At 41.6% G+C, this 72,089-nt stretch overlaps 1 long non-coding RNA gene across 1 annotated transcript; it reads right to left on the minus strand.

The window, feature by feature from the left end:
• Nucleotides 1-32,059: 32,059 nt before the first annotated feature.
• LOC118385658 (uncharacterized) lies at nucleotides 32,060-37,205 on the minus strand. The gene is made up of 3 exons (XR_004826074.2): nucleotides 37,016-37,205; nucleotides 32,952-33,009; nucleotides 32,060-32,549 (listed from the first exon to the last, which is right to left on the minus strand). It is a non-coding gene; the product is annotated as an uncharacterized LOC118385658 (long non-coding RNA).
• Nucleotides 37,206-72,089: the final 34,884 nt, after the last annotated feature.

Below are 72,089 nucleotides of genomic sequence, written 5' to 3' on the forward strand. Positions count from 1 at the left end.
ACACAACACCTTTTGACTGTGGTGATATTAAAACAATTGTTTAGAAAATGTGAAAGATTGGAAAAAATGTGTCTGTACAAGATGGTTGGGTAGCCCCCATTCAATATTAGGTTGGATATTTAGATAAATAGTGAACAAGTTATAACTAAGTGACTGCAATTGAAAATGAACATATATAGCTACTAGCTAGCTAACCAGCTATGCTACTAGCTAATGAACGTTTACTCTAAATTACACTATGATGTCGTTGCCCCAATCTTGACAAGTTTGTAAAACATTACAAGCAATGCTCGCGTTAGCTTACTAAAATTCAGTGCAGCCCCCTCAATCTTAGCTAGCCTCTTAAGACTCTAGGGGCAGTATTTCATTTTTGGATAAAAAGACGTGCCCGTTTTAAGCGCGATATTTTGTCACGAAAAGATGCTCGACTATGCATGGAATTGATAGCTTTGGAAAGAAAAGATTTTCACTGTGAGTGCCCTAGAACACAAGCTTTAGGCAAAACCAAGATTTCTGAAGCTACGTTTTGCATTGTCTCCTTATATGGCTGTGAATGCCCCAGGAATGAGCCTACCCTTTCTATCGTTTCCCCAAGGGGTCTGCAGCATTGTGACGTATTTGCAGGCATATCATTGGAAGATTGACCATAAGAGACTACATTTGCCAAGTGTCCGCAAGGTGTCCTGCGTGGAAATTGGTGCGCAAAACTCAGCTGCTGGTATTTTTCCATGGGATTCTGAGAAAAACCATGCTTACACGAACGGCATATCAATGAAGAGATATTTGACAAAACACCTTGAGGATTGAGTCAAACAACGTTTGCCATTGTTTCGGTCGATATTATGGAGTTAATTCGGAAAAAAGTTTGACGTGTAGGTGACTGAATTTTTGGTTCGTTTCGGTAGCCAAATGTGATGTACAAAACGGAGCGATTTGTCCTACACAAAGAATCTTTCAGGAAAAACTGGACATCTGCTATGTAACTGAGAGTCTCCTCATTGAAACATCTGAAGTTCTTCAAAGGTAAATTATTTTATTTTATTGCTTTGCTGGTTTTTGTGAATATGTTGCATGCTAAATGCTACGCTAAATGCTAAGCTAGCTATCAACACTCTTACACAAATTATTGATTTTCTATGGTTCAAAAGCATATTTTGAAAATCTGAGATGACAGTGTTGTTAAGAAAAGGCTAAGCTTGAGAACAGGCATATTTATTTCATTTCATTTGCGATTTTCAGAAATCGTTAACGTTGCGTTATGGTAATGAGCTTGAGCAGTAGTCACGATCCCGGATCCGGGATGAGGAGTTCTATGAGGCTAGCTAGCTAAAGTTATACCACATTTTAAATCTTCATCAATGTCAATCGAGAGTAGAACATTCAGTCGGGCAGCAGTCTTCAAAATGACGTTCAAAACTAAATGTGCAAAACTGAATAGCATGACCTTGACTTTTAATAATAGAAGAATAACTATCTAGGCACTTCAGTCTTGAATGGTTACGGCTGCTGCCAGCTACAATATGGATGGGATGGAGGATTAAGCTGCTGGCTAATGCACGTTTGTATATAGCCTACAATGCAGTCCAAAGCGAAGAGAACTTCTCTGGCCAAACCAGACTAAGTGATTGTTCAGATGGAAGACAGTGCAAAGAAACATTTGATACCTTGCAAGCAGCGACTGCACAATTTATTGTGCTTTTGCTCACTGCTTTAAAGAAGGATGTACTGTATGTCAATCTTGCAAACCAAGCAGCTAAAAGCAACTTTCAAACAACATTTTTTATTCATTTCTAGCTTGTTAGAAGGTGTAAATGGTACAGTGAAATGGTTGCTTGCATAGTGGAGTCTTTTGTTTAGACATGTAGCTAGCTAGCTAAACAATTAACCATAATCCCAAATCGTAACGTTCCTATAATGCATGAATCTACAGGTAGCTAAAGCTAAGCAACTAGCTCGGTTCAAACTAACTAGCTTGGTTCAAACTAGCTAGCTAGTTAACATTAGGCTATAACTGGCAATGCAATTTGCTCGAATAACGAATACCATTACGAATACGAATAACATCAGCTAGTGAGCCAGTCAGCTAATGCTAGCTAGCTAACAGTATGCTTTAACTTGGAATGAAAATGACTTTCTGACAAAATAAGAAATGTATAACATCTGAAAATGTAGCTAACTAGACTCTCTTACCCGTATACATGGATGAACGCTTGCCGTGTACCAGATGCCATGATTGCCCTTAGTTTGAAGTTTTAATCCAGACAGGTGTTTTAAACAACAGCCTTGCTCTGTGTGTTCTCGTTTCGACTCCCTCCATATTTGCAATGAAACACCGTAATTTTCTCCATCTCCTTAGCGATCAAACTCTGCTTCAACTGTTCCACTGATTTCAGAACTCGGTCTTCCAGAAAGTAGAGAGCCTTAGCGACACTTGTGCAGTTCTTCATGATATATTTTTAAAAAGCCGCTTTAGAAAGGATTACCTACACATACTAAGCAGCTCATGTTATAGACAGAAGTGTGCTACAAGGCAGACCAATCCCAACTCATCTCTTGGCATGTCCAGCCCATCCATTATCTCAGCCAATCATGGCTAGCGGGAAGGTTCCTGTCTCTTCCCGTGGCTAAACCAAGTAGGCTTGTAACGCTGTCAAGAGGAATGGAATGTCAATATGACCGGGCCGGACCAGCAGCAGTGTAGGATGATACAGTATATGCCATTTACAGATGAACAGTCAAGGGTCTTTTATAATCAGATCGCCTTGTGACGTTATGCTTTGGGCAAGAACTCCAGCCCACCTGAACAGGCGGAAATTCCAGCAATTTTTTTTCACAATGTGAAATATAATTAACTGCAATGGCCCTTTAAGCTAATCTTTGAGCTACATTTCATGCACTAGTACACAAACCTCAACATTTGTGGGTTTCTTGTCTCAACACAGTGCAACTGTTATTATATATTGCATAGGGAGATAAATGAAATAACAAGCCTGGGACTATAACTTAACAAGAGTTCTCCCAATGCTCTATGTTAAGAGGGCTTATGTTCCCTCAGCACCAGTACTGCGACGTCATGTCCTCTGTGTTGTCAGTAAGGGTGATGGATGGACACGAGTTCTTAACCTGAGGCCTCAATGCTTGGCAAATCCTTCCTGATTTATATAGTGCGATGGAAAACCAGTCCCAGTTTTACTGAAACTCATGCAGAGACTGAGTCATAAATCCACACAACTTTACTATTCAAATTCTGTATTAAACTTTAATTACATATTTTCTTGCACAGGGGATACTATTCAATAAAAAAATGGAAACTGGGTTCTTTACAAAGTTATTGGCGTTTGTACAAAATGGTCTTCTAGTTAACGTTGAAAAGGACATGTTTGAGGGTGTGAACTTATGTTAATTTTATGGGGGAAATATTTAATTGCCTCATATAGTCACTCCTTTTTTTCTCCCCAGGAGAAGGTTACTATTGCAAGACTACAGACCTTCAGCAAGTTTTAATTGGATTTTTTCCTCATTCATTTTTTGCTTTTTGCATTAAACCACGGGTCAAACCAAGCTAAAGCTAATATCACCCTCTAGCTGTTCCCATGGTGATCAGAATGGAATTCCTCCCCAAGGCTTTACACCAGAGTATACAGTATGTTATATCTGAGATTTGTTTTGTCTTTGATGGCTCTATTTTTCCTAAAGTATGGTACATATCTATGCTAAGTCATTAGTCATAGTAAATAATAATGTTTGCAATTCTAATTGAAAATCCCAAACACAACACATAAACAGAACAGCTGTGTTCGTTATTCTATTCATTCCAGAGATTGCTTGTGCAAACAGTGTGAAGGAACATGTTGAAAAAGCTATTACAGCAGTGTTTTTCCAAACTTATCAAAATGACAGGAAATGATTGAATATTAGCCCATTGAAGTAAGTCCCCTTGTTCAGACGTGTGCACTGGTGTACTGCTTTCTATTCAATGTATTTGCTTCTTAATACTGTACATAAATCCGCTTATGGGCCATTCCAGGTCCTACAGTTCCATGAGGGCCCAGATGATTGAGGTAGACACATGGTAACGGGTAGCAAATGATACCCTTGAGGCCAAATGGTTCTCTGTAATCTGCAGGCATTCCAATGGCACATTATGCCAATGCTTGGGCCTCATGCCTATGAGAACCATTATGAAAACCATTAAGGTACGTTTACACTATGTCTATCCCAATTCTAATATTTTTTCCAATAATTGGTCTTTTGACCATGCACATCAGATATTTTTCAGAGCTGATCCAATTGGTCAGGGCGGCAGGGTAGCCTAGTGTTTAGAGAGTTGGACTAGTAACCGGAAGGTTGCAAGTTCAAACCCCTGAGCTGGCAAGGTACAAATATGTTGTTCTGCCCCTGAACAGGCAGTTAACCCACTGTTCCTAGGCTGTCATTGAAAATAAGAATTTGTTCTTAACTGACTTGCCTAGTTAAATAAAGGTAAAATAAAAATTAGTGGGAAACAAAATCAGACTTGGGTTGCCTTTCTAAACGCAGCCTTAGATAAGTGATGTACTATATGTCTGTCTGGTTATGTACAGGCCTCAAAACATGACAACATGCAGTGGAAAGTAGCAAAAGATGATAAGGAAAGGGAATAGTTTTACGAATAGCCTATAGACTTGTAGAAAAAAGGGTTCTTTAGGCCTCCGCCGGATAGGGTTCCACATAGAACCTTTAACATCCTAATAAAACGTTTTTTTTAACCAAAAATTATTATTTAGAAGGCAAGAAAGAGACTTTGAAAGGCACTACATAGAACCCTTCTGAATCTGAATGAACTTTTTTAATTCAATTTTTCTTCTTTTAAATAGTGCTTGAGCATTGAGTCTTCAACTTTAACATCAGGAGTTTGAGTAATCTGATCAATTTAAAATTCTCTGCAGACTAAGCCCCGTCTAAGCCTACTAACCTATATGGAATTGTTTCAATAAGGTTTTTGATTTTGAATTTTAAGACTTGATTTGACAAGACGGATTGGAAAAATTCGGAAAATTATGTTGTGTCTTTAGAAGCTTCTGATAGGCTAATTGACATAATTTGAGTCAATTGGATATATTTCTGGATATATTTCAAGGCCTACCTTCAAACTCATTGACTCTTTGCTTGATATCATGGGAAAATCAAAATAAATCAGCCAAGACCTCAGAAAAAGAAAACAAATCACAAGTCTGGTTCCTCCTTAGGAGCAATTTACAAACCACTGAAGGTACCACGTTGATCTGTACAAACAATTGTACGCAAATATAAACACCATGGGACCACGCAGCCGTCATACCGCTCAGGAAGGAGACGCGTTCTGTTTCCTAGAGATGAACATACTTTGGTGCGATAAGTGCATATCAATCCCAGAACAACAGCAACGGACCTTGTGAAGATGCTGAAGGAAACACGTACAAAGTATCTACAGTGGGGAGAACAAGTATTTGATAACCTACAAAATCGGCAGTGTTTCCTACTTACAAAGCATGTATAGGTCTGTAATTTTTATCATAGGTACACTTCAACTGTGAGAGACGGAATCTAAAACAAAAATCCAGAAAATCACATTGTATGATTTTTAAATAAGACTACGGTTTGCAACTGCACATGGGGACAAAGATCATACTTTTTGGAGAAATGTCCTCTGGTCTGATGAAACAAAAATGTTATGTTTGGAGGAAAAAGGGGGAGGCTTGTAAGCCATAGAACACCATCCCAACTGTGAAGCACGGGGGTGGCAGCATCCTTTTGTGGGAGTGCTTTGCTGCAGGAGGGACTGGTGCACTTCACAAAATAGATGGCATCATGAGGCTGTAAAATGATGTGGCTATATTATGACCTCCATCTTATGGAAAATGTGTGTGCAGAACTGAAAATGTGTGCGCGAGCAAGGAGGCCTTCAAACCTGATTCAGTTGCACCAGATCTGTCAGGAGGAATGGGCTGCAACTTTGTGAGAAGAATGTGGAACGCTACCTGAAACGTTTGACCAAATTAAAATATTTAAAGTCAATGCTCCCAAATACTCATTGAGTGTATGTGAACTTCTGACCCACTGGGAATGTGAGGAAATAAATAAAAGATGAAATTAATCATTCTCTTCCATTCTGACATTTCACATTCTTAAAATAAATTGGTGATCCTATCTGACAAGACTTTTTACTAGGATTTAAACATCGGGAATTATGAAAAACTATACTTTAAATGTTTTTGGCTAAGGTGTATAATAAATAAAGGCCTTATGATATATGAACTGTATCACTACTAAGTCTGGTAGAACCGTTCATGGAGGGTTCTAGGAAGAACCCTTCAAAGATAAAAGGATTCTTGGTAGAACCTTCAGATGATAAAAGGATTCTTGATCGAACCATTTCTAGACGGTTCACGTAAAAAACATTTATAGGTGGTTCTATGAAAAAAACAAAATGAGTTCCCTTGTAGGGACAAACCGAAGAACCCTATATGACTCTACTTAGCACCTTTGTAGAAGGATTTTTTTCCAATGTAATCACACAGAAAATGTTCCATTCTACAGGAAATGGAATCAATAATAATTTAAATTGCATGAAGAACAACAGTTTAGTCAAGCTTCTAAAATGTATTACCGAGCCCTAATATTCAGAATAGCGACCCACCTCGACAACATCCGGTGAAATTGCAGAGCGCCAAATTCTAAATACAGAAATAGTCATAATAAACAGTCATAAAAATACAAATGTTATATATCGGCTTAAAGATTCATTTCTTGTTAATCCAGCCGCTGTGTCATATTTCAAAAAGGCTTTACGGCGAAAGCATACCATGCGATTATCTGAGGACAGCGCCCCGCTTACAAAAGCATACAAACATCATCAAGCCAAGAAGAGGAGTCAGAAATAGCGATAAAATTATTCACTTACCTTTGATCTTCATCTGGTTGCAGTCACAAGAGTGACTGTTACACATTAAATGTTTGTTTTGTTCGATAAAGTCCCTCTTTATATCCCAAAAACTCAGTTTTGTTGGCGCGTTTTGTTCAGTAATCCACTGGCTCAAATACGGTCACAACATGCAGACTGTTGACATCTAGTGGAAGCCATAGGAACTGCAATCTGGGTCCTAACCCATAACATACTGTATTGGCATTCAATTGAAAAGTACCCACATTAAACATTTCCCACTTCCTCGGTGGATTTTCTTCAGGTTTTCGCCTGTCATATCTGTTATACACAGACATTATTTGAACAGTTTTGGAAACTATTTTTTTTTCTATCCAAATCTACCAATTATTATGCATATCCTAGCTTCTGGGCCTGAGGAATAGGCAGTTTAATTGGGCACCTCAGTCATCCAAACTTCCGAATACTGCCCCCTATCCCTAAAAAGATAAACTGTTCCAAACGGGTTCCAAAAGGGTTCTTCGGCTGTCCCCATAGTAGAACACTTTGGTTCCAGGGAGAACACTTTTTGCGTCCACGTAGAACCGATTTTGGGTTTCATGTAGAACCTTCTGTGGAAAGGGTCCTACATGAAACCGAAAACCGTTTTAACCTGGAACCAAAAGGGTTTTCCCTGGAAGCAAAAAGGGTTCTATAAAGGGTTTGTCATCATAATTATTCTAATCAAAGGAGGGACTAAGATTTCTTCAAAACAATTTAACTTTATTATTGAATTACTGCAGTAATGTAGCAGGTCAGCAACCACCCTAGAGGTAATCACTGAGAACTCAGAAAAACATAACTGTTAGCTCTTTATAGCAAAGACACATCCTTCTGAATACATGACACAGAACAGATGTGTGGATTGGGTCAAAAGGTTGGGATTTGTTTGAAAGAAATTAATAATTCACACCAGACAGTATCTAAGGAAAACCAGGGTTTCGCCCCCAAGACGAGGTTCCTCATCATTTATCCATACCTGAGCCATCTCCTCCCTGGTACCTCAGTACACAAACACCAATTCAGTCTATGAAATGCAGGCTCAGTCAGACCGGAGCCATCTCCCTCACATGAATGGAATGTGGCTTGTTTTATGGTTTGTTTTATCACCAAGGCATCGTAAATCAACTGTCAGCTCAAGGATCCGTGGCCCAACTCAGAAGAACACACATTGTGAAAGTACTAATATAATCGTAATGTGATTAACTGTCAAGGCTCAGGAGGAGACCCAGATGCAGGCAGTTTCAAAGTAAACAAAGTTTATTACAAAAACAGGGGTGCAGGCAAACGACAGGTCAATGCACGCAGAAGTCAGTAATCCAGAGCAGAACCTGATTGGTACTGAACGACAGGCAGGCTCAGGGTCAGGGTAGGCAGAGGTCAGTAATCCAGAGCAGAACCTGATTGGTACTGAACGACAGGCAGGCTCAGGGTCAGGGTAGGCAGAGGTCAGTAATCCAGGGTGGTGTGACAAGGTACAGAACAGCAGGCAGGCTGAATGGCCAACACCAGGAAAACAGCAACTAGAGAAAGGCAGGAGCTTGGGAAAAACGCTGGTAGGCTTGATGAAACAAAATATACTGGCAAAAGACAAAACAGAGAACACAGGTATAAATATACTGGGGATAATGGGAAAGATGGGTGACACCTGGAGGGGGTGGAGACAAGCACAAAGACAGGTGAAACAGATCAGGGTGTGACAATTAACGGAATGTTGTAATTCTACAACAGGTTCTTCTATAGGGACAGAAAGCACCTTTTTGTGTCTAATTTGTGTTGGCACCTTGAGGTGGTGGCTGTATGATTAGGCTGGTAATTGGGCCTGTGCATGTCAGCAGTGAAGTGCTGCTGTAAGCAGAAGGGTGAGATGGTGTGGGGAGAGGAGCTCTACAGGAATATAAAAGATGGGTCGCGCTCCAAATGAATAGACTTCAGAGGAGGGCAGAGGAATATGACAGTCAGCACAGCGGACAGTGTGCTTGTTAAAAGTAGCATTAGGCTGTCTTCCAGATATGGAGATCAGGGGCATGTGTTTTTCAGACTCATGCACCGTGGCAGTGTGGGGGTGGTTAGTATATCAGTTATGTCCTATTTTCAGATTTTCTCTGATCTTATTGCAATGTTGAGAATTCAGTTATCGCAATAATTAAAACTAAGCCTGACTTAACTCAAATTCAATATTGCTTCTCTATTCAGTATTCTAATCCATATCAGCGTGATTCCTTATTATAGTGAGATGGTTTTACATGTTATTTCATCTCCATATCAATTGTCATAACAAGGTCCCACTTAGGGAATCCACTAGAAGCTAAATGGCTCCTTGAAATGTCTAGACTGGCATTTTCCAGGAGTACCTTCTGCTCAGTAACTGACTCCCTGACAACTTTAATTTGGAAAATGAATGGGAAATAGGTTCTGATGGGGACTGCATTTACATGGTTTAATTCCACACAAGCTGTTCCGCAGCTCAAAACCAGAATCTCACAACCCCCTCTCCCCTCTTTATATATTTACGAGGTTGACACATTCACAGGAGTTCTGAGATACATGTGTGACTCGTTTAAGGAAACTATGCATGTGTCACTACTTCACAGGAGAGGCATTTGAACATAATCAAAATTCACTTTGACAGAAATGCCTCTGGAACATGTGAACTTTCATGTGCCTTAAAAACAAACTTGTATGCCTTCTTTCAATATGGTTTAAAACATCTAAATATGAGCCTAGTTGATTTAGCCAAAGAAAAAGACAGGAAGAGGCATTGATTGGCTGAGATAATGGATGGCCTGGACAGGCAGAGAGATGAGTTCGGATTGATCTGCCATGTATTACGCTTCGATCTATAACATGAGCTGCTCAGTACGTATAGGTAATCTTTTCTAAAGCGGCTTTTTAAAAATATATCACAAAGAACTGCATAAGTGCTGCTAATGCTCTCCATTTTTTAGAGGACCGAGTTTTGAAATCAGTGGAATGCCTAGTGGAAGCAGAGTATAAGGAGATTAAGAAAATTCTGCTGTTTGATTGCAAAATAAATGTGGAGGGAGTAGAAAAGAGAACACTGTTGTATAAAACACCTGTCTCCGGATTACATCTTCAAAACTAAGGGCCACCATGGCATCTGCGACAAAGAGGGAGAAGCGTTCATCCATGTATATGGGTTGTAAAATAGTCTAGCTAGCTACATTTTCATATATTATACGTTTCAAATTATGTCAGATTAAGTTCAAGTGTACTCTTCGCTAGTTAAGGTTAACTGTCTGGCTCGCTAGATAATGCTACTTGGATGATCTGTGTAGAAATATTATTTGTATCTCAGAGTCATTTACATTGATAGTTATAGCCTAATGTTAGCTATCTAGCTAACTTTGAACCTAGCTAGTTAGTTAGTTAGCTACCAGAAAATTCATGCACAGTAGTAACGTTATGAGTTGGGATTATGATTCATTATTTAGCTAGCTCGCTAGCTACATGTCAAAAAAGACTCTGCAAGTAACCATTTCACTGTACCATTTTCATCTTCTGTATCCTGTGCATGTGACAAATAAAAACTTTGATTTTATTTGATATGGTGTTTGTTTACCAGACATGGTAATGTGAAGTACAACATGACCTGACCCACAGTCAAATTTGGATATAATGTTAGGCCAACCAGACACTGTCCAAGTTTTATTCACTGGTAGAATGCCCTGCTTTTATTTCTTCACACCCACAACCATAAGCTATTTTCTGTAAATAGCTTGCCATTAACTTGTAAATATTGATCTTGTTGTGAATACAAATTAGCTATAGCTAAGACATTGTCTGCTATATGATATGGTCATTATTTGAACTGTCTAGCTAGCTAACAAGCTAGAAACAAACAAAAAAAGTAGCTATTAGTTGCCTGGTTTGCTCGATTGACATAAAATAATTGGTGTTATTGGTGTTAAAATACACTGCTCAAAACAATTAAGGGAACACTTAAACAACACAATGTAACTACAAGTCAATCACACTTCTGTGAAATCAAACTGTCCACTTGGGAAGCAACACTGATTGACAATAAATTTCGCATGCTGTTGTGCAAATGGAATAGACAACAGGTGGAAATTATAGGCAATTAGCCAGACACCCCCGATAAAGGAGTGGTTCTGCAGGTGGTGACCACAGACCACTTCTCAGTTCCTATGCTTCCTGGCTGATGTTTTGGTCACTTTTGAATGCTGGCGGTGATTTCACTCTAGTGGTAGCATGAGACGGAGTCTACAACCCACACAAGTGGCTCAGGTAGTGCAGCTCATCCAGGATGGGACATCAATGCGAGCTGTGGCAAGAAGGTTTGCTGTGTCTGTCAGCGTAATGTCCAGAGCATGGAGGCGCTACCAGGAGACAGGCCAGTACATCAGGAGACGTGGAAGAGGCCATAGGAGGGCAACAACCCAGCAGCAGGACCGCTACCTCCGCCTTTGTGCAAGGAGGAGCAGGAGAAGCACTGCCAGAGCCCTGCAAAATGACCTTCAGCAGGCCACAAATGTGCATGTGTCTGCTCAAACGGTCAGAAACAGACTCCATGAGGGTGGTATGAGGGCCCAACGTCCACAGGTGGGGGTTGTGCTTACAGCCCAACACCGTACAGTACGTTTGGCATTTGCCAGAGAACACCAAGACTGGCAAATACGCCACTGGCGCCCTGTGCTCTTCACAGATGAAAGCAGGTTTACACTGAGCACGTGACAGTCTGGAGACGCCGTGGAGAACGTTCTGCTGCCTGCAACATCCTCCAGCATGACCGGTTTGGCGGTGGGTCAGTCATGGTGTGGGGTGGCATTTCTTTGGGGGGCTGCACAGCCCTCCATGTGCTCGCCAGAGGTAACCTGACTGCCATTAGGTACCGAGATGAGATCCTCAGACACCTTGTGAGACCAAATGCTGGTGCGGTTGGCCCTGGGTTCCTCCTAATGCAAGACAATGCTACAATGCTGCAAGAGGAAGGCATTAATGCTATGGACTGGCCCGCCTGTTCCCCAGACCTGAATCCAATTGAGCACATCTGGGACATCATGTCTCGCTCCATCCACCACGTTGCACCACAGACTGTCCAGGAGTTGGCGGATGCTTTAGTCCAGGTCTGGAAGGAGATCCCTCAGGAGACCATCCGCCACCTCATCAGGAGCATGCCCATGTCATACAGCCACTGGAGGCCACACACACTGTACTGAGCCTCATTTTGACTTGTTTTAAGGACATTACATCAAAGTTGTATCAGCCTGTAGTGTGGTTTTCCACTTTAATTTTGAGTGTGACTCCAAATCCAGACCTCCATGGCTAGATAAATTTGATTTCCATTGATAATTTGTGTGATTTTGTTGTCAGCACATTCAACTATGTAAAGAAAAGAGTATTTAATAAGAATATTTAATTCATTCAGATCTAGGATGTGTTATTTTAGTGTTCCCTTTATTTTTTGAGCAGTGTACATCTGGTATGATATTTAGGAGCACCAGACTGCTGATGTCATGCAGCCTGTTATTTTTGTGTTTCTACTCTTTCATAAACACAATACGTTTGATGTCGGACGATAATAGAATGCTCATGTTACTGCGACAACCGTCTACAAACTTGTACTACGTCGATAGACGTAGTATAAACCAGCCTTTTAGTCTTGAAATCTTTGGTTGTTTAGTTCACTACTGTACTCACTCTTTTTCTTTTTGCTCAGTCTGATTGGGTGTAAGGGATTTCCTCCTCTTCTTCGGAAGAGGAGAGGCGAGAAGGATCGGAGGACCAATATGCAGAGTTGTAAGTGTTCATGGTTCTTTTAATAAGAAATACGACTGAAATACAAAAACAATAAATGTGGAACGAACAAAACCCCAAACAGTACCGTTTGGTGAAAAACACAGAAACAAACACCCACAAAAAACAGTGAAACCCAGGCTACCTAAGTATGATTCTCAATCAGAGACAACTAATGACACCTGCCTCTGATTGAGAACCATACTAGGCCGAAACATAGAAATCCCCAAATCATAGAAAAACAAACAGACTGCCCACCCCAACTCACACCCTGACCATACGAAATAATGACAAAACAAAGGAAATAAAGGTCAGAACGTGACATTGGGTGGGCCTGGCAGGGCCTGGATCCAGAGTGGGAGGCCAGTGTCCACCATTTAATGTTTGCTTTTCCATCCTCATTTTGAAGAGAAATCAGTTCAATATCCCGGTCTCACATGTTATTAACTGGCTCTGTTACTCCATACCCCTAGTCAATGGGCTCTTTTAATGATCTTAGTTGGTCCATATTTGAATTCATTATGGTCAATTAACCATTTAAGGTGACAAGGTCGGATTCACAAGTAAATTATATGTTTAATCCCTGTAAATAGCAGTTCTAATTGCAGCATATTTATCCTTTAATTGGGGAAGAAGCGAGGGTGAGCACACTACATAATTACTCTGAGTTGGTTAATGATTCAAAGTGCCTTCAAGGGGAACCACAGCTAAATTAATGCTTTAAACAAAGATTGCATGTTAGTTGACAGCACATTTAATTCATATCTATTTTTTATGATGTATTTTTGTTGGGGAAAACAAGTTAATGTACTCATCCAATTATAAACGATTATAATAACAGTAGGACTACTTTACTGAGACATTTCACTTTAAGTTAACAACAAACTGATATCTGAAAAAGCAATTTAACCTAAGTGATCATCCTTGAGATGTTTCTACAACTTGACTGGAGTCCACCTGTGGTAAATTCAGTTGATTGGACATGATTTGGAAAGGCATACTCCTGTCTGTATTTGTTGACAGTGCATGTCAGAGCAAAAACCAAGCCATGAGGTTGAACGAATTGTCCGTAGAGCTCATAGACAGGATTGTGTTGAGGCAAAGATCTGGGGAATGGTACCAAAGAAATTCTAGAGCATTGAAGGTCCCCAAGAACACAGTGGCCTCCATCATTCTTAAATTGAAGAAGTTTGGAACAAGCAAGACTCTTCCTAGAGCTGGCCGCCCAGCCAAACTGAGAAATCCGGGGAGAAGGACCAAGAACTCAATGGTCACTCTGACAGAGCACCAGAGTTCCTCTGTGGAGATGGGAGAACCTTCCAGAAGGACAACCATCTCTGCAGCACTCCACCAATCAGGCCTTTACTGTAGAGTGGCCAAACAGACGCCACTCATCAGTTAAAGGCACATGACAGCCTGCTTGGAGTTTGCCAAAAGGCACGTAAAGGACTCTCAGACCATGAGAAACAAGATTCTCTGGTCTGATAAAACCATGATTGAACCCTTTGGCCTGAATACCAAGCGTCAAGTCTGGAGGAAACCTGGCACAATCCCTACGGTGACGCATGGTTGTGGCATCATGCTGTCGGGATGTTTTTCAACAGCAAGGACTAGTCAGGATTGAGAGAAAGATGAATGTAAATGAAAGAAAGATGAGAAAAGTACAGAGAGATCCTTGGTGGACACCTCCTCCAGAGCGATGAGGACATGAGACTTGTGCGAAGGTTCACCTTCCAAACAGGACAACGACCCTAAGCACACAGCCAAGACAGCACAGGAGTGGTTTTGGGAGTCTGCTAGAGAGCATTTGGATGATCCAGAAGAAGATTGGGAGAATGTCATATGGTCAGATGAAACCAAAATATAACTTTTTGGTAAAAACTCAACTCGTCGTGTTTGGAGGACAAAGAATGCTGAGTTGCATCCAAATAACACCATACCTACTGTGAAGCATGGGGGTGGAAAAATCATGCTTTGGGGCTGTTTTTCTGCAAAGGGACCAGGACGACTGATCCGTGTAAAGGAAATAATGAATGAGGCCATGTATCGTGAGATTTTGAGTGAAAACCTCCTTCCATCAGCAAGGGCATTGAAGATGAAACGTGGCTGGGTCTTTCAGCATGACAATGATCCCAAACACACCACCCGGGCAACGAAGGAGTGGCTTCGTAAGAAGCATTTCAAGGTCCTGGAGTGGGCTAGCCAGTCTCCAGATCTCAACCCCATAGAAAATCTTTGGAGGGAGTTGAAGTCCGTGTTGCCCAGCAACAGCCCCAAAACATCACTGCTCTAGAGGAGATCTGCAGGGAGGAATGGGCCAAAATATCAGCAACAGTGTGTGAAAACCTTGTGAAGACTTACAGAAAATGTTTGACCACCGTCATTGCCAACAAAGGGTATTTAACAAAGTATTGAGATAAACTTTTGTTATTGACCAAATTGACCACCATAATTTGCAAATAAATTCATTAAAAATCCTACAATGTGATTTTCTAGATTATTTTCTCTCATTTTGTCTGTCATAGTTGAAGTGTACCTATGATGAAAATTACAGGCATCTCTCATCTTTTTAAGTGGGAGAACTTGCACAATTGGTGGCTGACTAAATACTTTTTTGCCCCACTGTATATGCAGGCTTTGATGTGAGTCTTTCTCTGACTGCTGATAGAATGCCTAATGGTAGGTCTTTTCAACCTGCCTATTTTACTGTTCAATTTCATTTCATGGAGACTCCATAAGTCACTGTTTCATGCAAAATGATTGAGAATAACAGTAAGAGATAATTTAGTTGTTTCTAAGGTCATGAAGTAAATACCAACTATTAGTCATTATTCAATGAATGCTCTCTCTGAAGGATGGAATGTTGGAGAACAGTGTCCTATAGCCTAGCTATAATTTTAGTGTTGTTTTGTAAGCAATTCGTTTTCTGTCCACAGCTCTATGTTGCGCCAATATATGTCACAACTGCCATTTTACATCTCCTATAATCACAAACTGAACTGTGCCATTTCACAGCGAGGCTTATGTGAGCATGTGTGACATTGTTACTTAGGGACTTAAATATTGGTGTCAAGTTCAAAGCAATGCATTCTCTGAGCCTTTATTATGCAGGAGATGGTACATATATCTTCTGCTACAATGACTCAAATCAAATCTGAACCATAAATAGCTGAAAGTGACAATGAAAGGTGTGGATTAAAATGATCCAAAATGAATTTGCCTATAAACCCTATATCTGATGTGTGATTGTGCTGCATTTTTACGTTTTACATTTGAGAAATTTAGCAGATTCTCTTATCCAAAGTTATTTACAGTTAGCGCATTCATCTTACGATAGCTAAGTGGGACAACCACATATTACAGGCATAGAAAGTAACATTTTCCTCAAAAAAGTAGAGTCAGAGCTATAAGGGACGTGGGGGTCAAGTTCAAGTGCTGGTTCACGTTAGGAGGGCGAGGAGGGGGTATATTTTCTTTGACATGATCACATGCTGGGTTTAATTCAGTCTAGGCTCAAAGACATTGGGTGCTTTCACTGATGTGTGTGCACGTGTGTATATAAGCAATCACGTGTGTGTGTTTTTGAGAATTGATTTTAGTGCGAGACAAGGTGCACAAACCCAACATGAGATAAAGCTCCTGAGTCCATTTCACCAGCCCTTTGTATCAGCCGTATCAACACTTCATTAGAACATTGACGATGTAATGATCTGCAAGCCCTTTTGCAACCCCATTTGCAGCCTTATCCTCTGACCCGACATTATCTGACATTTCTTGGCCATCGATAGCAAAACCCTTTCAATCAGGGCTGCAAGGTAACACCCATGTAATTTCCTCTGGACTAGAGAGACTAACATACTCAATTGAATGCCACAGGGTCGACTGCTTTTCACTGTGTTTCTGGGTGTGTTGGCTACTACTGGTAGCTGATCTTGCTCTAATAAAGATGGTATCCTCCTAATTCTTTCTTGTGCCACTGCCAATGGAATCACTGGTTGTATATAATAAATATAATTTCAATCAAAGCAAAGCACTCTTTTCAATTAGCACAAGAGTAAAATGTGTTGTAAGTGAGAGATTAAGACACAATTAATGTTCTCCTTCTCTGTGTCCTTTTCTTCCAGACAGGTTAATGAGGTAGTGAGGGAGACGTTACCATCAGAGTTCCCTCGTTAAATACTGTGCTGGCCTGATTTATCTTAACTGGGAGTGAGGCTGACGGAGCACAGAGATCCGGACAGGGATTAATCGCTTAGTCAACGCTGATTTGGACCAAGGGGCGAGCCGAAGCCAAACTCCCATGAGCTCAGTGCCAAACCTCAAGGTTCCTTTCCATCAGGGTGGGGATGAGATTATAGCCAGGAGGGACTGAGTACCTCTCATACTTTAGGAAGCATCTTTCATTTGGGACCATTTGTCTCCTCTTTTTGTCTCCTGACTCATTTCTCTTTCTCGTCATTACTCTCCAATGTAGCATGTATTCTGATGGGAAGGCAGTCTCATCCAAAACATCTCACGCTTTATAGCTATAGCTCATATTACAAGGCTCATGTTTACATTTGACAAATGAATCATGAATCTCTGTCAAATATGCACTGTAGCAGCACCCTTGAAGTGTGTGTGTGTGTGTGTGTGTGTGTGTGTGTGTGTGTGTGTGTGTGTGTGTGTGTGTGTGTGTGTGTGTGTGTGTGTGTGTGTGTGTGTGTGTGTGTGTGTGTGTGTGTGGATCTGATGCAAAACTTCAGGACCATGAACAGTGTCATTCCAGAAGACAGTACCTCCTGTACGCCTTAGGCTATACTGTGAAAGAATGACACCGACAATCAATGAAAAACTCCATAACCTTGAGAAAATAATGAGGAAAATGACAAGATTGCACCTCATGAGGAAGGGTCTGTTCAGGGCAGGCACTTTGAGTGTAGTGAAGCCTGAACTGAAAGGAGGGGAGAGGAGAGACACAGTCCCCTTTGATCTGGCTGTGAACGTAGACCCAGTGTGCCAACAGGAGACTTTGATTCTCCTGAGATCCAATCCATTCACAAGCAGCACTCACAGTGGCCAACACACTACGTCATGGGAGAATTATGTCAAACACAGCTCAGAACACATAACACAAAATGTAGCTGGTCCGTCATCCAACCAAATAGCCGAGACACTGACCACTGTTGTAATATGCCAAAAATGCAGTGTAAGAAATGCATTATCCTTTCATCAATCAACATGGTGCCCTTTTCCCCAAAAGATTATCAGGACTCAGGAAAAGAGGTTTACAATGTAATTGTCACACCCTGACCATAGTTTGCTTTGTATGTTTCTATGTTTTGGTTGGTCAGGGTGTGAGCTGAGTGGGCATTCTATGTTACATGTCTAGTTTGTCTAGTTCTAGGTTTGGCCTGATATGGTTCTCAATCAGAGGCAGGTGTTCGTCATTGTCTCTGATTGGGAACCATATTTAGGTAGCCTGTTTGGTGTTGGGTTTTGTGGGTGATTGTCCTTGTTACTGTCTCTGTGTCACTTTGCACCAGTATTAGGCTGTTTTGGTTTTTGTGGTACGTTTATTGTTTTTGTATTTGATTCGTGTTTACTTTGTTTCATTAAACATGGATCGCAATAGCCACGCCGCATTTGTCTGACTCTCCTTCACCGAAAGAGAACCGTTACAGTAATAGACTATCCCTCTCCCTTCTCTCCTTCATTAATGAAGCAGGTGCTCCAATGTTGCGCAGATGAGGAGAAATTACTCTACCCTGTCATTTGGAAGTATTCAGACCCCTTGACTTTTTCCTCACTTTATAATGTTATTCTAAAATGTATTTAGTTGTTTTTCCCCCTCATCTATCTCCACACAATACCCCTGTCATGACGTTGGCCTGGGAGTAGGTTTATGACAGTCATAAATACCTCTTCCCCCCTTTTTTCTCTCTCTACCCTACTGATGTTACATTTGCTGCAAACACCTTGGTTAACAGAGATTCTGGGAACATCAGAAGGTGGAGGGAAATTAACTATATTCTGGTAATACAACCAATTGAACATATGTGGTGGTACTTAATGAATATGATGTCAGTTCGGTTGTCATCTTAGACATTCTCAATGATAAGATGACAAACTCTACAGTGGAAAGTCTACACATGGAATTGTTGTCCATTTAAATGTTTGAATATGAAATTATTCGTGATGGGATGAAATGTGATTTTAGCTTCTAAAATGTGAGAATTGGGTTTTTATGAGTGAATTAGGCCTGACTCGGTGTGAAGAGACTTGTAAACTATGAAACACACTCCTTTTCTCCCTCCTATATAAAGCCTTGATGAAAATGTATCCTCCTGTTCCGAGGATGTGAGGACGACGGTCCGATGTCAGAATGTTTCAGATAATAACTACAGAACGAAGCCAACATCAGAGTGAGCTTTGGTTGCGAATGGTATGAACTTTGAACTCTTATTCACTACAGAAGTGATACCTCCTAGCCGTTGAGTTAGCAACAGCAGCTGCAAACGCAGGTTAGGAAGGAACATAGTGTCCCGTCTACCACACAACGACGTTACTACAACGTGTTCAATTTACCAGCAGAGACATTCTTCAAAGGACTCGGTTGCGCAACACGGCCTTCCATCTACTACCAACCTACTGAAGCGCAGCTCAGAGTAAATATTTATTGCATTTCCTTTTCCAAATTGGCGGTAATTTAGAATGCATAAGATACTGTATTTACGATAGCACAGCTTCACCCTTTGTTACTCAGTCTTCCAGCTCTTTCACTCAAACCCAGCCCCTTTTCTTTTGTGTAACATGCTGTCATATCTGTTCCGCCCGCAAGGGACGTTTTCCTTTATGATGTAATTTTTAATCAAGTTAAGATTAATTATGTGTACATGTAATTCTGTGTGAATAGTTAGGTATTTGGTAAATAAATAATTAAACCCAATTTTGTATTGCTGATTCAACTTGTTAGCCAGGGTTTGTGCAGATAACCAAGGAATTTACAACTTTCAGATGAGACTGAATTAAGGTGATGATTAATATTGACTGCTATTGATGTAAAATATTACTAGGTCTTTAAGAGTTTATTCGGAAGATAACAGCTCTATAAATATTATTTTGTGGTGCCCCGACTCTCTAGTTAATTACATTTACATGATTAGCTCAATCAGGTAATATTAATGACGGATAAATTATTTTATAGAATAGCATGTTATATCACTTAATCCGGCATAGCTAACACCCCATAATGACAAAGCAAAAAAGTGATACGAGTATAAAAAAATAAAGAACTGAAATATCACATTTACATAAGTATTCAGACCCTTTACTCAGTACTTTGTTGAAGCACCATTGGCAACAATTACACCCTTGAGTCTTCTTGGGTATGACGCTACAAGCTTGGCACATCTGTATTTGGTGAGTTTCTCCCATTCTTCTCTGCAGATCCACTCAAGCTTTGTCAGGTTGGAGTGCAAGTGTCGCTGCCAGCTATTATCAGGTCTCTCCAGAAATGTTCGATTGGGTTCAAGTCTGGGCTCTGGCTGGGCCACTCAAGGACATTCAGCCACTACTGCATTGTCTGGCTGTGTGTTTAGGGTCGTGGTACAGTTAGAAGATGAACCTTTGAGGATGAACCTTCAAGGATCGCTCTGTACTTTGCTCCGAATATCTTTCCCTTGAACCTGACTATTCTTCCAGTCCCTGCCGCTGAACAACCTCCCCACAGCATGATGCTGCCACCACCATACTTCACAGTAAGGATGGTGCCAGGTTTCCTTCAGTCATGACACTTGGCATTCAGGCCAAAGAGTTCAATCTTGGTTCAGACCAGAGAATCTTGTTTCTCATGGTCTTAGAGTACTTTATGTGCCTTTTGGCAAACTCCATGCGAGCTGTCATGTGCCTTTCACTGAGGAGTGGCTTGCATCTGGCCACTACCATAAAGGCCTGATTGGTGGAGTGCTGCAGAGATGGTTGTCCTTCTGGAAGGTTCGCCCGTCTCTACAGAGGAACTCTGGAGTTCTGTCAGGGTGACCAATTGATTTCTCAGTTTGGCCAGGCGGCCAGCTCTAGTCTTGGTGGTTCCAAACGTCTTCCATTTAAGAATGATGGAGGCCACTGTGTTCTTGGACCTTCAATCCTGCAAAACATTTTTTGGTACCCTTGCCAAGATCTATGCCTTGACACAATCCTGTCTCGGAGCTCTACAGACAATTCCGTCATTGTAAATAAGAATTTGTTCTTAACTGACTTGCCTGGTTAAATAAAGGTTAAATAAAGCATTTAAAAATTATTTTAAATAATGCCTTGGTTTTTCCTTTGACATGCACTGTCAACTGTGTGACCTTATATAGACAGATGTGTGCCTTTCCAAATCATGTCCAATCAATTGAATTTACCACAGACTCCAATTAAGTTGTAAAAACATCTCAAGGATGATCATTGGAAACAGGATGCACCTGAGCTCAATTTCGAGTCTAATAGCAAAGGGTCTGAATATTTATGTAAATAAGGTATGAATAAGGTTTCTGTTTTTTTGTTTTTTTATACATTTACAAATATGTTTGAAAAAATCATGTTTTCGCTTTGTCATTATGATGAGGTAAAAAAATCATCAATTTTAGAATAAGGCTGTAACGTTAAAAAAAATGTGGAAAAGGGATGGGGTCTGAATACTTTCCGAATGCACCGAATGCACTGTATACTGTGAAGACACAGGTCAGAGTAGAAGGAGGTCACGGGTCAATACTAGCTTTTTCAAGCAGAAATTTGCTTCCTGCAACACTAACTCAAAAAAGTTCTGGGACACTGTAAAGTCCATGGAGAATAAGAACACCTCCTCCCAGCTGCCCACTGCACTGAAGATAGGAAACACTGTCACCACTGATAAATCCACCATAGTTGAGAATTTCAAGAAGCATTTTTCTACGGCTGGCCATGCTTTCCACCTGGCTACTCCTACCCCGGTCAACAGCACTGCACTCCCAACAGCAACTCGCCCAAGCCTTCCCCATTTCTCCTTCTCCCAAATCCATTCAGCTGATGTTCTGACAGAGCTGAAAAATCTGGACCCCTACAAATCAGCCGGGCTAGACAATCTGGACCCTTTCTTTCTAAAATTATCTGCCGAAATTGTAGCTGCTGTGGTCATCCCCCTCTTCAAAGGGGGGGACACTCTTGACCCAGACTGCTACAGACCTATATCTATCCTACCATGCCTTTCTAAGGTCTTCGAAAGCCAAGTCAACAAACAGATTACCGACCATTTCGAATCTCACCATACCTTCTCTGCTATGCAATCTGGTTTCAGAGCTGGTCATGGGTGCACCTCAGCGACACTCAAGGTCCTAAACGATATCTTAACCGCCATCGATAAGAAACATTACTGTGCAGCCGTATTCATTGATCTGGCCAAGGCTTTCGACTCTGTCAACCACCACATCCTCATCGGCAGACTCGACAGCCTTGGTTTCTCAAATGATTGCCTCGCCTGGTTCACCAACTACTTCTCTGATAGAGTTCAGTGTGTCAAATCGGAGGGTCTGCTGTCCGGACCTCTGGCAGTCTCTATGGGGGTGCCACAGGGTTCAATTCTTGGACCGACTCTCTTCTCTGTATACATCAATGAGGTCGCTCTTGCTGCTGGTGAGTCCCTGATCCACCTCTACGCAGACGACACCATTCTGTATACTTCCGGCCCTTCTTTGGACACTGTGTTAACAACCCTCCAGGCAAGCTTCAATGCCATACAACTCTCCTTCCGTGGCCTCCAATTGCTCTTAAATACAAGTAAAACTAAATGCATGCTCTTCAACCGATCGCTACCTGCACCTACCCGCCTGTCCAACATCACTACTCTGGACGGCTCTGACTTAGAATACGTGGACAACTACAAATACTTAGGTGTCTGGTTAGACTGTAAACTCTCCTTCCAGACCCAAATAAAATTTGATTTGATTTGATTTTGACTTAGGTGTCTGGTTAGACTATCAAACATCTCCAATCCAAAGTTAAATCTAGAATTGGCTTCCTATTTCGCAACAAAGCATCCTTCACTCATGCTGCCAAACATACCCTTGTAAAACTGACCATCCTACCAATCCTCGACTTTGGCGATGTCATTTACAAAATAGCCTCCAATACTCTACTCAACAAATTGGATGCAGTCTATCACAGTGCAATCCGTTTTGTCACCAAAGCCCCATATACTACACACCATTGCGACCTGCACGCTCTCGTTGGCTGGCCCTCGCTTCATACTCGTCGCCAAACCCACTGGCTCCATGTCATCTACAAGACAATGATAGGTAAAGTCCCCCTTATCTCAGCTCGCTGGTCACCATAGCATCTCCCACCTGTAGCACACGCTCCAGCAGGTATATCTCTCTAGTCACCCCTAAAACCAATTCTTTCTTTGGCCGCCTCTCCTTCCAGTTCTCTGCTGCCAATGACTGGAACGAACTACAAAAATCTCTGAAACTGGAAACACTTATCTCCCTCACAAGCTTTAAGCACCAACTGTCAGAGCATCTTACAGATTACTGCACCTGTACATAGCCCACCTATAATTTAGCCCAAACAACTACCTCTTTCCCAACTGTATTTAATTTATTTATTTTGCTCCTTTGCACCCCATTATTGTTATTTGTACTTTGCACTTTCTTCCATTGCAAAACTACCATTCCACTGTTTTACTTGCTATATTGTATTTACTTTGCCACCATGGCCTTTTTTGCCTTTACTTCCCTTCTCACCTAATTTGCTCACATTGTATATAGACTTGTTTATACTGTATTATTGACTGTATGTTTGTTTTACTCCATGTGTATCTCTGTGTCGTTGTATCTGTCGAACTGCTTTGCTTTATCTTGGCCAGGTCGCAATTGTAAATGAGAACTTGTTCTCAACTTGCCTACCTGGTTAAATAAAGGTGAAATAAATAAAATAAATAAAAATACATCTCTCACTTAGAAACAGCACTGCATTCTGGGTATCTGCACAGGTGTGCTCTTAATCACAGTATAGCCCTGACTTAGAAAGACTGTACTCTTCCTTGATTTTGAAATAAAAATGGTTTTTATCTGGTGAACACACACAGAAACTCTAACAAAATCCTCTGCACTGTACTAGACTTTATCCTGGGAAGGCACTGTCCATGGTCCAGAAAGGTCTTGTAAGTCAACATTTAACAACTGCCTCCCTGTAAGTGATGAACAGCCACAGTATCTTTCTCATCATGATTTTAGGTACACACTGTAGCAGGACAAACATGCTGTATTGACAGAAACATTAAGTTGTTTTACAGGGGTTTCCTACTCTTCCTCGGGGCAGTAAACTGCAGAGACAGTAGAGAGTAGAGACAGACTGTGTTCATGGCTGCATGCTCTCCATGGTAAATCTGTTCTGTATGTTGATGAATCTGATTCAATTTGCAATAAACTTATTTACCAGAGTGAAGTTCTGAGTCAAGTTTAATTGTTTTAATACCAAAGACACAACAGCTGAATACTTACCCCTTGAGTGGCGCAGCACTCTCTTATATCCAAACAAAGCTCCCCCACACCTATACAGTGATAAACTGGCTTGACACAGACCCTTTCACCCTGATTTAAGTCATTGTCAGGCATATCAACAGCTCTTGGTGCCGCTTCCTCTTCTCGTCTTGCTGTTGCGCCAGATAACACATCTGTGGTCTCCTGTCACAGGGAGTATACAGACACTTCTCCAAACAGATCCACAAATATGCAATTACCATTTTCTCTACTCATACATGAAAACATTCTGAAGGCTTAAAGCTTACCTCCCCGCTTCCCTAGTCACACTAAAACAATTATTATAGTAACAATTATATAGTAGAAGCTCTTAGCAAGAGTGACTTACAGGAGCAATTCAGGTTATGTAAATTGCTCCAGGGCATATTGACAGATTTTTCACTTAGTCAGATCGGGGATTCGAACCAGCGACCTTTTGGTTACTGGCTAAACGCTTTTGAGGTTCAAACTAGTTTTGCCTATTTTTTTATTGAAATGTTGCCTTACAATTACATTACAATTGAAAGTCGCAAAATACTTAAAATAAGTGTTCAATGGAGGCATATCCCTATGCCCCTTTCCAGTCAAGCACAATGCAGCTGCTACCCTGATGATGATGTCCAAATCATAATTTCCAATATAATTATCATCATTATCATTACATTTGGTCTCAGACAACACTTGAAAGGAACTTGGCACTGTCATGACGTTGGCCTGGGGGGTAGGTTTATGACAGGCATAAATACATCTTCCCCCCTTTTTCCTCTCTCTACCCTACTGAGGTTACATTTGCAAAACCCTTGGTTAACATAGAGATTCTGGGAACATCAGAAGGTGGGGGGAAATGAACTATATTCTGGTAATCCGATCAATTGAACATATGCGGTTGTCATTCTTAGACATTCTCATGAATGATAAGATGACATCAACTCTACAGTGGAAAGTCTACACATCAGAGTTATCGGATTCACATGGAATTTTTTGTTCAATTTAAATGTTTGAATATGAAATTATTTGTGATGGGATGAAATGTGATTTTAGCTTCTAAAATGTGAGATTTGGGTTTTCATAAGGTAGGGCTCTGCTCAATCCGTGGCCTGCCCTTCAAACACGCCCTCCTCTCCTATTCCTATATAAAGCCTTGATGACAATATAATCTCCTGTCCCGAGGATGTGAGGACGACGGTCCAATGTCAGAATGGTTATGATAATAACTACAGAATGAAGCCAACATCAGCGTGAGCTTTGGTTGCGAATGGTATGAACTTTGAACTCAGCCCCTTTTCGTTTGTGTAACATGCTGTCATATCTGTTCCGCCCGCTAGGGACGTTTTCCTTTATGACGTAATTCGTAATCAAGTTAAGATTTAATTATGTGTATGTGTAATTCTGTGTGATTAGTTAGGCATTTAAATAAATAAACCAATTTTTGTATTGCAGATTCAACTTGTTAGCCAGGGTTCGTGCAGATAACTAAGAATTTACAACTTTCAGATGAGACTGAATTAAGATGACGATTAATATTGACTGCTATTGATGTAAAATATTACTAGGTCTTTAAGAGTTTATTCGGAAGATAACAGCTCTATAAATATTATTTTGTGGTGCCCGGCTCTCTAGTTAATTACATTTACATGATTAGTTCAATCAGGTAATATTAATTACGGAGAAATTGTTTTATAGAATAGCATGTCATATCACTTAATCCGGCATAGCCAAAGACATGACAGCACATAAAAAGAATGGTAACAATAACTAGTTTTCCATCCAATTTGCGATAGATTTTCATGCAAATTTTATAACATCTGCATTTTCCCACAAAATATGTTTCCATCAAATTGACTTGTTGTGGATAAAGGCTGTTTGGATGATGTAAAAATAACTTTTGCATTAAAATTCCCATGTACCGGTTAAATATAAAGACAAGTTAAATGGTTTTCCATCGCATTTTCAACTCTAATGATTTTGTTCAAGAAAAGATTGTGTTTTATAACAAATGTGCCCACTCTAGTCTTGGCATATGTGCTCTAGCCAACAGCTTGCACATAGCGTGCAGTTAGACTTGCCTACATAATGAGATTATTATGGGAAAAAAGAGCAGCCAAGCATCAAACATCATATCACCAGAATAAGACCCTTGATATTTATTAGAAAGGAGCATCAATCATTGTGCACTTTCACCACCTTGTGAAGTTCATCATAACTTATTTAATCAATAGCCTAATAAACTGCATGATTTCCGGAGTCGTAGTGGGAGGACCACACAACATATCATCGTGTGACTCCAAGTTTACTTACATATGTTGGTTATTATATCAATATTTGCACAAAAGGTATTTCCACTGCCACTTATCTCATAATTCATTTTACAGACACAAAAAGATCCCACTTATTTAGTTTTGTCGACATTTGGAAAGTTTAGACAAATTTGGTCAGTCAGGCCTGTCGTGACATTTTTTATCCAACATATACATACTTTACTCGCATAAAAAGGTTGGATGGAAACCTGGTTTGGGTCAGACTCAGCATAGAATCCTGACAGAACTCCAGAATTTATCCCCCAATGGTTCCACATTGATGGCAGGCTAGATTCTGATATGTAGGCTAGATTCTGATGTGTAGGCTAGATTCTGGCTAGGCTGGCTAGATTCTGATGTGTAGGCTAGATTCTGGCTAGGCAGGCTAGATTCTGATGTGTAGGCTAGATTCTGGCTATACTGTATGGAAGGGACAGGCTGGGGGCGGTTGTGTGACTGACTGACACTATTGATGAGGATGTATGAGAGTGTGACACTCTCTATGGTCATGGGAATTAGGGGAGTCTTTGTGAAAGTCTTCATGACTGACAGTCTGTATGAACAGGTAGGCGGAGCTCACACCTCTTCATCAGAACAAGACAACCAAGCACTGTGAAGGATTCTGCCAGAAGCCTCACAGGGAGTCTGCATGCTGCATCAGTCAGTTTTGAGGGAGATTTTGTAGGTAAATAATGATCCTGGAAAATGATTTTGAGGAGCTTGATATCAAACACACAGAAGGTGTGTTTGAAGATCGCCAGACTCAAGGCAACTGTCGAGCCTGCTGAAGACAAAACAGAACCTTTGAAACAGGAAACGGCGGTGTAAAATCTCCATCCACGTCCTGTCTACCTCCATCAGCTCCCAGAAAAACAATGTCCTAATCATTGAGAGCGTCAGAGTGGTTCTTACATAATTTCCTATTTTCATGCAGTTCCGCTGTCTCTGAAGTTCAGGGAGTTTACCTTCAGGATTTAGTCAGGCTTAGAGAGCCTTAGACAAACCACATTGCAATAAAATGGACGTTTGAAACGGACGTAAATAAAAAATATTAGTAGAGTAGAATCAATCACCCTGTCTAGCTCTGCCTTCAGCTCTTAGTGGGCAATCTGAGGGCTTGGAGATGCAGGGATGAGTTTTCAGCTCAGTGTCTACAACATTAGTTTATTCAGGAAGTTCACCTTCAGGATTTATTCAGATTTTCACTTTCTCAAAAACGGAATCAAACTGAATAGTTATACTTTACATGTAGATGTTGGTGTGTTAGGGCTTTATTAAAGGGTCGGTAAAGGACTGGAGGTGTGCACCAGTATGCTCAATGTCTAGTGGCAGTCAGCATGTTATGAGTGTCTCTAGAGTCTAGAGCCTCTTTGCCATTCATTCCTCCTGGCCACTGGGGAAATGACACAGTAGAGTACAGGGCCTGAGACATCCTGTATCCAAAGGTTGGCTGGTCCTCATTAAAGTCCCGTAGATCACTTCGTTATTCCCTTTTTGTTCACAAAGCTCTGATACACAAGCTTCTGACTTAACTTTGCTTAAAATATTTGAAAAAGAGATACAAATCCATTTGCTAGTTTGGTTAACTCTTAACATGCCTCGGGTCTCCACCGAACTAGGTAAAGCACCTCCTTTCTGGGCCAACTACAAAATACATTACAATTGGGTGTTCTGGTGCCGCTTGGGCAATTCTAAATATTGATTGGGGACATTCTAACTGAGGAATGTACTTGTTTTTCTTAAACATTGTGTGTTGTGCTGTATTTTACCTTGTTTTATATTTGATTAGGTATTTTGTTTGTGTTATGAAATTGTATATGCAGGGCTCCATTGTGAATGATACTCAGGCCTCAAAAGGTGACTCCCTGCTTAAATAAAGGTAAAATACAAATAAATAAAAGAACATAGCACTGTAAAGGGCAGCCTTCGGGGATCACAAAGCCTACCATTTACCGCAGCGCACACAGTGCATTTCAATGACTCTCAATGACACACACACTGTTACGCCCTAATCTGTTTCACCTGTTCTTGTGATTGTCTCCACCCCCTCCAGGTGTCGCTTATTTTCCACAGTGTATTTATCCCTGTGTTTCCTGTCTCTCTGTGCCAGTTCGTCTTGTATGTTTAGTCAAGTCAACCAGTGGGTTTTTTCCCCCATACTCCTTTTTCTATTCTCTTTTTACAGTCCTCCCGGTTCTGACCCTTGCCTGACTCTGGACAACTTTCCTGCCTGCCTGATCATCCTGTCTGCCCTGACCTTGATTCTGCCTGCCCTTCGGTATCTAATAAAGGGGCGGCAGCGTAGCCTAGTGGTTAGAGCGTTGGACTAGGAACTGGAAGGTTGCGAGTTCAAACCCCCGAGCTGACAAGGTACAAATCTGTCGTTCTGCCCCTGAACAGGCAGTTAACCCACTGTTCCCAGGCCGTCATTGAAAATTAGAATGTGTTCTTAACTGACTTGCCTGGTTAAATAAAGGTTAAAATTTGCCTGTCCACGACCATTCTCTTGCCAACCCCTTTGGATGAATAAACATTGTAAGAATTGAACCATCTGCCTCCTGTGTATGCATCTGGGTCTCGCCTTCTGCCTTGATACACACTCTTGCATGCAGATACACACACATACACATGCTCATGGCCACACATGAATACGTTCAAAACATGCTCATTGTCGCATATACAGTATGTGGTTCACATTCAGTGCCTTCAGAAAGTATTCACACCCCTTGACTTTCTTCACATTTGGTTGTGTTCCAAAGTGGGATTCAAATGGATTTAAATGTAATTTAGTTGTGTACGATCTATGCAAAATACTTTAATGTCAAAGTGGTAGACCAATATGAACATTTGGAAAAAACATAACACTATACAGTTGTAGTCGGAAGTTTACATACACCTTAGCCAAATTCAAATACATTAAAACTTCACAATTCCCAACGTTTAATCCTAGTAAAAATTCCCTGTTTTAGGTCAGTATCACCACTTTATTTTAAGACTGTGAAATGTCGATAATAGTAGAGAGAATGATTTATTTCAGCTTTTATTTCTTTCATCACATTCCCAGTGGGTCAGAAATTTACATACGCTCAATTAGTATTTGGTAGAGTTGCCTTTAAATTGTTTAAACTTGAGTCAAACATTTCGGGCAGCTTCCACAAGCTTCCCACAATAAGTTGGGTGAATTTTGGCCCATTCCTCCTGACAGAGCTGGTGTAACTGAGTCAGGTTTGTAGGCCACCATGTTCGCACACGCTTTTTCAGTTCTGCCCACACATAGGATTGAGGTCAGGGCTTTGTGATGGCCACTCCAATACCTTGACTTTGTTGTCCTTAAGCCATTTTGCCAAAACTTTGGAAGTATGTTTGGGGTCATTGTCCATTTGGAAGACCCATTTGCGACCAAGCTTTAACTTCCTGACTGATGTCTTGAGATGTTGCTATAATATAGCCACATACTTTTCCAGCCTCGTGATGCCATCTATTTTGTGAAGTGCACCAGTGCCTCCTGCAGCAAAGCAACCCCACAATATGATGCTGCCCCCCCGTGCTTCTCGGTTAGGATGGTGTTCTTCGGCTTGCAATCCTCCCCCTTATTCCTCCAAACATAACGATGGTCATTATAGCCAAACAGTTCTATTTTTGTTTCATCCGACCAGAGGACATTTCTCCAAAAAGTATGATCTTTGTCCCCATGTGCAGTTGCAAACTGTAGTCTGGCTTTTTTATGGCGGTTTTGGAGCAGTGGCTTCTTCCTTGCTGAGCAGCCTTTCAGGTTATGTTGGTATAGGACACATTTCACTGTGGATATAGATACTTTTGTACCTGTTTCCTCCAGCATCTTCACAAGGTCCGTTGCTGTTGTTCTGGGATATTCATCTCTAGGAGACAGAATGCGTCTCCTTCAGGAGCGGTATGACCGCTGCGTGGTCCCATGGTGTTTATACTTTGTACTATTGTTTGTACAGATGAATGTGGTACCTTCAGGCGTTTGGAAATTGTTCCCAAGGATGAACCAGACTTGTGGACTTCCACTATTTTTTTTCTGAGTTATTGGCTGATTTCTTTTGATTTTCCCATGTCAAGCAAAGAGGCACTGAGTTTGAAGGTAGGCCTTGAAATACATCCACAGGTACACTTCCAATTGACTCAAATTATGTAAATTAGCCTATCAGAAGCTTCTAAAGTCAAGACATAATTTAATGGAATTTTCCAAGCTGTTTAAAGGCACAGTCAACTTAATGTATGTAAACTTCTGACACACTGGAATTGTGAGACAGTGAAATAATTATAAGTGAAATAATCTGTCTGTAAACAATTGTTGGAAACATTACTTGTGTCATGCACAAAGTAGATGTACTAACCGTCTTGCCAAAACTATAGCTTTTTAACAAGAAATTGTGGAGTGGTTGAAAAACAAGTTTTAATGACTCCATCCTAAGTGTATGTAAACTTCCCAACTTCAACTGTAGCAATACATGTTAGAATGATCTTTGGCCACGATTACAGATGTGTTTTTCTGGGTAAGTATCTTGAATTGTACAATATGTGCACATTAGTCTTACATTTGTTTGCTTTTTGCTTTTTCAAGTCTTGCCATATTGGCATATATGGATTTAAGTCAAAACTGTAACTAAGCCACTCAGCAACGTTTACTGTAGTCTTGATAAGCAACTCCAGTGTATATTTGGCCTTGTGTTTTAGGTTATTGTTCTGCTGAAAGGTGCATTTGTCTCCCAGTGTCTGGTGGAAAGCAGATTGAACCAGGTTTTTTTCTATGATTTTGTCTGTGCTTAGCTCCATGCCATTTCTTTTTTTTATCCCAAAAACTCCTGTCCTTGACGATTACAAGCATACCTATAACATGATGGAGCCACCACTTTGCGTGAAAATATGGAGAGTGTTTCTCAGTAATGTAAATTAGGCGCAGGGAGTCAGGAAACAAGTGCAGTTAAAGAGTTTATTATTATTATTAAACATGGAACAAGCTAAGCGTCTGACACGGAAAGATAAACAATACTACCTGACGACTACTAACAGAAGAGTACTATATAAAGGGTGAGTAAACAAGGGAGTAATGAAGTCCAGGTGTGACTGATGATGAGATGCAGGTGTGCATAATGAGGGTTGCCAGGTGTGCTTAAGAATGCGTTGCCAGGTGGTGTTTGGTAAACCAGCAACGTCAAGCGCCGGAGTGGGGGAAAATAAATAGACGTGACAAGTAATGTGTTGGTTTGGATTTGCCCCAAACATAACACTTTGTATCCAGGACAAAAACGGAATTGCTTTGCCACATTTTTTGCGGTATTACTTTAGGGCCTTGTTGCAAACAGGATGCATGTTTTGGAATATTTGCACAGGCTCTCTTCTTTTCACCCTGTCATTTAGGTTAGTATTGTAGAGTCACTTCAATGTTGATCCATCCTGAGTTTTCCTCTAGGGATATTCAGTGTCTGCTTTTTTTGTTTTTTTTTACCCATCTACCAATAGGTGCCCTTTGTGAGGCATTGGAAAACCTTGCTGTTCTTTGTGGTTGAATTTGTGTTTGACTAAAGGACCTTATAGATAATTGTATGTGTGGGGTACAGAGATGAGGTAGTCATTCAAAATTCATGTTAAACACTATCATTGCACACAGATTTTTACTCCTGAGCTTATTTTAGGCTTTCCATAACAAAGTGGTTGAATACTTATTTCAGCTTTTCATGTTTTATTAATTTGACATTATGGGGTATTGTATGTAGGCCAGTGATAAAATAATCTAAATGTAATACATTCTAAATTCAGGCTGTAACACAAAACATGTGGAAATAGTCAATAGTTATGAGAGAGAGAGAGAAATATAACAAATTCAACTCCCAGCACTTGTTTTGCTTTTGGAAAATGAGAGGTGGAAGGCAGTTTGTAGGTGAACCAGTGGCTATCCTGTCTGTACCTTTGTGTGGTTGTCATAGACCCATCATGGAATTGATTGCACCACAGACCTCCTCATACTGGGCCTTTCTCTGAAACCTTTCAGACCTGAAATAGAAAAACACCACAGAGACTGCTGGTAGACAAGCAAACAGGCACACAGAGGAAAACATCACCTGGTGCTTCCTCACTGTCTGACAAAACAACCATAACAGCATTATGTTAAGAGAGATGTGTGTAAACTGTTTTTTAATTAGAATAAAAATGCTATCCTGACCATTTCAGCATATTACAGAGGATGTAAATAATGGTCCCAGTTATCTAACCATTCCCTTGTTTGACAGTGCAGTATATTTTCTGACATACGCAGCAGGTTGATTCTCGTTCTCTGTCCAGCTGATACCTGTTTAATTAGCTGGAAAAGGGCCTTGAGAGGAGAATGGTGTGGCTTGTACAGCTAATTTCCCTAGATAAGCTGTGCATTGCTGTGCATTGCTGTGCATTACTTACATCTTCGGCAAATGCCGTTGTAAGCAGCTACATGTGATCATAACACCATCTCATTGGTCTGAAAACAAAACAAAATGTCATCATTACCATGACGACAGCCACGAGGGTGCATTATCATACCATGTTGAAACATCGACATGAGACAAACACACAGGTGGACGCCACACTGACCTCCAGCGCCACAGAACGCTGAGCAGTGTGTTCCACTCTCCCCATGATGAGTCAATAAGGGAAGGGGGAGCCTCTCCAAATATTAATGAGACTACATGGATGAACATCTCACTTGTCCCCCTCTCCTCCGCCTCTCTCCACTGGACGGACATGGCCATTAACTCTCCGGTAATTAACAGCAGGCAGAGACATATGAAAACCTTACTAATGACTCCATAAACCTTCCACTCTGGGGCTATCAGCTAACCAGCCATGTGGTAAGAGTTCACTCCACAGATCAGAGCACTGCACTGGAGAGCTAGGTAGCATGTTAGCCCGTCACAGAGAACTGGAAAGGGATTGTTTGGCGTTTTTCCCTAAAGGTCTATAAATGGAGCTATATTGTAAAAGTGAGGCAACAAATTGTTCAACATAATCAAACTATTGCACAACAGGGAGCTGCACAAACAGTCCCTAATCTATAAGCAGTTTCTATTCATGGGTGTCCATGAAATTACTTTAGATCACAATAACAGAATACATTATACTATAAATTGTGTTGTGTTTGAAGTACAATAAATGGCGTACGCATAACTCTTAAGATGTGTTCTTCTTAATTTCAAACTCTGTCAAGAGCTAGGTGACTTGCCTGACTTCAGTTGTGTGTTCAGACAGGTTTTCCTTCCAAAAATAGAATCATAATTTAAGTGTCAGGGGTGTGTCTTCAGGCTCTCCTGTGATGCTTTCCTCTCCTCTGGCAGCTCTGTTCATTGGACTCTGACAGCGTTCCATTAGACGGCAGGTCAACAGGGATCCTAGTAAGACAGAGCCGTATTGTTGTCGTCTATAGCGCCAGAGCCCTCTGCTCAACGACGGTTAATAAGATAAGAAGACATGGCTGCTCTATTCTGGAGGTGTACAGAGCTCAGATAGGGAGACTGGAATGTTACACCCGCCTTTCAATTTAGAACGTAAATTATGAAATTACACTATTTCATGTCTTCATGTCTTATTTTTTTAAATGTGCAAATATATAACAAAGAAATGGCTCACGAGAAATACCACTAGACCTAAGGCTGTTTAGATTGAAAGGCACTCTAGTCTGGGCATAAATCTCAACGATGGAGCACTCTGTTCACTCTCCGATATTTCAATAATGTTCTTATCTCCTCAAATATGTCGCCCAGGGTCAAATGCAGCCTGGCACCACAATCCTGTGGCCTTCCTTATTAATTAAATCCTCTACAAATTGTGCAAAACACTATTACAGATTATCGTGAAATAGACAGAAATTACTCATTACATTTTTTCTTCATATTACACGATTTTCTTCATAAAGAATTCCAATTTGTAGCTAGGCTAGCGGTTAATGTTAGGGTTAGGGGGTTAGGGTTAGGGGTTAAGGGGTAGGGTAAGGTTTAGTTAACATGCTGGCTAAGTATTTGAAATGCTGCTAATTAGTTAAAAGGTTCCATCATGCGATTCAAACTCGCAATATTTGGGTTGCTAGACCTTTGCGGTACGCCCACCCATCCTCCCTGACAAACCTCCCTCCTATCGTTTCTGTCATACCTACTACTGCCTTCATCTTTGACTGAAATTCACTGTATACAAAATCATAGGGTGGACATGAAAAACGTTTATTTTTCATGTGTCTGTCAGACATTTTGCATGAGTAATTTCTGTCTATTGCACATTTGTGATGGTGGATTGCAACGACTCCATTTAATGTCCTCATTTAATGTGTGTGATTAAAGATTGCGAACTCAGGGCAATGCAAAAACTACATTATTTTCAAAAGCTAACATTATTCATTGTTGAGGGCATTAATTGGTTAACTAAGCCCACAACCTGTTTTCATTAATGGTCCTCTTGGTGATATAAATTAGTAGCATTGTTCCACAGTGCTCAAGTGCTCTTCCTCTGGGTGACAAGCTTCTGACTGGTCTAGCAAAGATGCTTTATGCAGTGGAACATTCCCTCCAGACCCATAAATCAGTGTGTGTCTATGTATGGCACTGGCTTTGGATTTTGGTTTGGTACTACTGAGCACTCTATAACTTTATTATTGCTGTGTTGCATTTGTATCCCATCTATCCAGGTCCAGTTTATCATAGTGCCTAGTGGCAACCAACCCAATATGCTATAATGTGGTGTTTGCATACTATATGAAAGATAACTATTGTGTGTTTTTGCCTGTCCATCAGATGTTGGAACAAAGTTATCATATTCCGTGCTTGTTTGTTTTGTGTCTATAGCAGTAGAGGAGTGTCTTATATCCCCTCTGATATCTTTGGAGCAGCGTGTCCCAGATAGGCCTGTGATTGATCGGGACACTTTAGCTTGGAGGGTCCTGCTGTGTCCACAGTGGGCCTGCAGTCATCATCACTTTCACTTAAACCAGGGGATCATACTGCAGTGATATGTGAAGGGGTGTGGGCTGGGTGTAGAGCAGTTAACAGAGAGCAGGCTGGGGGCACAGAGACAGAGAGAAGGAGAGGGAGGGGGGTCTAATAAATGGCCACTGGTTTGGGCCAATTAATCAATTAGCGAATCTGACAAAGTGCCATTGTATTTCTGGCTTGGCACAATGTTTGCCCTCAGTACAAAGGTGGAGGAGGGAGAGCAGGAGGGATGTCTGATGAGAGTGCAAGGTCAGGGAAGGCAGACACAGCCCCACTATCCGTCTTGCAAGCTCGCTCTCTCTGTCTCGCTCTCTCAATTCAATGGGCTTTATTGGCATGGGAAACATGTTTACATTGCCAAAGCAAATGGAATAGACAATAAACAAAAGGAAAATAAACAAGGGAAACATTAGGAAACATTTATCTTTCTCTCTCCTGCCTAAATCTTCCCCCTCCATTTATCTGTAAGTATTATGTGTTGTATGTGCGTTGTTCAACACTGTGCTACAGTATCTCAAGCTGAACCCTGTCTGGCTTGATAAGGAATGTTTCAGAGTCCAGGGATGTATTCCAGGATAATATGTTTTGAGAAGAGCTGAGCAGATGATATGGGATAAGGAGAATGAGAGCTGAAGCACTCTCAGGGTTTATTCTCATCTCTCTTGGAACACTTGGGGGCTTTTCCAAGAGATAGACATGCTGATGCACTTCTACCGTATCCCTCACACTGGGAAACTTAAAGCAATATGTTCAGTCATGGGCTTGTGGTTTATCGGTAAATTATAATTAATGGACACAGATATGCCATGGTGGCATTGAGTGCGGTCACCATGAGTGAGGAGGGATGGATGGAGTGAGGATGGATGGGGTGAGGATGGATGGGGTGAGGATGGATGGGTTAAGGAGGGATGGAGTGAGGAGGGATGGTGGAGGCTGAGGGTAAAATAAGGTATTTGTCAACGATGCTCAATCAGCAGAGTGTGATCAGTAATTAGTCCCCCATCATTACTGGGAATGAACATCAAGGCCTGAGGAGTTTACCGGGTCCCTCCAGATAACACATAGAAATTTGATGCACCCCACCTAACTACGGAACACACAGTGGTCCTTATCAGGAGGCTCCAGTGTGAGGCTCACATAAACACACAGAAGAATCCCCCCACAGAGAGTGTTTACACATGCATGTGTACAACACACACACACACACACACACACACACGTCACCACCGCATTGCCTACACTGTGTTATAGAGATTTTCTCATTTGAATATAGATTTAAGAATGCTATTCCCAATTCCCTGTCTTTCCTTATCCAAATTACTAAGTTATGTCCCATCAGCACCTTTCCAACCCATCTCTGTTTGTCTTTCCCATGTTATCAGTGGCTCCCGGCCAGGAGAGTCAGTACGGCGCTGCCCCCTTCCCTGACCTCTCCTCAGGGCAGGCCCACCAGGTATACCTGTGAACACTGCAAAGCGGCAGGGCCAGAGGACAGAATGGGTTTCTTACCTCTGGCTGAGGTGAGTGACTGGATGTAAACGGCAGATTTCCTCCTCTTCGTCTGAAGAGGAGTAAGGATCGAACCAAGATGCGGCGTGGTAAGTGTTCATGACGAATTTTAATAAGAAAAAGCCTGAACACTATGAAATACAAAACAATGAACGATAACATGAACTAAACCAAGCCGAAACAGTCCCGTGTGGCACAAACACCCACAAACCAACAGTGAAACCCAGGCTACCTAAGTATGATTCTCAATCAGAGACAACTAACGACACCTGCCTCTGATTGAGAACCATACCAGGCCGAAACAAAAACCAAACATAGAATCACAAAACATAGACTGCCCACCCCATCTCACGCCCTGACCATACTAAATAAAGACAAAACAAAGGAAAATAAAGGTCAGAACTTGACACTGGACCTCATACAGTTCCTTGGGGACTTAATTATACAGAAATACTATAATCCACTGATATTTCGAGAGTTGTTTATCATTTGATTATGAAAACTAATGCAATCTGAATAGTTTTATGATGCTAATACATAGGTCCATACTGTATGTCCTTAATGGAATTAGGTAAGTTTAGGTAATAAAACTTTAAAATTACTATATTTTTATTTGGATAAAAACAATGTAATGCTTTTACATAGTTTACTCTGCATGCTTCTGTAGAAGTCTGCCATTTGTTCCTGCACAGTGATTAAAAATGTCACTTGGACATTTTAAGGGCAATTCCACGGTAACGGAACTACGCTGAGACTCAGATTTTCACTTTATAATGTATACCAAACAAAAAACATTTATTTCAAAGTCTCAGCGTTATTCCATTATCGTGGTATTACCCCTAATCATCTGCGTTCCATCACTTGTTCCATACCTACTGATCTGTTCTGAATGTCGGAAAACAGAGGAACACAATACATTGTTTGACTGCACTTGATTAATTCACGGGAAGCTGTAAACGACAACTATTTCCTGAAAGGAAATGGATGCATATTAGAAAAGGTTAGCTGAAAGCTGCAGCAGTGCTGCTTGTGTTATTGTCATGGTGTATTCATAACCTTTGTTCCCTGATTAAATTCAAAATATCTGAATCCAGCCATTTATGCAAGCCTGAACTTACAGATGGAAAATGCTGCTGATTAATAACAACTCCTGCCAGTGTATATTTCACAGCGTGACGTGTGTGTGTGTGTGTGTGTGTGTGTGTGTGTGTGTGTGTGTGTGTGTGTGTGTGTGTGTGTGTGTGTGTGTGTGTGTGTGTGTGTGTGTGTGTGTGTGTGTGTGAAATACGGGTAGCACATAACTTCATAGTTCTGAACTGCTTTTACAATCAACATGCTGTTAAAGCCATGCTTTACCCACTAAGCGTGCAGGTCAGGATCCTGCCCTTAGCTCCACTCACTCCCAAGTCTATAATTCCTGCATTCTCTAAGGACATCCAGGTACCCATCCATTTTCTTCCCAGGTGGAAAACATTCCATAAAGCACATTTTCATGAGGAAGAGTTCATGCTAAAAATGTGATCATTATATTGGTTTTAGAATCTACTCCTCTCAACTGCTTAGACTGTGTCACGACACACACAGCTCTAGCTTGAACTGCATGTTAGATAGGGGAGATCGTTCAAAGTTCCTGTGATTTTACTTCATAACAAGTTAAAGCTTTTCATCACCTAGTCGTTTCCATCAAGATTTAATTTTGCCTGTGGGGAGTGAGTGCTATTGACATTTCTAAATGTCAGTTCAGATTTTTTTTTAACTCACCCAATCATGAAAATGACAGAAGGCAATAGTTAGAAGGCATACAGGATAGCTCCGTGGAAGGTAAGGTACGAGACTGAGGGGGAAATAATATGAATCAACACTATTGATTTGATTGTTGTTTGATTTTCTTGCTGCATAATATCATGGAAGTGTGATATTATCCTTTATTAGAACTCACATCTTCTCATTCACACTTCCAATGTTAACTCACCTTCATAGTTCACACCAGCGAACCAAACCAAATGACATCCATGCCATTAACAATGGAAGTTAAGGTCCATAAAAAATATAAAAAATATACACAGACAGATATCTAAATTACTTATCGTCACCTGAGGCAGCTCTTGAGGTGTTGCCCTCTCATCCTCTTCCATTTCATTAAGGAGTTGGGAACACAACTAATAAAGGATCCATACTCTCCTGTGTGCTTGTCAGAGCTCTGACTGGCAGCTCTTCTCAGAACTCCCTTTCCATCTAATTCAATTTCTCACACACACAGTACTTTGTTGAACTAGCAGGCGACATCCTTTAGAGCTATTGTCATGAATGTGGGTCTTAGGGAGGCTTCTCGTTTATCACTCCCGTAACAACAACAGATTCATCCCCCTTTGTCTGGAGAATTACTTTCCAGCGGTAGGAGTGGTTCAATATATGTGAGCTGTGTACAATGATGAAGTTGAATTTAGATTTTTTTTTATGGATAGGCCTATTGATATTTTGTGCAGTCTGTAACCCGTATTTTAAATGATGAGTGAGTAACAATTATGACTAGGGTTGGACATTTTTTACACCCATAGATACATTTTCTTGGGTGCTGGGTGTGCCCATATCGAAATGTTACATTACATCTTAGATCTGTCATTCATTGTCCCCATTACATTTACATTTACATTTAAGTCATTTAGCAGACGCTCTTATCCAGAGCGACTTACAAATTGGTGCATTCACCTTATGACATCCAGTGGAACAGCCACTTTACAATAGTGCATCTAAATCTTTTAAGGGGGGTGAGAAGGATTACTTTATCCTATCCTAGGTATTCCTTAAAGAGGTGGGGTTTCAGGTGTCTCCGGAAGGTGGTGATTGACTCCGCTGTCCTGGCGTCGTGAGGGAGTTTGTTCCACCATTGGGGGGCCAGAGCAGCGAACAGTTTTGACTGGGCTGAGCGGGAACTGTACTTCCTCAGTGGTAGGGAGGCGAGCAGGCCAGAGGTGGATGAACGCAGTGCCCTTGTTTGGGTGTAGGGCCTGATCAGAGCCTGGAGGTACTGAGGTGCCATTGGTATGTCCAGCCCAGCCTTCTTTAATGTATTTTCTGGGACGTTTTTTGGTTTCCATATCCATTACACATGATGATCTGTCTGGGTGGAAGTGGTGGCCCTGCTTCATGTTTGGTCACCCTGAGGGGCTATATTTTAATCACGCTCTGTTTCCAAGCTATTAAAAAGAGCGAGGGGTGTTTATCAGACAGTGGGGGAAAATAAACAATCTTTAATTAGCTCACATGGAGAATGTTCCTCTCTCTGCTTCACCAAGTGTTGGAAAATAAAATTGTCACTAATATTGTGAAACAGATTGTAATGGTAAAAACAGTATAGCTCTGCACTAACATTCTGGCAATCAAAGATAGGGGATTCAAAGTCTTGCATCATCTGCAGTGCAAAGACTTGAGTCTGATCTCTGATATCATGCTTGAGACTTGACTTGGACAATCAACTTAACAGGCAGGGATAACAGTTTATGAACAGCATATGGGGTTCTTTTTATGTCTTCGCGTTAGATTATCACTTTTCCTGCATGAATTAAAACAGAGGTGATGTGACAGAACTGTTTATGAAAGGAATGGTAATTTCTCAATAATAGATATGCAAATAGTATTCTAACAATAAACTGATTTGCCTAAAAAAGACAATAAAACTGGTGATTTTCACTTCCTTAGAAAGTATCTTCCCTGTAGTTGTTGCCTTCCTGCATAGGAAGACCCCTGTGGTCTTCCTTGTAGATGAGGCACAGCTCTATCTCTCTGCTGCAGATGGATCCCTCATTTAACTCAGGACGAGCCTGACAATGAGGAGAAATCTCATTAAGATATTTCTCAATGCCTGAATTATGCAACAGAACAGACAATAAAGTCAGAAAACATTCTTGTTCTATCTCTACTTCCTGTGATAAAACAACTTTGATTAAAAGGACAAGCTAGCGTTGGAACAAATGTCCCGCAGGCTGTCTTGACATCCTGCAGAGCTTGTTGTGCTGATAACCATCCTTCCTTTCACTTTGCTAAATGTCATTTCCCCCCACAAAAATTCAACGTCAAAGAAATAAGACACACTTCACACATTTAATTTGTGCGTTTGGTTCTTTGATGAAAGACATGTTTCTATTTATTTGTCAAATTACAGACAATAGAGAAAGATCACACCAAGTTCAGGATAATGATGCATGTTTTTAGTTTCCCAAGACCAAGAGTTTATACAGAGCCAGAGCAACAGTACATGAAAAACCTGAGCAGAAAAGTGTTGTCATTTGTAGTTTATTTGAAAATATGAACTTTCCAAATATTCAAGGTAGTCAAATATAGTTTATATTGAGATTCAACTAAAAGCCTACAATTTTCTTTGATATCCCAATATAGGTATCAGAAAATCAAATAATATTTGAAGGTACTTTAATATATTATGCAAATTATTTTAATATAAACCAAAAATATTGATTTAATCGCTGACAAATATTTGATGAAGAACCAAAAACTACAACAGTTAGTTGAATTAGTCTAAATATGTTATCATAAACACATGGTTTGGAGGGCTCTTAGATATGAATCTTAATGTGGCCTATAGCTTATAATGAAATACTTGAAGGACATGGAATCACCTCTACATTAGAGTAGTTCACTTTAGCAGCTTCAAAATTACAAAAAAATATATATTTAAGAAATATATATTCATAATGAGGTAATACCTTGACATCAAGTTCTTATACATGTATATTAACTTTGATTATTATAATAGCAAAATTGTTGGTACATTAGACTTTGAAAATTGCTTTATAATGTAGTTATTTCATAAGTGAAATAAGGAATTGTCACTATTCCTCGTGTACAGTAGTTAAACACTCTCAGCTAATTGCTATGCGATTAAAATGCAATTACAAAAGTATTATGTAACAACATGCTAATAAAATGTTAGTTTTATTACACAGGCACAAGAACAGTTTAATGTTACTGAGAAAAATAACAGTAGCAAAATATGGCTATTAAGTGTCCAAAGGAAACTAAATATCCCAAAACTGCCATCTTGAAATCAACTACAGCCAGGTAGGTGGGAAATCATGTCAGTCTGTATTCTGAGAAAACTATACCTTTAAAGATGGTATAGTGTGTGTCCAACTTGCTGTTTGCAATGTTTGCAAATGGCTTTGTTCTATTCTGCGGTATTTTCAGCGATCATAAAATGTATTGCAGCTTTTGACCTTTTCAGTGGCATGTTGAAAGAGTCATGCAGTAGTTGAGCATCAAAAAGTATTTATACTCATCTGTACGAATCGATAGACTGGAATAGTATAGGAGATTATGTGATCTCTTCAGTCTCTTTCTATCTTCAATATGAAGTTCCAGACACAGCCCTTCCATTAGTTGATGGCAGCCAATCCAATTTTTTCAGAAAAGTAGTCACGTCCTAAGATCTGTATTGAAATATATATATTTTTAATAAGTAGTTGATTTCTAAGATCTCTATTCAAATAGTTGTAGTCACCGCCAAAGTAACTATTTGTTCCCCTGGTGTGACGGCTGTTGGAAGGAGAGGACCAAGATGCAGCGTGGTACGTGTTCATGGTTTCATTAAACTGAACACTGAAATAACAAAGAGACCGAACGAAACCGAAACAGTTCTGTCTGGTGCAGACAGAAAACAACTACCCACAAAAACCCACTGGGAAAAAGCTACCTAAGTATGGTTCTCAATCGGAGACAACGATAGACAGCTGCCTCTGATTGAGAACCACACGGCCAAACAACATAGAAAATTAACATAGAATGCCCACCCTAGTCACACCCTGGCCTAAACAAAATAGAGAATAAAAGCCTATCTATAGCCAGGGTGTGACACCTGGAAGAAAATATATATATTTTCACAAAGTATAGTTAAAACTAAAGTTTTAGTTAAATCTCAAGTCTTGTACATGAAAGCATAAACAGTTGAAATTTGGTACGGTTGACATTTCATTAAAAGCTTACAATTAATCTCAGGAGTATCTTCCTAACACTCAAATGATGTGCACCTTGTATCTGTTACTAGTAATTCAATGCCTTGAGCACATAACATTTCTAATTTGGGAGCACATTATTTAAATGATGTTCTAGATCTCCAATTGAAACAGATTAAATTACTTTGGACTGTGAAACTATTCCCTGCTGAGTAACTCTCTCACTTTCTTCTTAGTTAGGAGGGCTCAGTGTTACTGAGTGCTCTGCAGCCCTCAGCCTCCCACTCAGCATTCATTGACCAGGTTTAGAAATACTCACTCTTCATCATGACCAATCTAACCAAACATTCTCCTTTCACTATACTAAATTCAGAGTGAATGGGAAACTCTGTATTCATGATGTTTCCCCCCAGTGCTGCTATGACATACTGTACGTGGTTGTGCTGATTAGTTTGAACATACAGGTAGGATAGTAATGATTGACTGGGAGTGAATGCTCTATTCAGGCTGTATCAGATGCATGAGTAGGACGAGAACACAATGACTGCAACACAATACAGAGCTGATGGCATTACAGGAATATCTGTCTTATCTTCTCCACACAGTGGATAAGAAGGGCTTTCACACATAGGCAAATGGAGCTCTCACTAAACGGCTGTACACTCTCAGAAATAAGGGTTCCAAAAGGGGTTTTCTGTCACGCCTGCTCCTGCTCCCCCTCCCTGACGCTCGAAGGCGATAGGTTCCCCAGCATTACGCACTCCTGCCACCATCATTAAGCACACCTTGCCCCCCCGTCACACGCATCAGCGGTTATTGGACTGAACCTGGATTTAATCACCTTTGTCATTACCTCCCCGCTCTGTTCCCCGCTTCAGAATTAATTGTAGTTTTTCGTTGTTTACCCGTGTGCTGATGCTGTTCCTGTTTTGTAACCTGTCTGTTCCTGAATAAATGTTGACTCCCCGTACCTGCTTCTCATCTCCAGCATCGGTCCTTACATTTTCAGCTGTCCCAATAGGAGAACCCTTTGATTAAAATGTTTTGGTTCAAGGCAGAACCCCTCTTGGTTCCAGGTGGAAACCTCTGTGGAAAGGGTTCTACATGGAACCCAAAAGAGTTCTACCTGGGACCAAAAAGAGTTAACACAAGGGTTTTCCTATTGGGAACCTTTGAAAACATCCACTTCCTGTCCCTCACCGCCCCTGGTCCCATATATTCTTGGACTTGGTTAAAGGCCTCCCGCTGTCTGATGGCAATACAACCATCCTTACGGTGGTGGACCGGTTTTCCTAAGCTGCGCATTTAATTCCCTTCCTAAATTGCTCTCAGCTACAGTTGAAGTCGGAAGTTTACATACACTTAGGTTAGAGTCATTAAAACTCATTTTTCAACCACTCCACAAATTTCTTGTTAACAAACTATAGTTTGGCAAGTTGGTTAGGACATCTACTTTGTGCACGACACAAGTTATTCTTCCAACAATTGTTTACAGACAGATTATTATTATTATATAATTCACTGTGTCACAATTCCAGTGGGTCAGAAGTTTACATACACTAAGTTGACTGTGCCTTTAAACAGCTTGGAAAATTCCAGAAAATTATGTCATGGCTTTAGAAGCTTCTGATAGGCTAATTGGCATCATTTGAATAAATTGGAGGTGTACCAGTGGATGTATTTCAAGGCCTACCTTCAAAATCAGTGCTTGACATCATGGGAAAATGAAAAGAAATTAGCCAAGACCTCAGAAAAGAAATTGTGGACGTCCACAAGTCTGGTTCATCAAATCAAATGTATTCAAATCAAATGGATTCTTACATCAGCTGATATCTCAAAGTGCTGTACAGAAACCCAGCCTAAAACCCCAAACAGCAAGCAATGCAGGTGTAGAAGCACGGTGGCTAGGAAAAACTCCCTAGAAAGGCCAGAACCTAGGTTGAAACCAAGAGTGGAACCAGGCTATGAGGGGTGGCCAGTCCTCTCCTGGCTGTGCCGGGTGAAGATTATAACAGAACATGGCCAAGATGTTCAAATGTTCATAGATGACCAGCAGGGTCAGATAATAATAATCACAGTGATTGTCGAGGGTGCAACAGGTCAGCACCTCAGGAGTAAATGTCAGTTGGCTTTTCATAGCCGATCATTCAGAGTATATCTACCTCTCCTGCTGTCCGACGATACCCCCGGACAGGGCCAAACAGGCAGGATATAACCCCACCCACTTTGCCAATGCACAGCCCTCACACCACTAGAGGGATATCTTCAACCACCAACTTACCATCCTGAGACAAGTCCGAGTATAGCCCACAAAGATCTCCGCCACTGCACAACCCAAGGGGGGGGGGCGCCAACCCAGACAGGAAGATCCCGTCAGTGACTCAACCCACTCAATTGATGCACCCCTCCTAGGGATGACATGGAAGAGCACCAGTAAGCCAGTGACTCAGCCCCTGTAATAGTGTTAGAGGCAGAGAATCCCAGTGGAGAGAGAGGAACCGGCCAGGCAGAGACAGCAAGGGCGGTTCGTTGCTCCAGAGCCTTTCCGTTCACCTTCACACTCCTGGGCCAGACTACACTCAATCATATGACCCACTGAAGAGATGAGTCTTCACTAAAGACTGAAAGGTTGAGACCGAGTCTGCGTCTCTCACATGGGTAAAAAGGAGAAAGCCCTGCCTCCAGCTGTTTGCTTAGAAATTCTAGGGACAGTAAGGAGGCCTGCGCCTTGTGAATGTAGCGTATGTTTAGGTATGTACGGCAGGACCAAATCGGAAAGATAGGTAGGAGCAAGCCCATGTTGTCACGCCCTGACCTTAGAGAGCACTTTATGTCTCTATTTTGGTTTGGGCAGGGTTGGCATTCTATGTTCAGTTTTCTATGTTTTGGCCGGGTATGGTTCTCAATCAGGGACAGCTATCTATCGTTGTCTCTGATTGGGAACCATACTTAGGTAGCTTTTTCCCACCCGTGTTTTGTGGGTAGTTGTTTTCTGTTTAGTGTTCTGCACCTGACAGGACTGTTTCGGTTTCGTTTCGCACTTTGTTATTTTGTTCTAGTGTTCAGTGTTAATAAAAATCATGAACACTTACCACGCTGCGCTTTGGTCCGATCCTTCTTCATCAGACGAATGTTACACATGTAATGGTTGGTTAGCAGTTAAACCTTAATAAGCCTTGCCTTAACAGGATGCACTGGAGTAATATGTACAAATGTTTTGGATCTCGTCAAGATTCTAGCAGCCGTGTTTAGCACTAACTGAAGCCTTATCTGGGTAGCCGGAAAGTAGAGCATTGCAGTAGTCTCACCTAGAAGTGACAAAAGAATGGATACATTTTTCTGCATCATTTTTGGACAGAAAGTTTCTGATTTTTGCAATGTTACGTAGATGGAAAAAAGCAGTCCATGAAACAGTCTTGATATGTTCGTCAAAAAAGAGATCAGGGTCCAGAGTAACGCCGAGGTTCTGCACAGTTTATTTGAGACGACTGTACAACTATAAAGATTAATTGTCAGATTCAACAGAAGATATCTTTGTTTCTTGGGACCTAGACCACCATATCTGTTTTGTCTGAGTTTAAAAGTAGAACATTTGCAGCCTTCCACTTCCTTACGTCTGAAACACAGTCTTCCATCGAGGGCAATTTTGAGACTTCACCATGTTTCATTGAAATGTACAGCTGTGTGTCATCCACATAGCAGTGAAAGTTAACATTATGTTTCCGAGTGACAAAACCAAGATGTCAAATATATAGTGAAAACAATAGTGGTCCTAAAATGGAACCACTCATCCTTGGGAGCAATTTCCAAATGCCCTAAGGTACCACGCAATAGTACTGACTCAGTTACACCAGCTCTGTCAGGAATGGGACAAAATTCACCCAACTTATTGTGGGAAGCTTGTGGAAGGCTACCCGAAACGTTTGACCCAAGTTAAACAATTTAAAGGCAATGCTACCAAATACTAATTGAGTGTATGTAAATTTATGACCCACACGGAATGTGATGAAAGAAATAAAAGGGAATTTTTACTAGGATTAAATGTCAGGAATTGTGAAAAACTGAGTTTAAATATATTTGGCTAAGGCGTATGTAAACTTCCGACTTCAACTGTAAGTAGATGACCCAGCTCATGGTGCAGCACGTCTTCCGGATCCATGAACTGCCTGTCGATATGGTCTCTGATAGCCATCCCCAGTTCTCGGCCCGTCCCGGAAGGCGATCTGCACCCTTATTGGGTCGTCGGATAGCCTGTACTCTGGTTTTCATCCCCAGTCCAAAAGCCAGTCTGAGCGATCCAATCAGGACCTGGAGACAACTCTTCGCTGCCTCGTCTCCACTAATCCCACCACCTGGAGCCAGCAACTCTTGTGGGTGGAAAATGCTCGCAACACCCTTCCCTGTTCTGCTACGGGCCTATCGCCATTTGAGTGTTCCCTAGGTTATCAGCACCCGCTCTTCCCAGAGCAAGAGGCAGAGGTCAGCCCACCTTCTGCCCAAGTGTTCATCCGTCACTTTTGATGTACCTGAAAGAGAGCCCGGGATGTTTTTCTCAAGACCACCTCCAGGTACCTGACGACAGGCGGACCGCCACCGGACCCGCGCTCCCCGCTACCGTCTCAGGCAGAGGGTATGGCTGTCCAATCGTGATCTGCCCCTCCGGGTAGAGTTCTGCAAACTGTCCCCCCATTTTATCGGCCCTTTCCCCATCTCCAAGATCCTTAGCCCTTCTGCTGTTCGTCTTCCTTACCCTCTATATATAATCCACCTATCATGTGTCCAGAATTAAACCTATATCTCACAGCCTTTTGTCTCCTGTTTAACCTCACTAGGGTATGTGGGACGCTAGCGTCCCACCTGGCCAACATCCAGTGAAATTGCAGAGCGCCAAATTCAAATACAGAAATGCTCATTATAAAAATTCTGAAAACATACAAGTATTTTACATAGGTTTAAAGATGAACTTCTTGTGATTCCAACCACGTTGTCAGATTTTTAAAAGGCTTTACGGCGAAAGAATACCTTACGATTATTTGAGAACATCGCCCAGCAGAAAAATCATTACAAAACAGTAACCAGCCAAGTAGAAGAGTTACACAAGTCAGAAATAGAGAAAATGATTCACTTACCTTTGATGATCTTCATATGGTTGCACTCTGGAGACATTCATTTACTCAATAAATGTTTGTTTTGTTCGATAAAGTCTCTATTTATATCCAAAGACCATTTTGTTGACACGTTTTCTTCAGTAATCCACAGGCTCAAACGCAGTCACAACAGGCAGACAAAAAAAATCCAAATTGTATCCGTAAAGTTCATAGAAACATGTCAAACGATGTTTATATTCAATCCTCAGGTCCTTAGCCTAAATAATTGATAATATTTCAACCGGACAATAACGTTGTCAATATAAAAGGTAAACAAGAAAGCCACTCTCTCGGTCACGCGCATGAAAAAGCTCTGTGACACTGCAGGGTCCTCTCATTCTGTCATGCCCTGACCTTACTTATCTTTGTTTTCTTTATTATTTGGTTAGGTCAGGGTGTGACAAGGTTGGTTTGTTTAGTTTTTGTATGTCTATGAGTTTTTGTATGTCTATGGGTTTCGCTAGTCTAGGTGTTTATATGTCTATGGTTGCCTAGATTGGTTCTCAATCAGAGGCAGCTGTTTATCGTTGTCTCTGATTGGGAACCATATTTAGGTAGTGATATTCCTTGGTTATTTTGTGGGTTGTTATTCTATTTTAGTTGCTTGTTCTGCACTAGCCATGTTACTTTACGGTTTGTTTTGTTTAGTTCTGTTCAGTGTTGTCTCTTTAATTAAGAAAAACCCTTGAATGAGTAGGTGTGTTCAAACTTTTGATTGGTACTGAATACATTTCAAATGTCAAAAAATTGATGTAGCAACTACAGATCGCCCCTTTAAGTCTGTCAAAAGTGTACGGATTTGAGCACGTGTCCATTAGGCCTATGGATATTTTGTTTATCAGCATGAATTATACTGAGCAAAAAAATACCCACTTTTATTCCATTCGCTGGGATCTGCACTATGCAGCTGTGGCAAGAGAACATTTTCTCTGGCTGTCCACTGGTTTCAAAAACAATTGATAGGCACCTTAAACTTCTTGAATTCAACCATTATTGGGTTCAAATACACATTTAGATTTGTGAACAGCCATCCACAACAACCACAACAACCACAATCCGTTAGACACAAGTAGCTAAATGAGAGAGCAGCAGTGTGATTCACATCAATGCGCTATGTAGATATCAATAATAAGTGGTATCCGTAACACCGTAGACTGCACCACTGTTGTCATCCTTACCTTCAAGTGTTTAATAAAGTTGGATAACTTTGGATGCCAACAGGACTAAATAAAGTGGGGTTCTTTTCCTGGTGGTTTTCCTCATTGTAGGCCACTTTTAGTCTTGAAACCTTTGTTTAGCAATTGACCTCACACATGAATTCTTAAACCGATGGGTTGGACTAAGGTTTAAGATTGTGTGAATGATGCTGAATGGGTGTGGACAAAGAAGAGCTCGACAGTAGGTGTACCAAAACATTCAAGGGCCATTTTCTCAAAAGTGGGGTCACACATTTATCAACTTTCAAAGCAGAATTACTTTCCCATTGTTCTTCAACTGCAGTGTACCTAAGTTATACCATTTTCTAGCTCGGTCTCTACTTTTATTAAATGTAAACAACACAATTTCAAATTTTGCTACATAAGACTGAATCGAGGTGGTCCGGTAAAAATAAATAAAGGAAATATATAAAGTATACCTATACAGTATATATATTTTTTACTGCAACCACCAACCCCAGGATGATTCAGGAGCCCGCTTTCAACCAATGTAGACAGCCAGCTGCCGCTCGGCTCATCGTCAGATGGGGAAGGAGCAGAGGTAGGGGGCACACGTGGGTTACTGCGGGGCCCTGCCTTGATTGGGTAACTGATTAATTTAAAAAATGTATAATAAATACATGTGACTGGTCAATTGTGTGAGTCAGGGGCTGAGCCTAAGTCCATAGGGGACCCAAGAGACAATACAAGTAAAAAAGTAGGTTTATTTTACATTTTTTATCCGACCACAAGAGCTCGCTCTCAATTTTCAAAATACATCAGAGAGCATAATTTAACTACAGAGATCAATAGTTTCAAAAACATTATTGTTGATGAAATTTTATCACAAACACATACAGGTAACTGCCAAAATAAAGGTAACAGCAAAGGTTGTTTGGCTACCACGAGCTGACAGAACAGCTTCAATGCGCCTCGTCATAGATTCTACAAGTGGACCTAAACCACGAAGAAAAATGCACCCCACACCATAACATATTATTTGCATCCTTTGTTTACTCAAGTGTTTCCTTTATTTTGCCAGTCGCCGGTTGCCTAGAGTCGGGAAGGACGCAATTTAGCCATTATGCAGCTATCTGTTTGCATTTGGCAGATTTCTAAATGCAATCTCGCGGAGAAAACGTACAGTTTAGAAAGCAAATGTCTACTGCTGAAAGAGGAGACTCATCTGTCTGTAGAACCAATAGACATTTTTCTTTTCAACAACTCCCAATTTTAGTGAACAGCAACATTGTGTTCAAAGTAGCTCATCTTGAGATAGGCTATTGCCAAGACAAGCGCATCAACCATCACCATGAGTACTAGCCTATGGCTTCATCTTCATCATTAGGTGAGTGAGTAGCCTATAGTATATATATTTCCTGCTAATATTGTACAATCTGTGTGTCGCTTCATAGGCATGGGCTGTTGTTTGATCTCAGTTTGTCAGTGTCAGAGTAGCCACACATTTAGATCATTTGTGTGGTATTTAAAAAGATTCAGCAAATGTTTATCATGTAAATGATGTAGAATTGCATGAATTCCGTTTTTTAAAAGGCCATATGATTTCCGCGGGGCCTGATTTCTTAATCCGGCCCTGTCCTCTCTCCCTACAATTTGACGTTTACGAAGCACCTGATCCTATAGCTGTACACTAAAACAGCAATCTGTTAACCAGCTCACCCGACCTGTGTTGAATGACAGTTTGCTGGTCCAATTTGAGTGCCGAGTGTGTATTCACTAGCCAATCTGTTGCACTTTTGTATTTTTTTGCAAAGGTGATGCTGCAGCTACTGTCTCTGGCTGCGTGGAGAGTAATCCATGGAGTCTCTGTGCCACATAATTAGTGACAAAACATGGTCAGATCATTTCAAGTCATCATTCCCTAGTATGTCAAGAATCAAGTATTTTTTAAATTTGCTATCAAATTTGACTCGAGTCAGACTCGAGTTCAAGTCATGCGACTCGAGTCCATAACTCTGATGATGAAAAAGGGGAGGATTACACTGGGAAAAGTGCCATATCTTTTCCTTTTTCTTGTCACTCCTGTTGGCTTTCCCATGTTGGGATATGTGCTCTCTGATTGGCTCAAAGACAAGTTGTGGGGATTCTACAAGTAGAAACGTCAGGTTCGTCAGTACCAAGATGGTATGCAGAATGTACATCTTTTGTTTTAGCAAGAGAAGGAATGGCCTCCTACTGAGCTAAGTACCCATCTGCTGTCAGTTTTCTCGGTGAGTCTGACCTCTTACAGTACAAATGAGGCCATTAGAATTGGAGGGCAGTTCTGATATCAATTCAGAATTAAGGTTACTCATCCCCCTATTTCTCTACTCCAGTGTTGGCCTTTGAATCAATACGCTGAGTAGTTTCAGATTTCGATTAATTCTGAGCCTACCATCACACTCTTTCTCATTTGCCTAAGATATAATGATTAATTATGGATCCTCATTCATTATCACAGCGACTCATTTGAGAATGACACAGAAAGGACTCATAATTGGAATATCTCTAGGTCTTTCCACCAATTTGGTGCCTTTTGAGAATTCAACAACTTACCTTGAAATGCTTACTTACAAGCCCTTAACCAACAATGCCGTTCAAGAAAAAAAATGTAAGAAAATATTGACTAAATAAACTAAAGTAATTATATTAAATCTAAAAGTAACACAAGAAAATGACATAACAATAACGAATGTAAGGGTTTTCGTCCTCTTCTGACGAGGAGTAAGAGATGTCGGACCAATGTGCAGCGTGGTAAGTGTCCATTTTAGTTGATTAAAACTGAACACAAAACAACAAAGTGACTGATACAAACGAAAACGGAAACAGTCCTGAAATGTGAAACAAACATCCAACAGGAAACAATCACCCACAACTCAAAAGTGAAACCAGGCTACCTAAGTATGGTTCTCAATCAGGGACAACCAGGCTACCTAAGTATGGTTCTCAATCAGGGACAACCAGGCTATGTAAGTATGGTTCTCAATCAGGGACAACCAGGCTACCTAAGTATGGTTCTCAATCAGGGACAACCAGGCTACCTAAGTATGGTTCTCAATCAGGGACAACCAGGCTACGTAAGTATGGTTCTCAATCAGGGACAACCAGGCTACCTAAGTATGGTTCTCAATCAGGGACAACCAGGCTACCTAAGTATGGTTCTCAATCAGGGACAACAATTGACAGCTGCCTCTGATTGAGAACCATACCTGGCCAAACACAGAAATCCCAAATCATAGAAAAAGGAACATAGACAACCCACCCAACTCATGCCCTGACCATACTAAACAAAGACATAACAAAAGAACTAAGGTCAGAACGTGACAACGAGGCTATATACAGTGGGTATCAGTACCGAGTCAATGTGTGGGGGTACAGGTTAGCAAAGGGGGGTCAATGTAAATAGTCCGGGTGGCAATTTCATTAGTTGTTCAGCAGTCTTATGGCTTGGGGGCAGAAGTTATTAAGGAGCCTTTTGGTCCTAGACTTGGCGCTCCAGTACCGCTTACTGTGTGGTAGCAGAGAGAACAGTCTATGATTTGAGTGACTGGAGGCTATGACAATTTTTGTGGCCTTCCTCTTACACCGCCTAGTATATAGGTCCTGGATGTCAGGAACCTTGGCCCCAGAGATGTACTGAGCTGTACGCATTACCCTCTGTAGCGCCTTGTGGTCAGATGCCGAGCAGTTGACATGCCAGGTGGTGATGCAACCGGTTAGGATGCTCTCAATGGTGCACCTGTAGAACATTTTGAGGCTCTGAGGACCGATGCCAAATCTTTTATTTTATTTTTTTATTTAATCTTTATTTATCAGGTAGGCTTGTTGAAAACACGTTCTCATTTGCAACTGCGACTTGGCCTTTTCAGTCTCCTGAGGGGGAAAAGATGCTGTCGTCACTGTCTTGGTGTGTTTGGACTATGATAGTTTGTTGGTCATGTGGACACCAAGGAACTTGAAAATCTCGACCCACTCCATCTTCTACCCACAGTGTCTCCTGACCCCTCCTGCCTCAGCCTCCAGTATTTATGCTGCAGTAGTTTGTGTCGGGGGGCTAGGGTCAGTCTGTTATATCTGGAGTACTTCTCCAGTGTCCTGTGTGAATTTAAGTATGCTTTCTCTAATTCTCTCTTTCTCTCTTTCTCTCTTTCTCTCTTTCTTTCTCTCTCTGGGGGTACCTGAGCTCTAGGACCATGCCTCAGGACTACCTGGCCTGATGACTCCCTGCTGTCCCCAGTCCACCTGATCGTGCTGCTGCTCCAGTTTCAACTGTTCTACCTACGGCTATGGAACCCTGACCTGTTCACCGGACGTGCTACCTGTCCCAGACCTGCTGTTTTCAACTCTATAGAGACAGCAGGAGCGGTAGAGATACTCTCAATGATCGGCTATAAATAGCCAACTGACATTTACTCCTGAGGTGCTGACCTGTTGCACCCTCGACAACTACTGTGATTATTATTATTTTACCTTGCTGGTCATCTATGAATATTTGAACATCTTGGCCATGTTCTGTTATAATCTCCACCCAGCACAGCCAGAAGAGGACTGGCCACCCCTCATAGCCTGGTTCCTGGTTCCTGGCTCTTGGTTTCTTCCTAAGTTTTGACCTTTCTAGGGAGTTTTTCCTAGCCACCATGCTTCTACACATGCATTGCTTGCTGTTTGGGGTTTTAGGCTGGGTTTCTGTTCAGCATTTTGAGATATTAGCTGATGTAAGAAGGGCTATATAAATCAATTTGATTTGATTTAATGGGGGTCTGTTCAGCCCTCCTTTTCCTACAGTCCACGATCAGCTCCTTTGTCTTTCTCACATTGAGGGAGATGTTGTTGTCCTGGCAACACATGACCAGCTCTCTGACCTTCTGTCTTATCAGTGATCAGGCCTACCACTGTTGTGTCGTCAGCAAACTTAATGATGGTGTTGGAGTCGTGTTTGGCCAAGCAGTCGAGGATGAACAGGAAGTACAGGAGGGGACTAAACACGCACCTCTAAGGGGCCTCTGTGTTGAGGATCAGTGTGGCAGATGTGATTTTGCCTACTCTTACCACCTGGGGCGGCTTGTCAGGAAGTCCAGGATCCAGTTGCAGAGTGAGGTGTTTAGTACCAGGGTCCATAACTTAGTAATGAGCTTTGTGGATACTATGGTGTTGAATGCTGAGCTGTAGTCAATGAACAGCATTCTCACACTCTCACATGTGATTGAGATTGGTCATCTGTGGATCTGTTGAGGTGTTATGCGAATTGAAGTGGGTCGAGCGTTTCCGGCATGATGGTGTTGATGTGAGCCATGAACAGCATTTCCTGGCTACCGATGTGAGTGCTACGTGGCGGTAATCATTTAGGCAGGTTACCTTCGCTTTCTTGGGCACAGAGACTATGGTGGTCTGTTTGAAACATGTAGGTATTACTCGGTCAGGGAGAGGTTGAAAATGTCAGTGAAGACACTTGCTTGTTGGTCCACGCATGCTTTCAGTACACGTCCTGGTAATCTTTCTGACCCTGCGGCTTTGTGAATGTTGACCTGTTTAAAGGTTTGCTCACATTGGCTACGGAGAGCATGATCACACAGTAGTCCGGAACAGCTGGTGCTCTCATGCATGCTTCAGTGTTGCTTGCCAAAAAGAGAGCATAGAGGCATTTAGCTCGTCTGGTAGGCTCACGTCACTGGGCAGCTCGTGGCTGGGCTTCCGTTTGTAGTCCGTAATAGTTTTCAAGCCCTGCCATATCCGACGAGGGGTGTAGTAGGATTCAATTTCAGTCCTGTATAGATGCTTTGCCTGTTTGATGGTTCGTCTGAGTGCAAAGCAGGATTTCTTATAGGCGTCCAGATTATTGTTCTGCTCCTTGAATGCGGTAGCTCTAGCGTTTAGCTTGGTGCAGATATTACCTGTAATCCATGGCTTCTGGTTTGGATATGTACATACGGTCACTGTGGGGATGCCGTCATCAATGCGCTTATTGATGAAGCCGGTGACTGAGGTGATATTGTTCTCAATGCCATTGGATGAATCCCAGAACATATTCCAGTCTGTGCTAGCAAAACAGTCCTGTAGCGTAGCATCCGCATCATCTGACCACTTCCGTGTTGAGCGAGTCACTGGTACTTCCCACTTTAGTTTTAGCTTGTAAGCGGAAATCAGGAGGATAGAATTATAGTCCCATTTTCCAAATGGAGAGCGAGGGAGAGCTTTGTATGCGTCTCTGTGTTGTAACCTTCTGTCATAAAGAGCGATGTTAAAGAGATGTTAAACTTCATTAAAAAACAGCTTCTCATCTCAAGAAGTGAAATGGAAAAAAATATACTATTTTACGTGCCTATTAAGTGACAAATAATGTCACAGGGTGGACGATTTCATCTTAAATCAGCCAAAAATCCCATTGTGACAGGTGGAATGGTAGCTTGTTCTGTGCAACAGGGAGTGGCAAGTGAATGCAAAAAACCTAACTGTTGAAAAAATGTCTAGCCTGTCTATCAACGGGTAACATTGTTAACGTTTTATGCTCAACCCACTTATTTTCCCACCACAAAACACCAAGAAAACGGCCCCAAAAAAAGGGGAGAAGCAGCTCACGTGCATTATTTTATGTTCAATGTTTCTTTTGACATGTTAAAACGAAAGTTAATTTCACATAACACGTTTGACCTTAAAATGTGTGCCAGACATAAATTAATCTCTTATCACGTTATATAAATACTCACCTTTAAAAATGACTTTCTCAAAAACAAAATAACTTGGGGCTTACAATGATGGTGAAAAGAAATGTTAGGATTAAGTGGGTTAAAATCTTCCTACAATTCACAGAGGGTGCACAAAGGGACATGTCAAAATGCTAAATTGTGGAAATTAAGAAAGTCTTATATATATATATATATATAATGGATTTATTGAATTCTCCATGCAGTCTATTTTAAAGGGCACTTACTGTATACACAGTTGAAGTCGGTAGTTTACATACACCTTAGCCAAATACATTTAAACTCAGTTTTTCACAATTCCTCACATTTAATCCAAGTATAAATTCCTTGTCTTAGGTCAGTTAGGATCCCCACTGTATTTAAAGAATGTGAAATGTCAGAATAGTAGAAGAGAGAATGATTTATTTCAGCTTTTATTTCTTTCATCACATTCCCAGTGGGTCAGAAGTTTACATACAATCAATTAGTATTTGGTAGCATTGCTTTTAAATGGTTTTAACCTGGGTCAAACATTTCGGGTAGCCTTCCACAAGCCGCCAACAATAAGTCGGGTGAATTTTGGTCCATTCCTCCAGACAGAGCCGGTGTGTAGGAGAGTCAGGTTTGTAGGCCTCCTTGCTCGCACAAGCTTTTTCAGTTCTCCCCACACATTTTATATAGGATTGAGGTCAGGGCTTTGTGATGACCACTCCAATACCTGGACTTTGCTTCACGGTTGGGATGATGTACTTCGGCTTGCAAGCCTCCCCCTTTTTCCTCCTAACATAACGATGGCCATTATGGCCAAACAGTTCTATTTTTGTTTCATCAGACCAGAGGACATTTCTCCAAAAAGTACGACCTTTGTCCCAATGTGCAGTTGCAAACTGTAGTCTGGCTTTTTTATGGCGGTTTTGGAGCAGTCACTTCTTCCTTGCAGAGCAGCCTTTCAGGTTTTGCTGATATAGGACTCGTTTTACTGTGGATATAGATACTTTTGTATCTGTTTCCTCCAGCATCTTCACAAGGTCCGTTGCTGTTTTTCTGGGATTGATTTGTACTTCTCTCACCAAAGTACGTTCATCTCTAGGAGACAGAACGTATCTCCTTTCTGAGTGGTATGACTGCTGCATGGTCCCATGGTGTTTATACTTGCGTACTATTGTTTGTACAGATAAATGTGTTACCTTCAAGCATTTGGAAATTGCGCCGAAGGATGAACCAGACTTGTGGTGGTCTACAATTTTTTTTCTGAGGTCGTGGCTGATTTCTTTTGATTTTCCCATGATGTCAAGCAAAGAGGCACTGAGTTGGAAAGGTAGGCCTTGAAATACATCCACAGGTACACCTCCAATTGTCTCAAATGTCAATTAGCCTATCAGAAGCTTCTAAAGCCATTACATAATTTTCTGGACTTTTCCAAGCTCTTTAAAGACACGGTCAACTTAGAGTATGTAATCTTCTGACCCACTGGAATTGTGATACATTGAATTACAAGTGAAATAGTCTGTAAACAATTGTTGAGAAATCACTTGTGTCATTCACAAAGTAGATGTCCTAACCGACTTTCCAAAACTATAGTTTGTTAACAAGAAATGTGTGGAGTTGTTTAAAAACAAGTTTTAATGACTCCATCCTAAGTGTATGTAAACTTCTGACTTCATATGTATATATTTATATATTTATTTGTATATATCTTGAAAATTGCTATTTTCAAAGGGAAGCACTCTTTTTCTCATGGAATGACCCCTCTATATTTTGCTTGGAAGGTGTTAAGAGACATTATCATCTCTAGTTAAATCATCTCCATTCCAAAATCTGTATTTTAGGCCAAATGTATTTTTGTATGATTTCACATAACTTTTGACAAGTCTAATTTTCACCATAGTAATAAATGTTAGCTTTTCCTGAATCTTCGGAATATTTCCGACTCCATGGCCATATCCTCAAAGGTAAATGTCCCTTGTAGTGCAGAGCCCGGAGCCTGTCCCCGTGATAAGCTGTTCCGCTGATAGTGGCCTGGTGGCTTTGATAATGCCACTGCTGATTGGAATCATTGACACAAATCCCAGGCCCTATTTGAAGGTGCAGACCCTCTCGCTACTCCCTCATTTTCTCTGGGTTGCAGGTGTCTGCCAACAATACGGCCTCAGGAACAGGAACACAGAAAGTGAATTCTGATTAACTATTACCAGCAGTTTGATTGACCTGTCAGATCAGAATCCCTCTCTTCCTGTTTCTGTCAAATCTGACATTTCTGCGTTTCTCTTACCTCTGCAACCATAACAAAAAAACAGTTATTCCAGTTATGGTATGGAAACTCTCTATTCTGTCTGTCTTGATAGTACCCATGTGTGCACAGTGTAGGTGTATTGCTACTGGCTACAGTTTACACAAAATCATCTCATGTGGCACTGTATCTGATGATGTACTGCAATTGGAGTTCCTGTCAAAATGTAATAGATGTCATATCAAGCCATATAGATAAATGCCTGGTTTATTGAAGAAAATGTATTCAATCTATTTCTGAAGCTGGAAAATGATGTCCTGAGATAAATAATTCATTTAAATCAAAGTAATATATGCTGGCACGAGAGAAATCATCAGTGTTTATGGGTGTTTTCCTCTCTCAGCGAGTGGCATTAACCATTACAGAACATCAAACACATCTCCTAAACATGCTTTGATGTGTTCTCACCCCTTCCATGAGCCCATCAGGCAGGCAGTCAGACAGGCAGACATACAGAGACAGACAACCACCTCTGGAGGGGGCTTTCTGAATGATGTGGCCACATGTGATACGCATGATCCCCTCCAGTCATAGAAGTTAGGCCCAAATGAACCGAGAGAGGATCAATTGAGAATCCATCCATAGCCCAAACATTTAATTTCAGTAGTAATCCAATTTAACAGTCCAAACATGTCATGGTCTGCAGGGGTGCGTGTGCTCAAGCAAAAATGGCGTTGAGATTACAAGAAGAGGGGAATGCAGCAAAATCTGACGAGTAAAGTATCTTGCAAAACTATTTTGAATTGGAATAGATGCAGCATTTATCAACAATGACCAACACAATTCCAGTCACAACAGAAGATTGTAAGAAATACTGTAGCCTACCATTACCAAGCCAACCCAACTCCATTTGTTGCCACTATCATGTAGCTTTTCAAACTTTTTTCACCCACTACGGCCAAAAAGGAGTGGTAAAAATCATGCGACCCCCGCGCACGCACATGCATGAGCACAAGCGAACATTACAGCCATCAACGGTGATGCATTTTCAAAACACAAGATAGTTTATTTCTGTAGTCTGTGTTTTACACCTGCATTTAGACCTGAAAGTCATTCATGTTAGCAGCCAATATCATGACACTTCTCTGGAGTCCAGAGAAAGCAAAATCACACAGCTTCTTGTAGTAGAGGTTGTAGCATCAGATGGAAAGCATGTTCTGTCTGCACCGCAACATCACTTTGGAGGACAGCCTGCCTGCAACATCACTTTGGAGGACAGCCTACCTGCAAAATCACTTTGGAGGACAGCCTACCTGCAACATCACTTTGGAGGACAGCCTGCCTGCAACATCACTTTGGAGGACAGCCTACCTGCAACATCACTTTGGAGGACAGCCTACCTGCAACATCACTTTGGAGGACAGCCTGCCTGCAACATCACTTTGGAGGACAGCCTGCCTGCAACATCACTTTGGAGGACAGCCTGCCTGCAACATCACTTTGGAGGGCAGCCTGCCTGCAGTGCTCGTTGCCAGCTGTTCTTCCTCACAAATATTGTAATAAATTCCCCAGAATATGTTACATCTTCATCCCATAATATTGAAGGTAGTGTGATGTTACAGCTGCTTATCTTTAGACCTATAGCCAGTAGCCACTCAAACTAGCCATATATTAAATATGAAAGTGATCAATCAAATCACCAAGGTAGCCTATGCAAAGATTGCAAAAATGAGTCCGTATTAAATTGCTAATCTGCCTTTTATATGGGATGATAAACAAAGGCCTAGTATGGTTTTGCCTGGTGAAACTGGAGGAAATTAAACAAGTTATTTCTGGTCATACATGGCCGCCTTTGCGTGCCAATGCTGATGACTGGTCATTGGGCAACAATCAAGATGCACAACCTTTTAGATCTGAAGCATAGATCAGAATTGAACAACGACTTGCCAGCAGTGGGTTCAGAATAATGACCAAAAAAAAGTATTAAAAAATGTGTACATTTTGGGGGAAATTATACCACCGCCGAAAAGGGCACTTTGGAGACTGCAAGGGCAAAGGGGCAGACAGAGCCCTATTTGTGCACGTGCCTGATGGTCTGCCTGCTGTAGCTGTGTGGTATCTTGCCCAGCACCAGGCCCAGCACCAGCACCAGGCCCAGGCCCAGCACCAGGCAGCTACATCAGTCTTCATTACCCCTCCCGTCCTGGTGGTCTCAGCCTCATTCCCTCCATCCGTAAACAGTAAATATGGAACCCCTCGGAGGGACCAGACGATTGATTTGATGACCTCTGGCAGCAACATGCAGAGCTGTGCTTCCCTGTCCTGCAAGGATGTGAAAAAATATATGTGTGCATTAGTTATCAACAAAAAAAATGAACTCATTAATTGTCTCTTTTTTACAGCAGCATATATGGAGATGTTGTCTATTTTTATATGGGTTTATGCAGCTACCAAGACCATGCAGACCGCATTCAGTGCTCTCACAGAAGGGAGAAATTTAATGATGATGTCCAGTGCTGTTGGCCATTTAGGCTGCTCATTGCCATGAAGCTAGCCAGAGGAAGGGGCCATGAGGCAGGTGCCGGGCTGTTATCTGCCTACATGCTCTGATTATTTTGGGCTCCAGATTTCTTTAACCCTCCACAGCCATTCTACTTATCCCCGGTGAGTCTTTCTCAAACCCAGTTTGATAGAAGCAGAGCACTGATGGCCACAGGAGAGCAAACACCGTTCTCAGGGTTAATTGTATGTGACAACTATAATACCACACTGCTCCACCGCTGATAGAATCTCTCTCACACACACACACACACACACACACACACACACACACACACACACACACACACACACACACACACACACACACACACACACACACAGTTAGAGAAGAGATAGCAAATGCAGATGCCTACCTGAGGAGAAGTAATAGGAAACTGCATGGCCTCAGACCCTAATCTCCCTCACACATATGTACCGGGACACACACATACACATGGATATTTAGTTTTTCTACCTTTCATGGGTCACTTGTCAACCTGATGAACAAAGTATTACGGAGAGGTTATTAACACACCATGGTAAACCTGCTAGATATCTCCATAGGATTACCATGTGACTGACTTGTAAATTATTAAAGTAAACATTCAGATCAATAAACAGAAATACATTAAACATCAGCCTAAACATTGTAAAAAAAAACATTTTCTTTCCATTCCCCCCATTTTGCATCCTCGGTTGAACTTACATGAAAATAATTGAATGGTTGACATTTTCCTCTGGCTATGGATAATAAGTTAGCGAAATCAGAGAGAAATACTAAGGTGGTGGAGATTGTGGGTTGAGTTATCTTTTTCAAGGGGAGCTTTATCTATCTGGTACAGCCAATTGATGTCCTAATTGCCTGTCAACCAGGAACTATATGGAGCTTGAGAGTGAATAAGAAAATTTCTCGGAAAAAAGCATGACACACACCAGTCTCAACAGGGAAACCCATATACAGTGCAATAATGAGTTTGTAAGAGTTTAATCTTCATCTTCAAAACGTCACACTAGAGAACAGCTATAATCAGGGGCTATTCGGTGTCGTGTCTTTACTATCATTAAACTGAAAACGTAGTTTTTATCAAAGATTCCTGTAATTAGTATTACGCGATTAAACTGAATAATCATGTAACTGTAATTAACTAGGAAGTCGGGGCACTAAGGAAAGTTTTCAGATTACAACGTTATAATTTCCCAATATAACCTTTCAGATATTTTCATATCTGATCAATAGACTTCTGATTAATTATTTATTTATTTTACCTCACGTTAGTCTCATTCCAAACGTCGTAAATTGTTGGTTATCTGCACAAACCCAATCTTCACTATGACTCATCCATACATCAATTGTCTTAAATAATGTACTTATTACTAACTAAGTAATTCACAGAAATGCATAAACAAACAAACATGGTAAATGTGCCCTAGTGGGCTGAACCGGCATGGCGGCTTGTTAGACAAAGTAGAAGTGGGGGTCGACTAAGAAGTCAGTCACTACAGAGTTAATAATTGTAACAATTGAAATGCTAATCCTTTACACATAAAAGCTCACTCATTCGGGAACAATTACAATCAATATACATATTTAGCTCAGTCTTGATCTCTGGTGAAAAGTCTTTCTTTTGTAGAATTGTCCGTCTCTCTCCCTCTTTCTCTCTGTGTTGGTTAGAGGGGATAGTTCAAAGTGACATTCATTATAGAATGGATGTTTCGGCGGTTGTTGTTCTTCGCTTTCAATGATACCGAATTTCTAGCTGCAGACTAGTAATTCATATCAAAGACTTGTTCTCATTCTGTCGGTATCGATAGTCTAAGAGTTTAACCACCTGGTATGGTTAAAAGATTCTGCAACCTTTAGCCATCTCGTAATTGAGGTAAGCTCGGTCTGGTGATAATTTCTCAAAGATGGGTTTTATTCGGAATGGCAGAAAAGGGCTGTCCCAGGATGTCTGACCTTAACTGGGCTCAGGGGCGGTCCTCTGATTTAGTTCAAATCCAATTCCCTTTTGAGTTTTCCTTTATTAAACAGTCCAAAATCACATTGTAAAATTGTGTTAAACAGTATCATACTCACTCATTCATCTTATACAACAATTAGATGTAAACCTTATATCTGGGGCTATTATATAAACAGCGTTATGGTAATGTGGCCACACTGTCTCTCTTGAGATTCCCAAGTTGTGACAAACGGAGCAGTTCGTAGCTGGATTCTTCACCGATCTTTTACACTTTCTCCGGAACATGAAATTTGTTCATACCTCAAGTTCTGTGAGGTGGAAGGATTTCCTTTGTCTCCATGAAAAACTACTCTCTGTAACTGTGTGTCCATGAGGTCTTCTCAGGAATTTACGACCTCTGACCACAGCAGCATAGTTGAAGGAGGAAAGGGGGAGGCAGGGAGAGGGGGTGGGCTTGCCAATGTCATGACATCGGGAACTGTTTCAGACCTTGGACACCAGGTAAGTAAACTCTCTGGCCAATCGCTGACAGTAATTGATCATTAACTACCAGGAAGAAAAGAAAAACAGCAGTTCTTTGGCCTTGGAGGCCTGGAATGTTGCCCTGTTCAAGACTAGAGTAAAGGTAACGAGGGTTGTAGCTGTCCATTGTCTCAACACTGGCTGTTGTCAAGGTACAGTAGTAGAAGGGAATGGAAATGCTAATCATTTGATGAGACATAACCTCTTGCTGCCCTTGGTGACTACTGCTCCCTGTGTGTAACCCTCCAATTAGCAGAAGTACGGTTCCTCGGAGCCTTGGGTACAGAAAGAGAAGTCGAAAGTTTACATACACCTTAGCCAACTACATTTACACTCAGTACTTCACAATTCCTCACATTTAATCCAAGTAAAAAATCCCTCTTTTAGGTCAATTAGGATCACCACTATTTTAAGAATGTGAAATGTCAGAATAATAGTAGAGAGAATGATTTATTTCAGCTTTTATTTCTTTCATCACATTCCCAGCGGGTCAGAAGTTTACATACACTCAATTAGAATTTGGTAGAGTTGCCTTTAAATTGTTTAACTTGGGTCAAAACATTTTAGGTAGTCTTCCACAAGCTTCCCACAATAAGTTGGGTGAATTTTGGCCCATTCCTCCTGACAGAGCTGGTGTAACTGACTCAGGTATGTACACCTCCATGCTCGCACACGCCTTTTCAGTTCTGCCCACACATTTTCTATAGGATTGAGGTCAGGGCTTTGTGATGGCCACTCCAATACCTGGACTTTGTTGTCCTTAAGCCATTTTGCCAAAACTTTGGAAGTATGCTTGGTGTCATTGTCCATTTGGAAGACCCATTTGTGACCAAGCTTTAACTTCCTGACTGATATCTTGAGATGTTGCTCCAATATATCCAGAAATATTCCCTTCCTCATGATGCCAGCTATTTTGTGAAGTGCACCAGTCCCTCCTGCAGCAAAGCACCCCCACAACATGTTGTTGCCACTCCCGTCCTTCACGGTCGGGATGGTATTCTTCGGCTTGCAAGCCTCCCCCTTTTTCCTCCAAACATAACGATGGTCATTATGGCCAAACAGTTCTATTTTTGTTTCAGCAGACCAGAGGACATTTCTCCAAAAAGTACCATCTTTGTCCCCATGTGCAGATGCAAACCGTAGATTGGCTTTTTTACGGCGGTTTTGGAGCAATGGCTTCTTCCTTGCTGAGCAGCCTTTCAGGTTATGTCTATATCGGACTTGTTTTACTGTGGATATAGATACTTTTGTACATGTTTCCTCCAGCATCTTCACAAGGTCCGTTGCTGTTGTTCTGGCATTGATTTGCACTTCTCTCACCAAAGTACGTTCATCTCTAGGAGACAGAACGCGTCTCCTTCCTCAGTGATACAATGGCTGCGTGGTCCCATGGTGTTTATACTTGCATACTATTGTTTGTATAGATGAACGTGGTACCTTCAGGCGTTTGGAAATTGCTCTGAAGGATGATCCAGACTTGTGGAGGTCTACAATTGTTTTTCTTAGATCTTGGCTGGTTTCTTTTGATTTTCCCATGATGTCAAGAGTCACTGAGTTTGAAGGTAGGCCTTGAAATACATCCACAGGTACACCTCCACTTGACTCAAATGATGTCAATTAGCCTATCAGAAGCTTCTAAAGTCATGACATGATTTTATGGAATTTTTCAAGCTGTTTAAAGGCACATTCAACTTAGTGTGTGTAATCTTCTGACCCCCTGGAATTGTGATATATTGAATTATAAGTGAAATAATCTGTCTGTAAACAATTGTTTTGAAAAATGACTTGTGTCATGCACTAAGTAGATGTCCTAACCGACTTGCCAAAACTATTGTTTGTTAACAAGACATTTGAAGAGTGGTTGAAAAATGAGTTTTAAGTGTCTACAACCTACTGTAAGTGTATGTAAACATCCTAGTTCAACTCTGGCTGAGGGCAATTTAGGAAGGGAATAAAATGGGCAGCTTTGGAAAACCGGTCCACCACCATAAGGATGGTGGTGTTGCCATCAGACGGCAGGAGGCCCGTGACGAAGTCCAAGGATATTTCGGACCAGGGGTGGTGAGGGACAGGAAGTGGATGAAGGAGGCCGGCCGGAGCTTGCTATGGAGTCTTGTTCAGCGCACACACAGTACAGGCGGCAACGAATGCAGAGACATTAGGAATCATGGTGCGCCAACAAAACCGTTGTCGGAGAAAATCCAAGTTTCGACGGGAACCAGGATGACAGTTGAGTCTCGAGGAATGTTCCCATTCCAGAACCGAAGCACGGGCAGACAATAGCAGCCACTAGACGGGAAGTAGGGCTGATGGTCTCGGGGTCTCGGGGTGTTGTAGAGGGGCAGTACAGATGTGAGAGCGTGTCAGGCTTCACATTCTTAGACCCCGGGCGGTAGGAAATAGTGAAATGGAAGCGAGTGAATAACAGGGCCCATCTCGCCTGCCTGGAGTTGAGGCACTTGGCGGTGTGGAGAGATTCCAGTTTCTTATGGTTCGTCCACACCAGAAATGGCTGTTCCCCCCTTCTAACCAGTGCCTCCACTATTCCAATGCCATCTTGTCAGCGTAATTTGCGATTTTCCATGTTGTAGTTCCTCTCGGTAGGGTTAAGGCAATGGGAAAGGAAGGCACATGGCTGCAGCTTCTGGTCCTGGGCAGAGTGTTGGGACAGGACAGCCCACACTTCGACGTCTGAGGCGTCAACCTCCACCACAAACTAACAGGACAGGTCAGGATGGATTAAGATGGAGGTTGTAGTGAATCACTGCTTGAGGTCAGAGAACGCCCGGTCAGTTGCTGGAGACCATATGAACGGCACGTTGGTAGAGGTGAGTGCAGAGAGGGGGAAGCAAGGGTGCTCTAACCCCGGATGAAACAATGGTAGAGATGGCCAAACCCCAGGAAATGCTGCAGTTGCACACTGGACATAGGTTGATGCCAATAAACCACAGCTCTCACCTTGTCAGGGTCCATCTGAACAATCCCTGCAGTGATGACGTATCCCTAGAAGGAGATGGTGGTGCCACTCACACGTCTCCGCCTTCATGAACAGCTGGTTCTCCAGGAGATGCTGACCAGGAATAGATGAGGATGTCATTGAGGTAGACAAACACAAATTGGTTCAATATGTCTCAGAGCACACCAGGGCCTGGAACACTGCATCGGTCAGTCCGAACAGCATCACCTGGCATCACCAGGTACTCATAGTGCCCGCTAGCCATGTTAAACGCAGTTTTCCACTCATCCCCTTCCCGTATATCTGAACCAGATGGTAGGTGTTCCACAGGTACAACTTGGAGAAGATGGTTGCCTCCTGGAGAGGCTTGAAAGCTGAGGAGATGAGTGGTAGTGGGTAATGTTTTTTACCCTCAATGTCATTGAGACCCCAGTAGTCAATGCTTTGAGACCCCAGTAGTCAATGCTTGGATGCAGGGTTTGTCCTTCTCCTCCACAAAGAAGACCCCTGCACCGGCAGGGGAGGAAGAGGGACGCATAAACAAAGCAGTGAGAGAGTCCTCAATATACCCTTCCATCACTTTGGTCTCCGGACCCGACACGGAATAAAGTCACACCAGAGGAGGTGTAGTACCCGGCAGAAGGTCGATGGCGCAGTCATAGCGCCGATGCGGAGGAAGCGGGGTGACAAGGGCCTTGCTGAAAACCTCCCGGAGGTCCTGGTATTCCACAGGAACGACAGAGAGGTTTGGGGCTTCTCCCAAGCCCGCAGGAAGACGCCCCTGGGCAGGCAGTGCCAACTTCAGACAATGCGCATGGCAAAGCGGGCTCCAACCCAGTAGCCCAGTCGATCTGAGGATTGTGCCTCTGGAGCCAGGAGAACCCCAAAACCACAGGTGAATGAGGGGATTCAATGGGCAGGGACTGCATACTCTTACTGTGATTGCCTGACAATCTCAGGTTAATGGGAAATGTAGTGTCTGTGACTGCCAGTAGATTGCCCATCCAACGCTCTGACGTCCATGGGAGTAGAGATGGTATGCGTGGGGATTCCCAGCTCCAACACCAGGGTAGCGTCCATAAAGCCCTCGTCGGCCCCAGAGTCAATGAGCACCCGGAGACATTTGGACCATTCACCCCAAAACAGGGTAGCATGGAGAGGGGTATGAGCAATCAAGGATGGGAAACTCCCCGTATGGCTCATCAGTGTACTCGTATCTACTTGATGAGCCTGGGTTTTTAATGGGCAGGTAGCTAAGACATGTCCTGTAGCCCCACAATATAGACAGCTCTGGGTGTTAAGTTTACGTAAGCTCTCAGCCGGAGACAATCTAGCCCTGACCAGTTGCATGGGCTACGAAGGAGGCGAGTTTGCAGCCCACGGAGATTCCCAAGAGAACTTGGGTGACATCGGGTTCACTCGGACATGTAGACTTTGGGGATCTCCGGGATTCCTCTGAGGTGAGGTGGGAATCGAGGGCAAGGGAGTGCGACAGGGCACAGATTCCCTCTCCCTCCTACATTCTCGTAGCCATCCGGATGGTCAAGGCTATGAGGGAGTGAAGGTCCATGGGCAGCTCCCTGGCTGTGATCTCATCTTTGACCACCTCTGATAATCCATGAAGGAACATGTCGAACAATGCTTCCGGGTTCCAGGCACTGTCAGCCCCCAACATGCGAAAATCCACCTCATAGTCTGCCACACTATGGGAGTCTTGACGTAGCTGGAGCAGCTTACAAGTAGCCTCTCTCCCGGACAATGGAGAATCAAACACCTTCCGTACTTTCGCCACAAACTCCTCCAGACTGAGGCAGAGGATGGACTGTTGCTCCCACAACGCCGTAGCCCAGGCGAGTGCCCCCTGGACATCAGCGTTATGAAGTGCGCTGTCCTCGAGTGATCCGGGTGGAACGAAGAAGGCTGCAGCAGGCAGAGGTTCGAATTAGGTCAGAGTCAGGCAGGTGCAGGACAGCAGGCAGGCTCGTGGTCAGGGCAGTCAGAATAGTCAGAACCGGGAAAACTAGGAAACAGAACTTGAGAAAAAGGAAGAAGGGAAAGCACGCTGTTAAGACCAGACAACAGACAAACAGAGAACACAGATATAAATACACAAAGGATAATGGGAAGATGGGTGACACTTGGAGGGGGGTGAAGACGAGCACAAAGACAGGTGAAACAGATCAGAGTTTGACAGTCTTATTTAATGAACCGGGTTGCAGTCTGCAGTGAAGCATTCATCCATGTATATGGGTAAGAGTCTAGCTAGAGTTTCAGATATATTTCTAATACGTTTCTAATTTTGTCAGAAAGTTGTTTTCATTGCAAGTTAAAGCTAACTGTTAGCTAGCTAGCAAATGTTAGGTGGCTGGCTGTCTAGCTAACATTACATGTATGATCTGTGCAGTAATATTATTATGCATTGCTTGTTGTAGCCTAATGTTAGCTAGCTAACCAGCTAACATTTAGCCTATTTGGTTAACTTTAGCAAGCTATGACAATCGGTTTGTATTGCTAGTACTCTATGGAATGGGATTATGGTTCATTCTTTAGCTTTCTAGCTAGCTACATGTCTAAACAAAAGACCCCAAGTTAAAGCTTACTGTTAGGTCGCTAGCTGACATTAGCTGGCTGGCTTGCTATCTATCATTACGTGTATGATCTGTGAAGTAATATTATCTCAGAAAGCCATATACATTGCTAGTTATTGCCTAATGTTAACTACTGTAGCTAACATTGAACCTATTTGGTTAACTTTAGGTAGCTATGACAAATGGTTTGTATTGCTAGTACTTCACTGTTTAGATAGCTACATGTCTAAACAAAAGACTCCACTTTTCCAGATGATTACATGACCCATCAAGTTAGCCAGGTGTGTCTGACGGTGATAACGGCCATCTATTGTCTACTAAAAAAATATTTGTATCTGGAATTTGTCTTACAGCACCAGTAGAACACGCCTAACTCTTCTCCACCAGTCATATAAGGAGAATGGTCTAATGCCTCCCATCAAAAAGAAAGCTGGCCCAAGCAAGCACAGGTTACACCTGAAGCATGAGTACTTGCAGCGAGTTGTGAACCATCAACTATTACGCAGAGGACAATGCAAGAGTATTACCAGGACGGGCAAAAACACTGGTTGAAAGCTGCTGTCATCTCATGTGAATTGATGACAACACTTGGTATGTAAAGCATAAACAGCACGTTTTGATTATTTAATTTACCTATAACATGATTGGCATTACTTTTATTGATCTAACATTATTTCTGTATTTTCCAGAGGCACGTGTAGTTGGGCTGTCTTCCTTCAAGAATTTGTGGAGAAAATTGCTGCATCCCATCTCAAGCAACTAAGCCCGGGACAGACCTGTGCTGACATTGACAGAGGAACAACTATCAGGTCTTCAGATCTACCAATCTGCCAGAAGCTGTTAAGTCAGCCAAGCTGAAGAACGAAGAACGACATCTCCTGCTTGTTCAGAGTGAGCGGTCTGTCTACCAGAAGATGGTTGCTGATTGCAAGACCACCTGTCAAGACCTGCAGTTGTCTTTGGGAGGCCCTACTGTACCAGCAAGCAAAGACATCAGGATGCAATACAGTTTTGATTTTGCTCAACAAGTAAGTAAGCAACATTTACTCCTGTATACTGATTAAGGAGATATATATACACACACTACTATTCAAAAGTTTTGGGTCACTTGGAATTGTCCTTGTTTTTGAAATATATATATATTTGCAAGTATATTAAAATAACATAAATTGATCAGAAATACAGTGTACACGTTGTTAATGTTGTAAATGGCTATTGTAGCTGGAAACCAAATATTTTTTATGGAATATCTACATTGGCGTACAGAGGCTCATAATCACCAATCATCACTCCTGTGTACCAGTGGCACGTTGTGTTAGCTAATCCAAGTTGATCATTTTGAAAGGCTAATTGATAATTTGCAATTATGTTAGCACATCTGAAAACTGTTGTTCTAATTAAAGAAGCAATAAAACTGGCCTTCTTTTGACTAGTTGAGTATCTGGAGCATCAGCATTTGTGGGTTCGATTACAGGCTCAAAATGGCCAGAAACAACAAACTTTCTTCTGAAACTCATCAGTCTATTCTTGTTCTGAGAAATTGCCAATAATCTGAAGATCTCGTGCAATGCTGTGTACTACTCCCTTCACAGAACACTGCAAACTGGCTCTAACCAGAATAGAAAGAGGAGTGGGAGGCACCAGTGCACAACTGAGCAGGAGGACAAGTACATTAGAGTGTCTAGTTTTAAAAACAGACCCCTCACAAGTCCTCAACTGGCAGCTTCATTAAATAGTACCCGCAAAACACCAGTCTCAACGTTAACAGTGAAGAGGCAACTCTTCCTTCGACCTCATGGCTTGTTTTTTTCTGACGCTAATTAGATTTCCACGAGGCCGCGACAATTGACTCAAGAGGGTCAAAGGGATGGCTTGAGATAAATGTTCTAAAAACCCTATTGAATGAAAACTCCACTAGAAAATCTGTTGGCCTGCAAGTGGGAGGGTTTTCAGCGGTTGCCCTGCACAGAACCATACGGACTGAATGAGGTAAGACTGAATACCAAATACTGAGAAGTGCATAGAAAAGGCGTCCTTAGGAAATGCTAAAGTCCTATGTTGGAATCGGAGTGTGTGCGCCCCAAGTATGCATATAAATATTTGTCTCACTTTTGAACTTTGCAATTTTGGGAAATGGGCTCATAAATAAAAATAACAGTAGCGAGGCTATATACAGGTGGTACCGGTAAAATGTGCGGGGGCACTGGTTAGTTGAGGTAATATGTACAGTACATGTAGGTATAGTTAAAGTAACTATGCATAGATGATAAATAGAGAGTAGCAGCAGCGTAAGAGAGGGGTGGGGCGGGTGGCGGGACACAATGCAAATAGTCCGGGTAGCCATTTGATTACCTGTTCAGGAGTCTTATGGCTTGGGGGGCTTTTTGGTCCTAGACTTGACGCTCTGGTACCATACTGCCATGCGGTAGCAGAGAGAACAGTCTATGACTGGGGTGGCTGGGGTCCCTGACAATTTTTAGGGCTTTCCTCTGACACCACCAGGTGTAGAGGTCCTGGATGGCAGGCAGTTTAGCCCCAGAGTTGTACTAGGCCGTACGCACTATCCTCTGTAGTGCCTTGCGTTCGGAGGCCGAGCAGGTGTAGTTACAGTTTATATAAGGATATCATTCAATTTAAATAAATAAATCCATTAGACCCTAATCTATGGTTTTCATATGGCTGGGCAGGGGCATAAACTTTCAAAGTTCTTCATTTTACAGATTGACTGACATTCATGTCTTTCTCCTTGGTTATTTGAGCTGTTCTTACCATAATATGGACTTGGTATTTCACCAAATAGGGCTATCTTCTGTATACCACCCCTACCTTGTCACAACACAACTAATTGGCTCAAATACATTTAAGAAGGAAAGAGATTCCACAAATGAACTTTTAACAAGGCACACCTGTTAATTGAATTGCATTCCAGGTGACTACCTCATGAAGCTGGTTGAGAGAATGTCAAGAGTGTGCAAAGGTGTCATAAAGGCAAAGGGTGGCTACTTTGACAAATCTCAAATATAAAATGCATTTTGATTTGTTTAACACTTTTGGTTACTACATAATTCCATATGTGTTATGTTTTGATGTCTTCACTATTTTTCTACAATGTAAAAATAAAGAAAAACCCTTGAATGAGTCAAGGTGTCCAAACTTTTGACTGATACGGTGTATATATACTATATATTTGAATTTATTTTGATTTTTTGCTGACTTGAGTCTTGACTTGAAGTCTCGACTTGTTCTTAGAATGCACGACTTGGATTTGACTCGAGGCTCGACCAGTT

The sequence above is a fragment of the Oncorhynchus keta genome, chromosome 6 (genome assembly GCF_023373465.1).
Source record: "Oncorhynchus keta strain PuntledgeMale-10-30-2019 chromosome 6, Oket_V2, whole genome shotgun sequence".
Classification (NCBI taxonomy): Eukaryota; Metazoa; Chordata; class Actinopteri; order Salmoniformes; family Salmonidae; genus Oncorhynchus; species Oncorhynchus keta.